Source organism: Charadrius vociferus, unplaced genomic scaffold, assembly GCF_000708025.1.
Source record: "Charadrius vociferus isolate BGI_N301 unplaced genomic scaffold, ASM70802v2 scaffold377, whole genome shotgun sequence".
Lineage (NCBI taxonomy): Eukaryota > Metazoa > Chordata > Aves > Charadriiformes > Charadriidae > Charadrius > Charadrius vociferus.
In genome coordinates, this window is record NW_009649456.1 from 795,965 (window position 1) to 868,053 (window position 72,089).

Genomic DNA, 72,089 nt, shown 5'->3' on the forward strand with positions numbered 1-72,089 from the left:
AATTCCTGTGATGACATAAGTTGCCTAGTTTCCTACACCCAAAGTCAGAACAGATTGTAACTTCCAGCTCTTAGAACCTCAAGATATGCTCTCTGTGACACTGATTACTAATTTTTCTTTCAACCAAAGATCGACAACATCAGACAGATACCAACACTTCCAGCTTTCAGCTTAAATGCTAAAGTCTGACTCTGTCGACTTTAGCATAAAATATTTTTGCCAATCTGAAGCCTGGTTTTCCATGTACAAGTGAAATTTAAATTGTCAAGCTCCTTTAAGTTCATCACTTGATGCACTAATGTTGCACCCCACTGAGATATCTTTTATCATTTCCCTTAACTAATACTTTCCATCCTAACTGGTGTTATGATATTAGGTGGGAACTCATTTTCTTCATGTAATTGTATCCAAATAAAGGCTAAAATTAATTTGACTTATCTGCCTTTTCATTTAAAACAAGCATTTTTTTTTTCAGTTTATGTGTAAATAGTTTCCTTCCCATTGTTACATTATGTGCAGAAAAAATCCAAATCACTTGATAATTGTTACTATAAGAAATGTATTCCTGTGGAAATGTAAAAGTTGTAATGAGTGTAGAATACATTAGAAGGCAATTGAGTTTAAATGCATCCCTGGGACTACTTTGCTGTGCCTGCAGCTGCTTTTTGCATGGAAAAAGCACAAGTCTATGAGATATTCTTTAACAGTTACTGGAATCATACAGGGATTCTCACACCAGTTTTCAACACCTAGTCTAGAAAATGTGATGCTCTGTAATACCAAGCCAAGATTTCACACTGAAATATCAATGCTAAGTTTAATTAGTTTTCTCTTTTTTAGCTTCCCCCAGGGAATATATATTACTGCATAATAATGTGGGAGCTATGGAACCCACTCAATCAGGTCTTTACAAAAAAAAAAATAGGGAAATGTAAAGGTATCAGAATTCTATTACAATAACATCTGCAAATATATAACAGAAAACTCTCGGTCACAAACAAGGCTTTGAAAGGAATTATAGGAGTTACAAACCAGCAAGTTTGCCTTCCATCCATGGTCAGATGGGTGAATCTACAATAAACAGTAAGTTGACTGAACATACAGAAGAACTTGGAAAAAAGCCGGTGTGGTTTCTGTAACAGGAAATCCTGCCTCACAACAGTTTGGTAACAGGGTCAGCAACAATGTGGACAAAAGCAGCCCAGTGAACACATTAATACACTATGATTTTCAAAAAGGTTCCACACTAAAAGTCACTAAAGAAACTACATTGATAGAAGTTTAGAGGAAATGTCATTTAATGAACTGAAAGCTCATCAAAGATAAGCAAGCAAAAAACAGAGCCTGATAGTCCAGATAAATGGATAAGCATTAAGACTAGTTTTATTCAATGTCTTTAACCACCTAGAGAAGAAAGTGAACATTGAAATTTGCAAGTTTGCAGACGAAGCTTTCTGCGATAGTTGATGCTACCTAAAAACTCCAGAGATTTTGTGAGGGATCTCTCAGTGACAAAACTGAGGGAGGGGTCAATGAGCTACAGAACTGGCAATTCATTTTGGGAAAAATAATCTAAATCTAACCCATGCTTACAGGATGTTGAATTTGCAACTGACAGTCACATCCCAGGAAAGGTTTTCAAATCATAACTGATGGTTTACTGAAATCATAAACTTGACATGCAAGGCACCCAAAAAAACCAATATAATTTTGGGTATCATCAAGAAATATGATTAAGAAGTAAGATGGAAGGTATAATTTTGCTGCAATATAAAACCTACAACACTGTTTGTATTTACAGTGTAAGAGAAACCATCATTTCATTGTCAGCACTAGGTGGATCAACACTTCTTTAGTGTTATCACAATCAAATAAATCTTAGATTCCTTATGATTTTGATGCCCCAAAAATAATATTCAGCTATTCCCTGACACTTGCTGATGACTAATAGGCTGTCATGAACCCCTGTTATTTTATCAGTTTTTTCATACAAACAAAAAAGGAAAAGGAGAATAAAAATCTGAGATTAGATTAGGGAAACATAACCACAAAGCCACAACAATGTTAATACTCTAGGTGGAGTAACTGTAAAGCTACTCATGACATGATAAAAATTGCAGCAGTGAACATGGAAACAACAGTCTCCCTCCTTCTTCTTGTGGGCGGTGAGAATAATCACTAATGTTTTGACTATGTTTACATCTAACAAATTTGGTGGCCTTCTACAAAGGGGTTACAGTGACAGTGGACAAGGGAAGAGCAACCGATGTCATCTACCTGGACTTTTGCAAAGCATTTGGCACCGTCCTACATGATATCCTGGTCTCTAAATTGGAGAGATATGGATTCAACAAACGGACAACTGCGTGGATAAAGAACTGGCTGAATGATTGCACTCAAAGAGTTGTGGTCAATGGCTCGATGTCCAAGTGGAGACCAGTGATGAATGGCATTTCCCAGGGGTTGGTATTGGGACCTGTACTGTTCAACATCTTTGTCAGCAACATGGGCAGTGGAGTTGAGTGCACCCTCAGCAAGTTTGCCAATGATACCAAGCTGTTTGGCAAGGTAGACATGCTGGAGGGGAGGGATGCCATCCAGAGGGACCTGGACTGGCTTGAGAGGTGGGCCCTCGCAAACCTCATGAAATTCAACAAGCCCAAGTGCAAGGGCCTGCGTCTGGGTCAGGGCAATCCCGAGCACAAATACAGGCTGGGTGGGGAATGGCTGGAGGGCAGCCCTGAGGAGAAGGACCTGGGTGTGCTGATTGATGAGAAGCTCAACATGAGCCAGCAATGTGCAATTGCAGCACAGAAGGTCAACCGTATCCTGGGCTGCATCAAAGAAGTGTGGCCAGTAGGTCAAGGCAAGTGATTCTGTCCCTCTACTCCACTCTCGTGAGACGCCACCTGGAGTACTGCATCCAGCTCTGGAGTCCCAAACATAAGAAAGACATGGACCTGATGGAATGCATCCAGAGGAGGGCCACGAGGATGATCCAAGGGCTGGGACATCTCTCCTATGAGGAGAGGCTGAAAGAGTTGGTGCTGTTCAGCCTGGAGAAGAGAAGGCTTGGAGGGACATCTTATTGCAGCCTTTCAGTACCTAAAGGGGGCCTACAGGAGAGCTGGGGAAGGACTTTTTACTAGGGCATGTAGTGACAGGACGAGGGGGAATGGCTATAAATTTGAAGAGGGCAGGTTTAGATTAAACATTAGGAAGAAGTTTTTCACTTTGAGGGGTGTAAGGCACTGGAACAGGTTGCCCAGGGAAGTTGTTGAGGCCCCATCCCTGGAGGTGTTCAAGGCCAGGCTGGATGTGGCCTTGGGCAACCTGGTCTAGTGGGAGATGTCCCTGCCCGTGTCAGGGGGGTTGGAACTCAATGATCTTCAAGGTCCCTTCCAACCTAAACCATTCTATCACTCTATGATTCTATGACTATTACAGTTAGTTTAGAGAATAGTTATTCAGCTAACATAACATTCGCATTTTCTTTGCTCCCAGCACATTCATTGTTTAAGCAGGTCAGCAAGACTGCAAACTTAACATTGTAACAGAAATGGATTAAGTCTGTGCACATGCTGTAAATTCCAAATTCTGGAAAGATCTACAGCACCACAACTTTCAATGAAATTTTACTATCACTTCATTTTTCTTCATGAAGTAAAATAAAGCTGTCACAAAATATAGTGTTAAGCACTCTTTTAGTTTTAGTTATTACTGGCTGTTTATTACATGTCATTATCATACAATTTCCTTTCCTCATTACCCTTTTTTGGTCATGAATTCAGTTTAACTGGAGACAGTCAGATGTGCACTAATTACTCTCATCCCCAAGAATCAGTCAACAGTTCATCTTCCTCTTGAGGAGGAGCTTAGTCCTGCCACTGTGGGAATAAAGGGGATGTACAAAACAGGAGAGCCAGTTCCTGTTTGGACTTCAGGTTGCAGTTTGTTGCACAACTAGGAGAAACACTTGTAGACTTTTGCAGCTAGATCCAATCAAATACTTAAGGAATGTTAAGTTCAGTACTATTTTTGAGATACCTAACCTCCAGAGAGCATGAACTATGAGGAGAGTTAAATAACTCTAGTTGCAGCCACCCCATAGCCGTTGGGATGGACACTGCAGGTATGCATATGTAAGGGTGCTACAGGACGTAAAGTGTTAATGTGGAGCGTAGAAGGGACTAGGGCAGTCTGTTTGTCTTCCTCAGTCGATTTGGTTTAAAGTCTCAAGAGAATGAGCTTAAGGTTTGTGCACACCTTACACAGAAGCTGCCTAATGATACAAATTGGGAAACAGTTTGGACAAAGGGAAAAACTCCCATGCCAAATGAGGAGCTTGGGCAAAGATCTGGGAATGCAGTCCCCTTGAATCCGTTCTGTGGATCCAGCATCTAGAGACCACTTTGAGGGTAACCACCGTCTACTTTCATTGCAAGGAACTGAACAGAAAGAATGCTTTCCCTTTAAAGTGGTGAGATGCATACATCTTCCATGTAATACAGAGGCAGGATCTCAACTATGAATCTTTTATCAGGGCAATCTATTAAGCTGACTGAGGCTGTGGTTCCAACCCTCATGACCTTTTCATGTTTTCTGAAATTATCCAGGAGAAACAGATTTAATTCCTCTACCTTACTTCAGATGCATGCTTTTATTACTAGTTTCCAAGTCAGACTCCAGGTTTGCCTCCTTTCCGGCACTGTGACTAGTACAGCTTTTACAAGCAAAAAGCAGCAGAGATTCAGTGAGGTGGATAGAAAGTATCTCTTACATCTCTACACTAGCATAGAGGTTGGTGGCTTCTCCAGGAAAGTGGAAAGCATGGGGTTGAGTCTCTTCCTAATACAGCATATAATTTAAAAAGCTCTTTCGCATGACAGTTCACCTTTAAGCTGTGTTAGAAAGGTGGCCGGCACCACCTTTCTCTGAAAAGAACATCTTTGAGAGTATTTTGCAAAGGGTCTCTTTTCACAGTGTGAATGAGGTATGCTGTCAGCATACCCACCAAATCAGCTACCTCAAAGATCATTGACTTCTACAAGAGTCAAAATGGCACTGTCCAAACAGTAAGAAGAAATCATTCCATAATGAGCTTCGGGGCACAGTAGTGATAGTGGGAACTTTATGTTATGGTACTTAAATATGAGCTCTGGTAGGAGTTCAGCCTTTCAGAACACAGCCATAATCATGCCAACATACTTGTTACTCTTTTTCTCATACTTGAGAAGCGAGGGTACAGCTAGAAATACAGAGCACCTACAGTCAGGTCTGTAAATGTAGAGTCACAGTACAACAGTGACTGTGCAGGAGCACCTCATTTCAGTGTGGCACTCTAAATGACAACAAAAAAGCATGCAGAGTGTATTTTTAAAGCTACATAATCAAATGCTGATTTATTTAACGACTCTGCAAAGTCATTGAAATACATTTTATTAAATGGTTTTTCATCTATCCTGCATTTGAAGCTGTAATTCTAAATATATGTCATTTTGTAGGATCAAGTATAACCTGTATCAAAAGTCCCTATGCAAGGAAGGGAAATATATTGCTTTCTTCTTATACATCAAAAATTAAAAAACTACAGCCTTTATTCTTATGGTGATTAATATGGATACTTGTGACTTCTTCAAAATACTTCTGTGTTATTCACTATAGAGTAAGAAAAAAATGCACTCTAAGACAAGCCTTCCATCAAGCCTCCTCTGCCATTTGTGTCATCTGATTCTGTACCATGGAAAGTTAGCGTAGAGAGTCAAAATGCAATTTGCTAAGAGCTGAATAAAGAATTCTGAAGCATAACTGTTTTTCCTATAAAAAATAGAAGTGTTAAATATACAGCTATACCTTGTTATTCAGATTTTACTCTGCATTATTCTGAAGGGAAAAAAGACAACAAACTCCTTCAATGCCTTATAGCAATGTCTTGGTGCCTCCATACAAAAGTTAATTATTGAAACATACATTAAAAAAAGATGAGCTTTGATGCTAACATATATATATATATATATATATTCTTCAGTTGCAAATGACTTGCAGTATCTTAACATAATGCTTGATTCTGTTATGTCAAAGAACTATCTGCACCAAAGGTATAGTAGTCGAGTGAATGCTGTATCTTGAACTAGCATTTGTCTAGCGCAAATATTAATGAGAAGGAGAGTATTCTGACTGCAATCTTGTTTTGTAGTATTTTTGAAAGGACAATGGAAGTTAATGTAGTGTAATGTAATTGCAATGTAACACAGAATCATACGATAATTTGGGTTGCAAGGGGCATCTGACCTCTCACAGCAGGCCAGATTCAAAGTTAGGAACTGATATGAGGCTTGATCAAGTCACTCATGACCTTTTTCAGTTGAGTTCTGAATACTTTCCTCCATCCACTACCTGCTCTAATTCTAAATAAAGCCTTACAAGAAACATCAGGGATTATAACTATGATGGGCCTTCACTATAACAACAAATAAGGTTACAATTTCAGGGGAAACAACTTGTCTCCCCTTGATAGTCAGATTACCAGAACATTCCTTTGCTTTTAAAAGGTTTATTGTCCTAACACATAACAGTTTCATTTGTCAATTTTTCTTCTTTCTGCTATGATAGGCACATTCCATAAGTAAGTCTGCAGGCAGCTAAAAGGAGATAAAAAAAGCTTAATAGATATCATGTGCCAAGCAACTAGTACCCTCTTCTACTACAATTCTAATTTCCAGTAAAACAGTACTTCTGTGATTTGGCTGGGTTAGAAGTAGATGTTATAAGACAATGGTTGCACAAATTAAGCCTCCTTTCAGCCCAGCATAATAATTTGCTTAGATACCCTGGTTCTATATCTCAAAATCTGATTTTAATCAGGATTTTATCAGCAGCCAACAGAGTAGTGACCTTCCTGATAGGTCACAGAAATGGAACCAAACCAATTTGTTGTCTCTTTTTCAAATGCAATCAAAAGTACTTGCTGCAGCATTGACAATGCTTTCCTTGAGACGAGTATTTCACTATATGTTACTTCAATGATTCAAACCATTTGTTGCAGGAGATGAGAGACAAATATTATTTTTATCCATTCAGATATTAGTGAATTTATCCACTATTTACTATCACATATACCAACAGAAATATATGCATTTTTTGATGTATTTTTTGTAAAACTGCACATTTTAACATCACAAGTACAATTCACCTTTATGCACACACCTATGTCATGGTGAGATATATACATATGTATAGATATGCACCCATATGCAAATAAACACTTAATGAAAAGAAAAAACAATATTACTTTTTATAGAAAATTTATTCAAATCAATCCATGCTTATCAAAATCTTCACTGAATAATTCCTGGTAGGAATGATCAGTGTAGTCCTGTTCTAGCCACATCTGAGGAATCTCCAATAGCAACAATGAAAAATATTCATACGTAGCTGTAAAAAGGAGAATAACTAGCAATATTGAGGTTTGGTTTAAACAGAAAACAGTTTTTAAACAGATGTGTCGTTTAGAAGGGTTGTCAAGGAATGTGGCTTCAATATTTAAGCAACATACTATTTTCAAATATTTATATAGATCTTACATACTGATTCCTCAGATTTTAGTTTTAGTTTACTAAAAGCTCAAAATCTAACATGGATTTCTCGAGAAAATTTGCAGTGTTAAAATATAACTGTAGGTAGTGAAGATGCTGAACAACTCTGGATGTTACCATCCATTATAATGTAGATTTCACATTGTGTAGGTATTTTTCTGGGACCACATTTTGCCTGGGCTGCTGTTGAATGTTCAGTGAAATAAATGGTTTCTTGTTTCATTTTCAGCAAAGAAAAATCTTAAATCTAAAGTATGTTTTGTCAAGATCCGCATTAAGTAAATACCAATAATTTCAGGTACCAGACCCCTTTTTAACCAGAGATGGCTATAAATTCTTAAATTAAGCATATCTGTAAATCTGAACATCCTGAAATATCATAATCAAGCCTGTGTTCACCCTAAAGGAAATTTGGGATTACAAAGCAGAAGTCTTTAGCTGATAGAAGTTTTTTGAAAGGCTATACCATGTGTCTCAAGAGACTACATTACGTTCCAGGTATGACCACATGTCCAGTTCACACCTCAGTCCACGTTAGAGCAAGACCCCAATAAATACAATATTTTCCCTTGCTCTTCCTCCTCCTCCTTCTCTGCCTTGTTTTTATCAGTAATGAAGCTTAAATATGGGGGAGAAGGAAGACAGGTAACAGTTCACTGGGTCCCTACTCTGGACAACCCTGAGAATCACAACCCTCTGTCTCACACCAACAGAACCTAACCATACAAATTATGGTGCAGTAAATATTTCTCATGCTTTTTCATTTTCCAGAGATTTCTTAATTGAATTCCTCATGAAAAACACAAGCTATTGTCAAAGTGGTTTTGTAAGATCAAGTATGTGATGGTTACCAACCCTATATTCCTACCTGTATAAATCTGGATTACAAAACAGAAAGCTTGCATCTACTCTATTAAAGAAATAATTTCCATATCACTTTCCCCCACTTATGTCAGAACATCTCAGTTGCTTACAACTGCCAAAAATTCGAATTAAAAGACCACAGAATAATGCATAATTATAGCCCTTTTTATAATTTCTTACTCGTACAAATATTTAAAACTCAATCAATACTAAAATGCAATAATTGTGTTTTTTTCTATCTACCAAATTATGTAACCTATCCATGGCATGTAATTTACTTCACACACTACATGCATTAAAATAATTAAGATCAGTTCTGTTGTCTTTTCTCATATTTTTTTATTGTTGTTTCAATCTAATCACAGCATAATTTCCTCAGAAAAAGAGCTATCCTGTGAAAAAATGAACTGTTTTCTTGGAATTAAGGAAAAATTATAGATGACTTCGAGTTAGGTTTTTTAACAAGGTTTTAGGATGCATCAATAAAAAATCAATGTGTAAACTCTATCTAATAATTATATGTACAAATGTTTGTTGCTTATGTGCTTCCCTCTGTTTTTATTTTACCCAGAGCAAAGCAGCCTTAGGGGGATAGTTACCATCCTCAGGAAGAATTCTTATGAGGATTTTTTTTTGACGGTCCTGTTACACAGAAATTGTTCTGCATAATGTGGCAAGTCAGCAGCAAGAATCCAGGAGCTCTTATCTGCTGTAGTTCTTACTATGTGTGGCAGTCAGTTCTGCAGTGACTTTTTCCAAGTTAACACAGACAACGTATGTATGTAAGTGGAGAACAGAAGGAAAAGAACCTGATACAGAAGTTATTATCACTGCTATTCTGTGTCTAAAGACAGCCAGGTCCCACCTGATCTTATTTCCTATCATACTTGTGGAAAACTCCCCTTACTAGGGCAAACCAATTTTCTTGACTGGGGTGACAACTAAGAGCTTGTGACCTGAACGTGTTATTTATTGGGTAGCTTTTTAAAGCCAAAACCACTTTTCTGCTTTGCTGCATTAAGATGCATTGCACTACAAGCATGTTCAACCAATGGCAGTACAAGGGATCATCGTATATATTCCTGCTTGACAAGATCCTACAAGCAAGACTAGCATTTTTGAGCCAGTCCTTTCCTGTCATAAAGGCAATGTCTTGGGAGCTACAGGAACTTCATTATTGCTGTAATACTTGTGGCACAGCTCCACAGTCAATCCATGACATATTGAAAGAGAGAGCATGCCTCTTTATGCTTGTCCATCTGATTACTTAAGCTAGAAAATAAAATGGCAACATTACTTAATTGAAAATCAGAAAGGAACAGAAAAATAGCAGCTGATTTAGTTCTTTTAATCAAAAATTTCTTTGCAAAGTAAAAGAATAGTTTTAAGCACAGTGTAAGGACAGTATTCTGAGTGAAACTGTCCATGGAAATCAGAATTTCAATTGAGTTCACACAGCTTAACAACAAAAGATATGACAAGGGAAAGAAAATTTGGCCTCTTTAGAGCACTGAAATTATTATTGCCTCTTCCTTTATCTTGCAGAGAATTTGCTGCTGGACATAAAATAATACATCAGTTCATTCTTTTGATTTTGTGTAATAAAATGTAATTTGTTGATAAGGTACTTCACAAAACTGGAATAACAGTAGAAACAATCAAGTTAATTCAGCCACAATGAATACGTAATTTGGTCAGATTTGTTATAGCTACTGACATTTTCCTAAAGTTTCATTACTTTTCAGCCAAAGTTAATAATTTCATATTATTTTGAAAAATACATGGAAAATACTGCAATAATTGGAAAAAAGGAACTGCCAAGGTTTTTACTGAATAAAGATTGTTAGGGAAAAAAAACAAAACAAAACCAACCAAAACATATCGCTCATCACGGGCACTCAACACACTATCTGTTGGAGGATAGGTCATTAAATTATCATTTATTTTTTTCAGCATCATCTCTGCTTCCTAGTGGCAGAAAAGGGTTTGATCTGTTTGTGCCTGCATCAGATTGCTGAGTCGTCATGGCTACTCATAAAAAACCTGAGATTCTTTCTCAAAGGTGAGGTTTTTTTCACTCACCTAATTGGAGATTAACCATAATGTCTAAGAGTTGAAAACAGCAAGTTTCTTGGACTTGTTTAAATTTTAGGTTATTTGTATTGACAATTTCTGATACTGAAAGTGCATCTAGGGCTGGAATAGTAGGTCATGAAAGATTATAAAGTTTTGTTTTCTTGTGAAATGTCATCCTTGCAAACAGCAATGACACCTAAAAGAATCATTCAAATGGGAAATCCATTCGCTGCAAAACAATGTTCAATATATGCCCTTACCCATGCAGAAATAAACTGCCAGTAAACAATTCCTAAGAATAAATAGCATATTTTTAGAGTTTTTTGAGAACAAATTTATCTTAGGTTTGTTTTACGCCACAAGCTGTTTTCCTTATGCAACACACAATTCCAGATCTTTGCAATGGCTACATTTCCAAATCTAGACTGAACACCAACTCTATTCATCATTAAGCCTTCCTTCAAGTTCCACTATCTATTTTTGATTGCAGAGGAGTTGGCATAAATTTTTAGTTCAAAATGCGTCTTTCGGTGGTCAAATATTAGTCAAAACAGAAAAGCACAAAAGTATGTTTTTCCAAGTTGTTTTTTTTTAATGGAAGTGAAACAAAACAAATGAAAATGAAAGTGTTTGAATGGTTAGAAGATGGTACAGCAAACATAAGCTTTGCTCCAACTAGGAGGTGTTATATCCTTTGGGTTTCTAAAGTTCTAATTTAAGACAAATCACCTTTCCTGAAGAATTAAATCACTGGTAAAAAAACAGCATTTGCTCACTGGCTTATCCAACAAGATCACTTGTGGCAATGTTGTCTGGTAGGATACAGTAGCTCAGATAGGTACTTGGCACTATGGGTAGTTGACAAAGGCCATCTGAAACTTAGCATGTCAAAACATGGTCTGCCTAGGACTCATTCTCACTTACCTTGCCATAACCAGGTTATTTCTACATGAAATCTGTATGGCCCAGGAGGGCAGGCTGAGATATAAACAAATGAAGGTATCTAACAGGATTACTATTCACTGGATTCAGATTCTCATGGACTGTTTGTTTCTTTTATCATATAGATCTCCTGCTGCAGAGTTGACTTCAGAAAATAGATTTGGGCTACCTGCAATGTTTCAGAGGACAAGTCAGGTTGCGTGCTGTGAGAAGCACTAGACAAGAAATAAACAGAACCCCAACCCGAGGCAAGTGGACATGGTAACCAATGTACATTTTCAATGGACACTGTTCTCAATATACACAAAAAATATTTATTTTGATTCCCACAAAGTAATACAACGAAAGAGATATCTCTGTAAAAGGTGGAACTATTTCTGACTAAGCAAGAATGGAAAAGTACCTGGGTTTACTGGTCTGGCTACATAAACTTTATATCCATACACAGTCTTTCTCAAGATTTTTAAACTCCTGTCACCAAGTGCTTTCTTAGGAAAGAAACAACAGAACACTCTGTGTACCCATTATTATTCAGTGAAAGTCAGTAGGCAGTTACAGAGTCAGCTCAAAAGAGTAAATGGCATTTAGAACACAGTTTTGCATTCTTACTATTCAGCATTTGTGTTCCATATAAATTTAAATCCTGGTTGGCTACAGTGTACAGTCACACGCTGGGTGATCCACCATGATCTGAAGGGTTTGTTACTCAAGTAGATAAGACAGACAAAGGACGAATGCAAAAACAAAGCAGAAAGAAATGAAGTGAATTAAGTCAATCTAGAGAGTCACATCTGGAACGACAGTGCAAGTCTCTTGATGCAGTACTGGGCTCTGTAGCTAGTAGGCTAAATTGAGTAAAATCTCTAATTTGCCCAATTGAGAAACGTAGTATCTTGAAAGGAATTAGAATTAAGCTAAACAGAACCTGAACAACACCAAGAGTTTGGGGGTTCTTTGTTTGTTTGTTTCCCTCATTATTTCCCTTTCATATCTTTAAACAGAAAAGACTTACTGGTCTTTGTGATAGATTACAGGATACTATTGATGTAAGCAACATTTACACATATTTCAGCCCAAAGGCAGATAAACGGTACAAGAATATGTAGACAAAAAGTTATTCTGATATAAACATACAAAAATCATTGAAAATGTGAATGTAATGCATTCTGATGTAATTTTTCCAACTGAATTTTATTTTGCCAGATAGCTATTACAAAATGTTATGTTCCAGTATCTGAAGGGCGCCTACAAGAAGGCTGGAGAGGCACTTTTTACAAGGGCATGTAGTGATAGGACAAGGAGTAATGGCTTCAAATTAGAACAGTGTAGATTTATAATAGATACTAGGAAAAAAAGATTCACAATGAGGGTGGTGAGGGACTGCAACAAATTGACCAAGGAAGTTGTGGAGGCCCCATACCTGAAAATGTTCAAGGCCAGGTTGGATGGAGCTTTGAGCAACCTGGTCAGTGGGAGGTGTCCCTGCCCATGACAGGGGGGTTGGAACTCGATGATCTTTAAGGTCCCTTCCAACCTAAACCATTCTATGATTCTATGATTAGAGTTGGAGCTGTGAATATAGATATTAATTTTCTCAAAATGCCTCAACCAGATAGGTTAATGTGTCAAATTATTATTTTTACATACTAGATAAATTTATTTTGCCAAACATTCAGCATATTTATTTCCATAGTTACATTGTTATTAAAAGTTAATATTGCATTAGTTTGAACAGCAAACACCCCATAAGAAAAGCATGTTACAGTACCTCAGGTCTCTGAGTGAAATCCTTTCTTCAATGAAGACAACGGCAGCTTGTTACAGACTTCACCGATGTTGAATTTGCTCTGCTTAAATTAGTGGCCATGGTTCAATTGTTCATAACTACTCCAGATCTAAATATTAAGTGTGTTATAATTTTTGTAACATAATTGTATTAGAGATGCTGAACAGTTAATGAATGTTTATTTGCATTCTTACTATTCAGCATGTGTGTTCCATATATACCTGTACTATTCAACATTTTTGTCGCAGACAAGGACAGCGGGGTCGAGTGCACCCTCAGCAAGTTTGCCAATGATACCAAGCTGTTTGGTGAGGTAGACACGCTGGAGGGGAGGGATTCCAATCCAGAGGGAACTGGACAGGCTGGAGAGGTGGGCCTGTGCAAACCTCATGAAATTCAACAAGCTCAAGTGCAAGGTCCTGCATCTGGGTCAGGGCAATCCTGAGCACAAATACAGGCTGGGTGGGGAATGGCTGGAGGGCAGCCCTGAGGAGAAGTACCTGGGCGTGCTGATTGATGAGAAGTTCAACATGAGCGGGCAATGTGCAATTGCAGCCCAGAAGGCCAACCGTATCCTGGGCTGCATCAAAAGAAGTGTGGCCAGCAGGTCAAGGGGGGTGATTCTGCCCCTCTTCTCCATCTCCTGAGACGCCACCTGGAGTACTGCGTCCAGCTCTGGAGTCCTCAGCATAAGAAAGACACGGACCTGTTGGAATGCATCCAGAGGAGAGCCACGAGGATGATCCAAGGGCTGGAACACCTCTCCTATGAGGAGAGGCTGAGAGAGTTGGTGCTGTTCAGCCTGGAGAAGAGAAGGCTCCGGGGGACATCTTATTGCAGCCTTTCAGTACCTAAAGGGGGCCTACAGGAGAGCTGGGGAAGGACTTTTTACTAGGGCATGTAGTGACAGGACGAGGGGGAATGGCTTTAAAGTGGAAGAGGGCAGGTTTAGATTAAACATTAGGAAGAAATTTTTCCCTTTGAGGGTGGTGAGGAACAGGTTGCCCAGAGAGGTTGTTGAGGCCCCATCCCTGGAGGTGTTCAAGGCCAGGCTGGATGTGGCCTTGGGCAGCCTAGTGGGAGGTGTCCCTGCCCATGGCAGGGGGTTTGGAACTCACTGATCTTTAAGGTCCTTTCCAACCTAAACCATTCTATGTTTCTATGATTTGTTTGGTGATTTCACGACCCAAAGAACAATGCAATAAAAACCATATTGGTCAATGCAATTCAACTATTTTATTACAGACGCACTAGTGCTTTCTCCTGAACTTTTTTCAAAAGCACAATGGTGTCTCTAAATAAATACTTATTAACATAAAGAAACAAACAGTGGAACAGATGGATACCATCACTGACTTGCACTTGCCTGTCAAAGGTGCGTAATAAACAGATAAACAGTGATTGCATAGTCAAAATACAAGAACTATAGGTATTATTTCCAGTGTTCTTTATTCTTTGTAGAACACTTTAAATTCACAGCCTCTGTAACTATAGAAATAAATTTTGTTGGGTTTTAAATCCAGGGCCTGTGAATATGTGAAGTTCTTACTATACTTGGAACAATGTCTACAATTTCATTTGTTGCTAGGTAGTTAGGTCTGTGTGGAACAGAGAATGTTGAGATCATTACAGAGAAGAGGAATAGGACTTATCACTGCTTAGTGAAGTTATTTAGAGTGACTGAGACAATAATATTGATAAGAAGAACAGGAGGCAAACCAGTCATATATATGAAAAGGCAGCCAGACGAATGATCTACCTAGCCCTGTATTCTCTCTCTAATACTGCCTGGGATGGCATCCCTTGGATGGAACAGAGTGAGCATACAGTAATATTTCAGTAAAGTTTCCCAATTTCCATCAGTCTGCAATTTAGGGGTTTCATGAGCCAGAAGAGAATGTCTTGGTATGGGATAGCATTTAGTGACTTTTTTTCTGTTGGTCAAGAGTTTCTGAACTTATATAACACTAAACAGTACAACTTATATAAAAAAAAAAAAACTCAACGAAACCCCACATTGTGTGAGGAACTGTTTCTGTCTCTTTGTTCCAATCTGCCACCTGCTAATAACGTCTCTACTTCTCATTTTATAAGAGGAATTGAACAATACTTTTCCAATTTACCTTCTCTATTCCACTCAGGATTTCATTGAGTCCTATATGTATTATGGTTCCCATTGCAAAAAGGAGTAAGAAGCAAGGTCAATTATTACTCTTTGCAGGAATAAACACCATTCCTCATTGATCTCAGATTCACACAAAATCAATGTGGCAAGCTACCTGTACTTGAAACTTTCTGCGTCCCTGTTCAGTAACTTGCAGATCCAAACAAGGGGGGGTTGTTGCATTTTCTATAACCTGCAGTCACTCTCTTTCACTCCTCACAGATTAAAGACAATCAACTTCCTAGTTTTGCCAATTTGATTATTTATGTGACTGTGTTCTAAATTGTGTCTGTTAAATACTCAGGTGTTTTAAAGCCTCCAAAACCAGGTTTCATTTTCTGTTGTTTATTCTTTTTAAATATGGATGCTTAGAAAACCAAAATTGCACTAGGTGTGAGGAGGAAAATCAGATGTGAAGAGAAGAGGAAAGAACAGAGATGAAAATCAGAAAAGGTAGAATCTTTAAGCTGGATCCTCAATAAGAACAGTACTAAGAATGTTAATAATATTGTGGAATTCAGTGTTGTCATACTGATGGCATGAAAAATACTGTCTATAATCACAAATAAGTATGTTTATGCAGTATTAGGAATATACATACAATTAGAAGATAATTTTGCTAATGAGCTCATCAGGAATTGGCATATCAAGGAATGGGTACATCCACAAAAGCTGAGCTGAGTGTAGAACACTGAAGAAATTGACTTTTTTTTTTCAAAGAAGTTGCTGCAGTGGAATAGCTGCTTTCATAATTTAGAAACAAAAACATTCCGTGCTTTTCTCAGCAGTGTGATTGCACTGGTTTAAGCCACTAAATTCAAACCGACTGAAGAAAATAAAAGAAACCATACAATGAAATGTCTATTCATTATTTACACCTCAATTTATAAAAATACAGTTATCAAACTTTCTAGGCATATATATAAATTTTGAAGCCATACAAGCTAAAGGACAGCTAAATTGACTTTTAAAAGATGAGTGAAAGTTAAAGGATATTCTTGAGTCATGGATGAAACTCTTATCTGACGGTACCTACTAGGAAAAACTTGGCCACACAAGTGTTTGTCTTGACGCAACAAAGTACTTCACCAGAGTTAACCATGTGGTGAAGTCTATTACTGTTCAACAAAGTATTCAGTGGATTTTCTCAGAAAAATACAAAAGCACATTTTTAAATACAGTCTTTTGAATTGTTTTGGAAATATTTCTTTGGACTTCTTCATTCCAATCATTAGATCATATCAAGTGGTAAAAAGTCTGTGTTAGCTTTAACAATGAGACTGTTTTTGAAAGTAATATGACTGGCTAAACCCATAGTTTATGTCTAAATTACAGTGTCTAAAATCATTAATGCTAGCTAATGTAACTAACTATTAAAAATATGGAGCAGCAATCAGTGTTCACTTAGCTGCTATAGTTCCTTTTTTCATCTGTATGGTCTATATCGGATAATCTCTACCCCATTAAAAGTAGTATCCTTAAAAATAAGTCTATACTTTCACTAGGTATATACAAAAACTGATGCAGGAGAACAACCAGGAGAAAGGGAGCCAGGTCTAGGAGACCAAGGATAGAAAAGTTATTGAAAGACAGTATGGTAAACTTGCATTATCTCAGTGTAATATAACACATAAGTACAGTATTCTAAGTATAGCCCTCACTCCTGCTCAATTGCAGGTTAAAATTTGTTGAAAAGCAAGTTGTAACAAGCCCCATCCAGGCACTTTTCTGCAAAACTTTCAGTAGAGACTGTTTTTTGGGGGTGCCATTTTGCAATCAGATTTGATATCATGTGATAAAAGTCTTTTATTATTTGTTTGTTTGTTTGTTTTTTAACAATTGAACTTAATGTTCAAAGGAATATGATGTCCAGAACTCGTTTCTTAATCTGTATTTAGATCTCCCTAACACATGGCATTAGAGGAATCCTTGTTCAGAATGTTTCCTGCCATACTAATCCTGCACAGCTGCTGTTGCTCAATTTAAAATGAAAGAGAGTACATTTTTTGCCACTTTTGTTAGAGTAAATCAAACCATAGCAGAACTAAATGGAACACTTTTATTTCTCATATTCTGATTGCACCAAGAGAATGACAATGATCTGGTATATTGATATACTCAGCAGTAAAGAGAAATTGAAGGATTCTTCAAAGTCACAGGCAGACATAGCTGAAGACAGCTGTGGTCTGAAAATTTTGTTCTGAATTTCAGATTTCTTACAATTAGGGTAAGGTGTTTCATTAGTGAGAGGAGATTTATATTTCAGTAAAACAGCAGTAGATTTAATAGAATCTGGGATGGGAAATGTAGGTGACTTGTGCTCTGATGTACTCTGGAGTAGGGTTGTCCTCACCGAATTATTGTATAGGAGCACTGTAATTGCTTACATTTCTTAGAGCCTGAGTTCCACTTTTAAGTGAGTGCAAACTATTTGATCAGCTCATAAGCAAGTGTCGTGGTTTAACCATGGTGGGCAGATATGCACCACACACACTCCCTGCCCCCTGGTCTGATGGGAAAGTACTTAACAAGTAACAGTTACAGAAGGCCAATGCCGCTATTCTGAATGTTTCCCCCTTCCTCCTTCTTCCCCCAGCTTTTATTACTAATCATGGTGTTGCATGGTCTGGGATATCCCTTTGGTCAGTTGGGGTCAGCTGTCCCATCTGTGTGTCCTCCCAACTTCTTGTGCACCCCTCAGATTGCTCATTGGTGGAGAAGCATGAGAAGCAGAAAAGGCCCCATTGCTGTGCAAGCATGGCTCAGCAATAACTCAGCAATAACATCCTGGTGTTATCAACACTGTTTTCGTCAAGTCCAAATCATAGCAGCATAAGTTACTATGAAGAAATACAACTCTATCCTGGCTAAAACCAGCACAGCAAGGAACCCTGCCTTTCAGTCCTGGCAGACATTTAACAGTGATAAAGGAGTGACTTCTGGACCTGATCTTTCATGAGCAGTGAAAAGATGAATAATTAAACTGTGCATTTAATTTGCACTAGAAATTACTGTTATTGTACTCTTTAAAAAGGGTAAATTTACACACAAAGATGACCTGCTGAATATGTAATTTTCTCTGTTCATCTGCATATAGCTATTCTTTACAGCACTGTAATAACCAGCTGCATGCAATGATGAATGCAATAGTAAGAACATATTTAAATATGATATAAAATCCTTATTTCAAGTAATCTCTGTTACAAAATGCTTTTTGACCATGCTATCCACTATGTTCATTTTGCAGTTAATACCAAATAACACTAAAATATTCAGGCAATATCTGGTTTATTGAGAAAATAAATATCCATTTCAGTTAGCTTATGAGGAGTTCAATTGCACTGGGAGCTTCCTTGACACACTATTTAATTGTCGTAACATGTGGAAAGAAGGCTCTTTATCATCTTATATACTGTATTATATTCACCTGACACAGAATACATTCATGCCTCACAAGTCACAGATGATAAACTGAGCATTTCACAGTATGTATATTAGTCTGCAGCTGCCTCTGATCATGGATAGGAAGAATTCAGAATGCATTAAAATTATATATAGCACTATGCTGTATTTTTTTATTAATAGAAATATAATTAAAAATCCGCTTTCTGTAAAGTTTCATCTCCTGAAACTCAGCTGATGATAAAGTGAACCAACCTTATATGAAATTGATGAATAAGGGCACAGTTCAAATTGTGAACATCAAATGTCGGATATTTGCAGAGGAGTATTGGTGGCAAACAATTTGTGAGCAATTATTAGAATTCATTCAATAAAATATTTTCCAAATTTTCATGAACCTGTTTGTTGCCCAGTCTAACCTCATTACATGTAGGTAGGAGATTAAACATTTAAATATTTTGTATTTGGAGTGTAAATAATCCTGACACCAAATAAACTCTGAAGAGTTGAAAAAATAAATACATTGGTAGGAGTAATATTAGTCTATCACCTGATGAGAAAGATATAGAATAGCAGACAGCTGCAGAACAGACATATTTTCCCTTTCACATTTTTGATACTGTCACTTTCTTTTAGTTCAGCAGATGCTGCATACTGAAAGATACATTTTTTTATCTCTAAAATTTTTGAAAACAGGCTTTTTAAGGGAAAAGGATTGATGGGTAAGTTGTTTTTTTTTTTTTAATTTCTAGTCTTTCCTTTGTTGATTAGATGATCAGTAGAGGATATAGCTGGATCAGTGTTGGATGGATATATGGTTGCCTAGAGTGGAAGCTATTGGTATATAGGGTATTTGTTGCATGACATTAATTCACTTTTCATCACAAATTCAAATCTTTGCCACAAAAATAATATATTTATAAAGTTCTATCATCTAAAATAAACATATTCTCTGTGCATATGAAGTATGATTTTATAGGTGAACTGATGTCTGTATGATATTCAGAATCCCTATAATGACATAATCTGATCGTGAAAACAGAATAGAAATAACTTTCAATGTTTATCTTTGTTTTATACATGCAATATGTATCTTTTATATATGCAAACTACTTTTTTATGATTTAGTATAAAGGTGACAAGTTCTTTATCATAATAATAAACTTGAACAAGTAAATAGTAGCAAAACTTTTTTTAGCTCTAGAGAGCCATTTTGACCTGTTGCCAAATTCTAGTCAGATTTAAAACAGGCCAGATAACTTCTTTAGAAATTATTTTGTGTGCCATATGATTTAATGCTTCTGCTGTAACTTGTAACTTAAAAGTAGATAATTTCAAACTTTAAAAGAATAAAAGGAGTGTCATCATATCTAGTAGTCATCTGTTCTCCATTTTACAGACGTAATTTTGTAAAGCCATGGAGTCATTTTATTTCTAACTAATAATTGCATATTTTCAGACAGAAAATATCATCATGTGCTCCAGGGTATGAATTACGACTAATGAAATACTTGTCATTTGAACCTCAATCTTTGCAGGTATATAGGAATCTTGTTCTGACAAATCTGTATATCACAGCCAAAATATGTTAATAAGTCTGTTTTTTTTTCTTATTTATTCTTCTGTTTTGCTGGGTTTCTATAGCATACACAGGCTCTGTATGAAATATTCATCATCATTACTCCTGTCAAAGAAAATAGATCACTGAGTTCCAGTTGATGTTTTTAAGGGAATTTCCTATAATTTAAATAACAAAAATAATGAAACAATAATTTGAAGTACTAGCAGTATCTAATTCATATAACCTGGTGAAAACCACAGGCTTGACAGATTACTCCCTTTCACAACACCCTTCGTATCTCTCCAAGCTTATAATTACACAGAATTTTTTCACCCAATACCTTAAAGTTTTACTGCAATGTAAAGAGCAGACTTTTCCCCTCAGTTACATGCAGCTATTTCATTTATATATTTGCCAAATCCTGCATTATGAATTGGATAAAAATAATTTCCCAGTCCTGTGTGAACTTTCCTGAATTCCAAAATTAATTCCAATTAGTACATTCAGTCAGGATTAAGGGGAAATGAGAAACTGGTATTCACAATCTCCTGCACTGAATTAAGACCAGGAATTAATCTTAGATCTCATCTCATGAACTGCAGCCTTATAAAACAGTTATTCTGCCTCTGTCGATCCTGAAATATCTAATATTCTACAGAGCTGAGCAGTATCAGTAGGAACCTATAAAATTAAAAAAAAAAAAACAGATTTCTTGTTTGGTTAGGACATTCATACTCATGCCTGTGCTCCGAATCACATAGTTAGGGATCAGAACTTTTGTTCCCTGTTACTTCTATTTTTGAATGTACAGCTATATTGCTGGAAGGTAGCAGTCTATTTATGATAGGTTTTGATTGGAAAGCAAACCATGTCACTGAGATTAATCAAAATGTATTCCTTTGAAGAAAATCTTTTGAGAAGATAAACTGCCATTTTTTAATAGTTAAATTTAAATAAAATATTCTAATTTCTAGATTTGTTATTTGTCCTGTGTTATGCATTCATAACTAAGGGATGAAATCTCAAGAAAAAGAAATCTGAATCACAAATGGTTTCAGAAAATCTTCATTCCTCCCTCACTTCAGTTCAAACCCTGTAATCCACACATCTGCTCCTCTGCACAGTTTGTTACTTTATATAAATCCTTCTTCCACGTTACTTGGCATAAGTGTTTTCTTCTAAGCTGTCCTGTATTCTTGGGAGGATTCTTCCTAACTATAGGCAAGGTCAACTCAGCCAGCGTGCTGAGGCTGCTCTTATAGAATCATGGAATGATTTAGGTTGCAAAAGACCTTAAAGATCACTGAGTCCAGCCACCAACCTAACACTGCCAAGTCTACCACTAAACCATGTCCCTAAGCACCACGTCTACCCGGCTTTTAAATACCTCCAGGGGCGGTGACTCAACCACTTCCCTGGGCAGCCTGGTCCAATGCTTGACACCACTTTTAGTGAAGAAATATTTCCTCAAATCCAGTCTAAACCTCTCCTGGCGAAAACTGAAGCCATTCCTTCTTGTCCTGTTACTTGTTACTTGGGGAAAAGAAACCAACCCCCACCTTGCTACAACCTCCTTTCAGGTAGTTGTAGAGAGCGATGAGGTCTCCCCTCAGCCTCCTTTTCTCCAGGCTAAACAACTCCAGTTCCCTCAGCTTCTCCTCATAAGACTTGTGCTCCAGACCCCTCACCAGCTTCCCTGCTCTTCTTTGGACGTGCTTCAGCACCTCAACCTCCCTGTTGTGTTTGAGGTGCAGCCTCACCAGTGCTGAGTCCAGGGGGACAAGCACTTCCCGAGACCTGCTGGCCACGCTACTTCTGATACAAATCAGGGTGCTGTTTGCCTTCTTGGCCACCTAGGCACACTGCTGCCTCTTATTCAGCCAACTGTCGACCAGCACCCTCAATTCTTTTCCACTGGGCAGATTTCCAGCCACTCCTCCCCAGGCCTGTAGCGCCACATGGGGTTGTTGTGACCCAAGTGTAGGACCTGGCACTTGGCTGTGTTAATCTCATGCCACTGGCCTCGGCCCATTGATCCAGCCTGTCCAGATTAAAGAGAACTGGCCTATTATAACAGATCATATTCTACTGTATTCTTCATATCTTTTTGACTCCTTAATACTTATATCCTTATTTTTATTGAGTAAACTTCAAGTGAACAACTGTACCACAGCACCTAGGACTCCTGTTCATGAGGTCGCTTATGGAGATACCCAACAGTCATTGCATGGAGTTTTGTAACAGCAGTTGTAATGCTAGTAGTAAGATAATTGCAACACTACCACAGACACCAATAAGCATTCCCCAGGGAAGTATCTAGACTTTCAATTAAAGTCACAGCATTGTTTCCATTAATGTTAATTTAAAGAAAACACAGCTGGGGACCTCAATTGAATATCATAAAGCTGAGTATGGAACAATTTGTGAAATTCAAAGAGTAAGACATAAAAATAATTGTTGCATGATATTTATAATTTATTTACAAGCTTGTATGTATTAGTTCCAAAGAGGTGTAACTGTAACTTGAACCTCCATCCAAAAAAAGTACAACAGAAGAAACAGACTTAATAATTTGGTCCCATTGCTTTCTACACAGATGCTAACGCACAGTTCTAGTGCAGGTATGCACTTAACTATAAAGGTTATTTAAAACATGTGACTTCAGTGAGACAAATATAGGCACGATATTAAGACATTTATCAAGCTTCATTATGGGTTTAACTTCAGATAAATGTTAAGACCCACTAAAGCTTCCTCCTTAGGCAGATATTTACCTGGTTTTTGCCATGTGAGGATGATAACATTGGTAGCACTGATTCTTTAAAAGCACAGCAGGTCTATCTGTTTCTTTTTAGCTATTGTTTAATTTCCTCAATTAAGGGGATAATTTAACGCAGCACTTTATGTAGGCTCGTATTTTTTTTTAATAACAGCACTGCAAGTTGATTGGTACTGATGTAGTACTTTTTGCTTTATTATTAGGGCAAATGTTTCAGTCAGCTCTGATTTAATTTTATTTGGTCTGCTTATTTACTAATGTAGCAAACTTCATGCACCCTGTGTCTTCTTGACAGTAATCTGATTGGCTTGTTGTGATAAGCAATAGTCAGCTTTTTGCTTTGCAGTTTTTCATTCATGAATGGGGTAACTGAGAGGGAAAGCAGAAGTGATAACGCTATTCCTCCTGTTTCTGAAATACTTTTATGGAGTGCGGAGAGGAAAACATATACACCAGTGAAGGCTGGGGGCCCACCAGCTGGAAAGCGGCTTTGGAGAGAAGGCTCTGAGGGTCCTGGTGGACAAGGCGAACACAAGCCAGAAATGTGCACTTCCAAGAAAGAATGCCAATGTTATCCTAGGCTGCACGAGGACCAGCATTACCAGAAGGTCATGGCAGATGATCCTTCACCTCTGCTTATCGCTGCTGACACCCACCTTGAGTGCTGCCTCCAGTACAGGAGAGAAGTGGACATACTAGAGCTAAGTCCAGAAAACGGCCACAAAAAATTATGAAGGGACTGGAGCAACTGTCATACAAGGAGACCTGAGAGACCTGAGACTTCTCAGCCTGGAGAAGACAAGCTTGGGGGTGACCTTATCAATGTTTATAAATATCTGAAAGGAGGGTGTAAAGACAACAGAGTCAGACTCTTCTCAGTGGTGACCAGTGCCAGGACAAGAGGCAATGAGCAGAAATTGCAATACAGGAAATGCAATCTGAATAGTACTTTTTATTACTGTGAAAGTGGTTCAATACTGGAACGGATTGCACAGAGATATTGTGGAGTTTCCGTAGCTGGATATATGCAAAACATGACTGGACAAGGTCTGGGACAACCTGCTCTAGCTGACACTACCTGAGCAAGGGGTTTGGACTAGATGATCTCCAGAGGTCCCTGCCAGCCTCAACTACTCTGTGATTCTGTGAAATACAAGGAATTGCAGGCATTCGAAAAGCTTATGTAAACAGAAATAAGTTGATCTTAGATCATTTTTGTGTTCATCAACTTTAATATTCTACTAAAAATATGACTCAGTTCCTTCGGAAAGTCATCAATGTTCTTTGTGCTAGCATGTTCTTCTTGTCAGGTAAGAGTCTTACTAAACTACTGTAACGGTTCATTGCAGTCCTCCTGCAGAGCATCTATTTAGGTAATCAGTTAATTCAATTTAGTTATGCAACAACAATGATTGCATGATCCCAGAGAGTCTTGGAAATAGAGAAACATAATCGAGTGTTTATATCATTTTTTCTGTCCTAAAACATAACTTAATATATGATCTAAAAGTCAAACAAAGTTTGAATATTCAAAATAAAATAACGTAAGAAAATGCATATTGTTGCATGTCTTCCATCAGCTTCTCCAGGAAGCAAACCTTCAGATTCCATTTTCCAAATAGTAATATTTCAAAATAAATAAATAATTGAACCAGTTATGCTGAGAACAATCACATGACTTGATATTTTCCTGAATATTTAGCAGGAATAAAACAATACTCCAGATTCTGGGTTGTGTTTTAGACTGCATCGTGAGGTGAAATTAACACTTGCAAATTTTAATTTTTAGTTTTATCTTTAGTCTGTTAATGTTACATTAGAAGAGGTATGGGATTAAATTCAAACCAGCACTTTATCTCAACGCATGAACTTTTTCCATCTTATTTTCTCCCCCTGTCCTGTTGAGGAGGAGGAGTGAGATAGCAAAGGGGGGGGGGGAGGTGCAGGTCTGGCAGCCAGCCAAGGTAAATCGACCATGGGGAGGGGGTGTGTGTGTGTGCGCACGTGTGTGCAAGTGTGTGTGCACGTGCCTACTGGGAACACATGTTCAGCCTCACTTCCACTTGGACGTGGGGGTATGGAACTGCAGCAGCTTTGTCTGCACCTGACTGCCAGGTTGTCCCTTCCCTAACATAAATACAGTAGTGGAACAATTAAGGCACATCTGTACTGGGATTATCACTAATAGGAAGTAATGAAACAGGAATGGGATTGTATTTTTAAAGTTAATGCAGCCAGCTGCAGTCATTACCTTTGTTGCAATTGAAGAACTAGAGTTCTTTCCATCATAGCTTTTTTCTTGGAGGTCCTATTTTGCAAATTTACCTGTTTATGTATTTGAATCCTTATTCCTTAAAGTTATCCTTGAAATTGCATTCTTGAGTGTGTTCCAAGTGCCATTTATTGTGCCTTTCTTGTAAATGCGGGCAATCAATTCCTAAACTGAAAATCTTTTTGTTTACCAAGGGAAGACTGCCAGTCTGATTTTGGCTACAAATTACAGGTGAAGTTTGATTCCCAGCCCAATTATAATGCATAGCAATCTTTGCAACACTATTTCAACTTGACAAAAGAACAGTCTTGCTACATCTTGACATTCAAATCAAATAATTTATGATTAATGGAATGAATCAACAGGAGAATTGAACTGCAAAGAATGCGCTGTCTGCCAATTCTATAACAAATGTGTTTGTGAGTAATGTTTTATAACACTGCTAGTGGGGACTGCTAGTCTGTATCACTGCAATAAATTAACTGGAGAGCTTTGGCTAAAAGAGTGAGGAATGATATAAAGTGCCATAGTCTAACACAACAATGCAGTATTCAATTTGCTTAGAGTTTGGCAGGGTTTCCATGTGAGTTGGGGTTAACCGATTTCTCCACGTATAGCCATTTTGCCCACTCAACTAAGGGAAATCAAAGCAAATCCTAAAAATCAGAAAAGCTCTGATAAATGTGTTTGTTAAAAATTAGATCATTTAGGTACTTTCAAATTTATATGTACATTCTCCTGAGTATTGCTAGCATTTTCTGTATCCAGACAAACAAGAATTTTTAGCATATTATTAATTTGGCATAAATGTAACGTTCTGTATGCACTTCTTACATATGATAAATGTATCTCTTTTTTTTTAGGAAAAATTATCTAGAAAGAAAGAATGTCGTTTGGTTTTATTTCCATACATCCACAAATAAATACGTATTAAAAGTCTCCCTACTCGCATCTTCCAAAAATGTATTGTTTTTCTTAATAGACCGAAAGTCTCCTTGATCCTGGCAGTGAGAAAATGTATTGTCTTCACTTCCTTAGTACAACCTTCCATAAAATGTTGAATCATTTATTATTTAACAAGGGAATTTCAAGTCCCAAGAGACTCATTAAAGGTCAGGAAAAAGTAATACCTTTTTTAGGTTGTTTCAATCTAAATAGACATCGACTTCAGCAACTGTGACAGTTCGCATTAAAGAGAAAGAATAAAGAAAGCCTTATCGGGTAAATTCTCTGATTCAGAATTTAACTGTTGGCATCTTCACCTGAAATGACACACACAATGCGAGATTAAAGCAAATCCAGCTGCAGATATTAGCAGCCATCCCTTTTATTAAACAATAACCAGGGAGATGTATACGTATCTCTAATGATACACTATTAAATAATCAGAGACCAGTCTCCTGATTATTCTTTTTTTTTTTAACGTGATATATTTACTTGACAACACATGCCAGATACTCAAGAGATTTGGAAAAGGTCAATAGAAAAGGTTGTTATAAATTCTTTGAAAATTTTTGGCAAGCTATGTATCAGATTAAAATGCTATGTACTAGAACAGGCCAATGGATATAGCTTCCTCTCATGAGAGAAAGTCTGGAATAAATGTCAGAAGAGAAGTAAGGAAGGAAAGCTCACTGTACTTTCATACCAATGTGCTTTTCTGCCCTTCATAAAATTTGCTCTGTCTCCAGCTGTTGGTAATCTTTTGCACTGTTCGCATTTGAATATCCATAATTTTCCATTTCAGTACACTAAAGTGATAACAATCAGTTGATAACCAAATGGCAAACAACCTACTGTTCAAAACATTCAGACAGGAATTGTTGACTCTTGGTGTGACTGTCATCTCAGCTATTTGTTGGTTTCAGAACAAGCATTTTTTTCTCTGATCAAAGTTTAATATTCTCTGGCCAGCATCAAATTTTTTGGTATAGGAAATACATTCATGGGTATGAAGAAAAATAAGACAGGTAACTACCATTACTCTGTTTAGTGTGTAGCACAGTGAAGATTTCCTTTCTAACAGTAGTTTCAAGGTGTTTACTTTTTTTAACTTTCTTTCATATCCATACTCATCTAGTAATTTGAAATAGTTCACTGTTGTTCTTCTTTACAGATTTGAAAAATACAGCAGTGGTCTGCATTCTCTTTGATTTGAAAAAACATATCCAGTAAACAAACAATTGAAAATTTTTCAAAGACCTTATGATCTCTGCCAGGAGACCTCCTCACCCATGCAGATATAAAGGTGGTGTTTATTGTGGTTTGCATTCTCAATCACAGAATGAGGATATGTGGTATGTTGGTACCTGTTCCAAAGGTAGGGTGCCTGCAAGGAGAATTTTCCTTCAAACTGGACCTTTCTTCTAGAAAATGACTAATACAACTGCCTCAAATCTGTAATTTAACTGACAAATTCTAGAAATATCACACTCTGCCCTTCACAAATATTGTCATTTCTGTGTAACACTAGTGAATGTGATTCATGATCAAGGTATAGAGGTATAAAAGGACATTCATACTGGATTTTGTATTGCATAGACATACGGAGCTGAGAGGAAGAAAAAGGGTTTGATAGGTAAGGGGAACCTGCTTGGTGACAATTATGAAACAATACAATTAGAAGAGTGAATTAAGAAGTGAAGATGATGAAAAAAAGACAGTTTACTAAAAATGAGATCAGAAAATGAGAGAAAAAAAGTTATGATTTAGGAATGGTATTTTGAAAGCTATTAAGATAATAATGATAAAAGATCAAAAGTAATCAATGAAAAGAATATTCTTAGTAAAGTGATTAAATTAAGTTAAAAAATGGTTGTACATATGGTTTAATTCCAATATACCGGTTGTGAAACTGTTATTGAGATACAGTCCAGATTTTGCACTGATCTGCCAATATACATCAGATGAGAGTACACATCAATAATCCTGTAATTGCTATTGCATCTGATAACCTAGCTGTGTTTTAAAATAGAGGTAAAATAGTACTGTGCAATGTACAAACAAGTAGTACTTCTATCTATATCAGTATTTACATGGCAATGTAAAAATATCTGGTAAACAATAGGAGCTATTTTGATCTGGCCATTCTCATTCCTAACCTTCTGGTTCATAGTATAACACAGACTGGTGTGTAACTATTAATCACTTAATATTTTGTATAAACCAGCATGCGTGGTGAATAGCTCACCAATATTTGGCCTTTAGGAATCTTCTGAGTAGCTTAATGCTAGAGGAAATAAAGAAAGCTTTTTATTTAACTGTTTTTAAGACTTTCTAATAGAAAAACCTGGACTTTGTGAGAAAATGTTTACAGAAATCATGTTTTTTTCACCTAAAACACTGACTTTTTGTTCAAAAAGAATATAAAAGGAAATAAAATCAAAATGCAGAAACAAAAAAAAAACCTGAAAACCTTTGCTTTAAATTAAACTTTCTGAAAATTGAAAGTAGTAACTTAGTTGGACTTTTGTAAATTGTATTCAGTTTGACCTCAGTTTGGTTCGTCAAACAAACCTTGTTATCCATGATAGAGTTCCGCTGAAAGACACCAGTCATGCCCTGCAGAAACAACATGAAAAGCCATTTTGTGGTAAGTCACAGATATACATAATATGTGCAGGCAACTCATCCTGATAAACAGAAATTAAGGAACTGAAATGAAAGTGAAGGAGTTGCTGAAATAAAAAAGAAATCTTAGAAGATATATTTCTAGATTTCACCCTGCCTTTTCACCAAAAATAAAATTGAAAGTGGTATGCCCATCACTCAGTTCTTCTCCGCTTGGGAAAACTGTTGAAAGTATATTTGTATTTACCCTCTATCTCTGTTCAGGCACATCTTCTCAGTGAAGAAAGATCTGAGCACACAAAGGAGAAGTCACCCTTGATGAACCTGATACCCTTCTGAGATTAAATGGTTGGTTTTGTAGACAGGGGGAGGTGAGTGGGTATTGTCTATGTTTCCTTTAGTAAGGCTTTTAACACTGTGTTCCGTAAGATCCTGACAGAGAAGCAGACAGTGAGGTGGACTGAACACTGTCTGAACAGCCAGAGTGTACACTTAGCAAGTTTGTTGATGACACAAAACTGGGAGGAGTGGCTGATACATGATGATATATCAGGTACATGCATCAGGCTCATACGTGGTCATGTTGCAATCCAGAGGGACCTTGACATGCTGAAGAAATAAATGCCTTAACAATAACATCATACTGTTCAACAAAGGAAAGTGCAAAGTCCTGCATGCAGGAAGGAAAAACCCCAGGCACCAGTATATCCTGAGGCTGGCCAACTGGAAAGCATCTTGGCAGAAAAGGACCTGGGGATTCTTGAGGATATTAAGTTGTACACAAACCAGCAATGTGTCCTTGTAACAAAAAAACAGCTAATGGTATCCTGGGCTGCATTAGAAGGACTGTTGACAACAGGTGAAGGGAAACGATCCTCTGCTCAGCACTGGTGAGGCCACACCTGGAGTACTGTCCTGTTCTGGGCTCCCCAGTACAATACAGACACAGAGTTAGAAGAGGTAATGTCACAAAGTGCCACTAAGATGAATAAGGGATTGGAGCGTCTCTCATAAGAGGAAAAGCTGGGAGATATGAACTGTGTAGCATAGGCAAAAGGTTTGGGGAGGCTGGGAACTCATCAATGTGTCCAATACCTGATGGGAAGGTGTAAAGAAGAGGCAGCCAGGCTCTTTTCAGTGATACCTAGTGGTGGGACAAAAGGCAACTGGCACAAACTGAAACAAAGGAGATTCCAGCTGAACATCCGGAAACACTTTTTTACTGTGAAGTTGACTGAGCACTGGCACAGATTGCCCAGAAATGTTGGGTAGTTTCTGTCCATGGAGATATTCAAAACCCATCTGGACATGGTCCTGGGCAAGTGGTTCTAGGTGACCCTGCTTGAGCAGCAGGTTTGGACCAGATGAAATCCACAGGTCTTACCTCAACCATTCTGTGAGTATGTGATAAAAGTCTCTATCTTGCATGGGCTGTATACTGAGAAAAAGGAGAGTTACATGGCTCTGGAGCAGACACAAGATGCAGAAGAACACGTTATTCCATACAGTGCAGAAGCACACAACAAGATGGGGAAAGGTAAAACCGCTTTAATCCACCTGACATATCTATGTTGAGTTATAGTATCTTCCCAATATGAACTTGTATTTGGTGTTACAGTCCAGTAACTAAACCTAAGATTCAGAGGAAGGTAACTGCAGTTACAGTTAGTCATTGAAAGTAAAAAGTTGACTGTCAGAGCCATGGTTATACAAGTGCATTTCGGTCGGTCTGACAGGTTTATGGTGAGATATCTGCAATTGTGTATCTTCAGATGATGACATGCAGTGTCTTACAGGACCGTCTTACCCAGTTTATTGTAAAAATTTCCAGGCACATGAAATGAAGTCCTATGCACCACAACACATACATGTTAGGATTAGGGCTGGTGTCTCATAGGCAGGTGTGACACATGCTTTTTACCAGCTCTTAGTATTTTTTTTGCTTGCTAATACCCAGCTGATCATTTGCATGATAGAAACGATTGATCAGTTAAGTTATTGAATGGTGAACAGCTCTATTTTTTCCCTGTGGTACTTTTTTTGCCCAGTGACTTCTGAACCTTCTGACTAAGCAAATGGTTGTTTTGACACTGCTTCACTTTTGAGCAAACAAGGAGTGATATTCACATTTCTTTACCTATACTACCTTTTGGCATCTGGTGTTAAGGATGATAAAAAAAGTTTCTACAAATACATTAGCAATAAAAGGAGTACTAAGGATAATCTCCATCCTTTAGTAGATGGGGACAAAAACACAGTGACAAGGGATGAGGAAAAGGCTGAGGTACTTATTGCCATCTTTGCCTCAGTATTTAGTAGTAAGAACAGGTGTCCTCTGAGTACCCAGGTGCCTGAGTGAGTAGACAGGGGTGAGGACCAGAACAAAGTCCCTGTAACCCAACGGGAAATGGTGAGGGACCTGCTACAGCACTTAGACATACACAAGTCTATGGGGAGGATGGGATCTACCCAAGGATACTGAGGGAGCTGGCAGACATGCTCACCAAGCCGCTTTCTATCATTTATCAGCAGTCCTGGCTAACCAGGGGGGTCCCAGCTGACTGGAGGTTAGCAAATGTGATGCCCATCTACAAGAAGGGCTGCAAGGAGGATCCACAGAACTACAGGCCTGCCAGTCTGACCTCAGTGCCTGGGAAGGTTATGGAACAGATAATCCTGAGTGCCATTACATGGCATGTGCAGGACAACCAGGTGATAAGGCCCAGTCAGCACAGGTTCACAGCAGGTAGTACTTAACAAACCTGAACTCCTTCGACAACACAGTGACCCGCTTAGTCAGCAAGTAAAAGGCTGTGAATATTATTTACCTAGACTTTAGTGAAGCCTTTGTCACCATTTCACACAACATTGTCCTGGAGAAACTGGCTGCTCATGCCTTGGATGGGCACATACTTCACTGGGTAAAAACCTGGCAGGATGGCCATGCCCGAAGAGCAGTGGTGGATGAAGCTAAATTCAGTTGGCGGTGCATCACAAGTGGTGTTCCCCAGGGCTTAGTACTGGGAAAAATTCTCTGTAATATCTTTATAAACGACCTGGAGGAGGGGATCAAGGGCACCCTCAGTAAGTTTGCAGACTACACTAAATTAGACGGGAGTGTTGATCTGCTTGAGGGTAGGATGGATCTGCAAAGGAATCTGGACAGGCTGGATCAATGGGCCGAGGCCAGTGGTAGGAGATTAACACAGCCAAGTTCCAGGTCCTACACTTGGGTCACAACAACCCCATGTGGCGCTACAGGCCTGGGGAGGAGTGGCTGGAAATCTGCCCGGTGGAAAAGGATTGAGGGTGTTGGTCGACAGTTGGCTGAATAAGAGGCAGCAGCGTGCCTAGGTGGCCAAGAAGGCAAACAGCATCCTGGTTTGTATCAGAAGTAGCGTGGCCAGCAGGTCTAGGGAAGTGATTGTCCCCCTGGACTCAGCACTGGTGAGGCTGCACCTCAAACACAACAGGGAGGTTGAGGTGCTGAAGCACGTCCAAAGAAGAGCAGGGAAGCTGGTGAGGGGTCTGGAGCACAAGTCTTATGAGGAGAAGCTGAGGGAACTGGAGTTGTTTAGCCTGGAGAAAAGGAGGCTGAGGGGAGACCTCATCGCTCTCTACAACTACCTGAAAGGAGGTTGTAGCAAGGTGGGGGTTGGTTTCTTTTCCCCAAGTAACAAGTGACAGGACAAGAAGGAATGGCTTCAGTTTTCGCCAGGAGAGGTTTAGACTGGATTTGAGGAAATATTTCTTCACTAAAAGTGGTGTCAAGCATTGGACCAGGCTGCCCAGGGAAGTGGTTGAATCACCGCCCCTGGAGGTATTTAAAAGCCGGGTAGACGTTGTGCTTAGGGACATGGTTTAGTGGTAGACTTGGCAGTGTTAGGTTGGTGGCTGGACTCAGTGATCTTTAAGGTCTTTTGCAACCTAAATCATTCCATGATTCTATAAGAGCAGCCTCAGCACTACTGCCTTGTAGTGTATATATGTATACATATTTCTTCTTACTAATAGTTTTTTTTTAGTAATTTGTAATAACAAAATTATCAGAAACCCCAACTTCTATGTCCTTGTGTATTACAGAATGCTGAGAACCCCACAGACACGATGATCTTTACACACTCGCAGGTCAGATAACCCTCATAGGTCATAACCATGATGGGTACAGATTTCCATACTGTGGAACTACAGGAGAGATTGTTGGGTTACAGTTTCGAAAGGAGCTTGGGGAGAAGGGAGAATAATATAACATGCTGGAGGCTCTACTTAAAAATGTGAATTTTCAGAAAATTACTCATTATTTCTTACACACCTTAACTGTACTTTATTTTCACCGTTATATTTGTTTTCAACAAATCTTACTTTTTATTGATCAGTAGAATAGATTAGATGGCTTTTTCTCTCTCATTTACTTATTCTATTGATTCTTTTGGATATATATTCTCTTTTATTTCTGCTTGAATTACCTGTAGCATCATGGAACTACTATTTGAAACCTCTATTGCTCTGAAAGCAATAATTAATAACATTGCTCTTATGGGTGCCCTGGCAGGGTTGAGTAAAGGTGGCAGTTTTTGTACTATCCAAGGTAGTTTTCTGTAGTTGTTAGCATCAGTGTTTACCCTTGTTCTCAAACATCCAGTAGCTGCAAATAAACTAAAGGCAACTTAACCAGCCAGTAGAACAAGAATTGCCATCCCCTCTGGGATTTCTGACAATGCTGCTCAGTGAATTACACAGCTGACTAGAGGCAAGGGTTACAAGAGCAAGTACTGCTTGAAGCCTGCCATAGAGAACAAGTTTTGACACAGTGCATGTAACAGAGGTTCTGATGCTGTCTTAATGCCAGAGATTCCTCCCAGCACACATTGGTCCCTAACCCAATAGGCCAGACACTTTACATGCTTTATTCTTTTTAAATATTTCAAATATTATAGGTACCTTCTCAAGAGAAAACAGCTACCTCTCTCCCTGGGCTGCTTCAGATCTCTTCTGAGTAAGGATCTATGCTTAACTGTGATTGATATGGTAATTTGAGATGGCATAAGCAAAGGGGGGAGTTGTTTTATGCTTGTTTTTTTCCCAGGACAAATAAAATAGTCAAGATTCTGCTAGCGTACACAGTATTTTTTTCCATTTTAAAGGAGGATTAGATCAATAATTTATGCCTGCAAGTCTTCAGTTCTCCTTGAGGAGGTTAAGAAAAATCAAAGTAGTTTTCCTTGATGAGGGTTTTAGGTCAATAAAGGTCAAAAAGTTTAACGGTGGGGCAGATGGGGTGAGTCTTTTCAGTATGGTGTTAATATTCCAGGATAGAGATGATGAAGATCTCCACTTCCTTATCCTGCTGGAAAGACTGTAATTTCCAAATGCCATCAATTTTTAGGGTTTTTTACCTTCTTACAACCCTGCCAAACTCCCACACGGTGGCTTCAAATCAGAGTACCATGATATTTTACTTGTTGATCCCTGTACAATTTCAGTTAACAATGCAGTTAATCTATACTGCAGCGTGCTTTTATTCCTGCTTGTTTACAGGCAAGTCAGAAATACAGGTTACTATGGGATGCTAAGAGAATTTCATAAGAAAAAACTCAGGAGAGGGATCCTGCCATTAGTTCCAAGGCATCTGTGCTTTATAACTGTATAAGGTGCCCAGATATTGGTGGCAGGGACTGCAGGGTGGCCTCTGTGAGGAGAGGCCAGGGCTGCCCCGTGACGGACACAGATGGTTCCAGCCAACTCCAACCCACCCACTGCAGGGCGTGGATGAGCCCCTCCGCCAAGGTGGTGGCAGTTCTGGGAAAGGATTTAAGAAAGGGGGAAAAGTGTTGGACAGGCAGAGGAGGAGGGAAAAAAAAAAGAAACAGCACTCTTCTAGCACACCAGGGTCAGATGAGGAGGTGCTCCATGGTGGAGCAGGTATCCACGCTGCAGACCGTGAAGGACCCTATGCCAGAGAAGAAGGATATTCCTGAAGGTCCTGCAGCCAGTGGAGAGGCAACACCAGAGCAGAGGAAAACTGTGAGACGGAAGGAGAAGCAGTGAGGAACCGCTGCTTAGTGACAACAACTCATACCCCCTACACCACTTGGGAACGCAGAAGAGCAAAGTTGAGCCTGGGAAAGGACAGGAAATTGTTTTAAAGTTTGTCTTTTTTTTTGTTTGCTTCTCACTACCTGAATCTATTTTAATTGGCAGCAAATTAAGTCAATTTCCCCAAGTCAAGTGTGTTTTGTGCATGATGCTAATTGGTAAACAAGCTCCCATAAGCTTTCTTTCTCCTGTTTTTATTATTTTCTTCCCCTGTTCCTCGGGGGGGAGTGAGCAGCAGGGTGAGAGTTCAGCTGCTTTCTAAGGCTAACCCACAGTGATAATGTAAGAAGGTGTCAGGAACGTTAGCTAGACATTTATATGTGCCTAGTGCAATTTCTGTACTTATGTTTGAGTCAAACCTTTCTCAAGTACCATTTTAGCTTCCTTGGCTAAAAGGAGACAAATTACACTGTTTCTTGTTCTTTAGATTTCACAGTGTCTGAAGTAACATGTGTTAAAAAGAAATCCAAATGATATAGAACCAAGAAGATTTTATACTTCTTGTTCTTGAGTTCATATTCTAACATTATTCTCTAAAAAGAAATTCAGACTACTTTTATCCCTCCGACATCATTCTGTGATCATTGCTCTCCGTAAGGTCTAGCAAAAGAAACCTAATAAGATTTCTCACTGTGACAGAGAATAGAGTTTACTGTACTAGTGAGGCCAATCAGTCAGGAAGGTTTCCTAGTAAGCTTTTGGTTTAAAGCAGGACTCTACTTTTGAAGGACTGATGCAGGTTGATAATTGTATAGGTTTATGTTCTCCAAGTAGTAAATAGTGAGCATAGGAAGGGGTGGGATAGCTAGCAATTATAGTCATTGTTTTTCTTAGATTATTCTGGTTGGAAGAGAAAAAATATGATACTGCTATAATAGCCTTTCTATCATTTTCCTATGGCTATGCAACACCAGCCATTCAACAAGCTAAGAGTCGTTGGAAGACCTGGACGAGAAAATAGACAGGGCTTGATCTAAACTGGGAGGAAAGTATATCGTGGTTAATGAAAATATTGCCAAGAACAGTAATTTTCTCTAAGATTAGATGTGGCCAGGCTATGAAAACAGGAAGCAGTTGTCTGGCCCCTTTATGTATTTACATTCTCCCTGAAAATTGTGAAAGGTTCATGTGTAGTTTTATTTGGGTTTTTTTCTACATTTTTGTATTAGGTGGTCTCTACATCACACTCTGGAAGTCTTTCTAATATACCCCACTACTGCAGGTTTATCCTTTTGGTGATGACTTTGTACGGTTGTCACAGGAGAAGAGTCAGATATCACTCAGACAGATCTGATCCAGTATTTAATTTATTGAATTCTAATCAGTAAATCTACATATGTAAAATATTTTATAAGTACAGATGGATTGGCAGTCAATACTCTTACTATTTATGACACTTAAAGTTGGTATGGGTTATGAAGTTTATCTCATAAGCTTATTATACATATCTTAAATGTTACATAAATGAAAAAAATGTGACTTGCCAACCCACCAGTGTCTGGTGTCAGGTAAGGGATCTCTCAGTCTTGAGGGGTAACCTTGAGATGCGTCACTACTCAAGGGGAGATCACTGCATCAAAGCCAGCTGCTATGGAGGGAGAACTCAACAGGCCCTGATGGCTGCAGGTATTTATAGTGTAAAGTGGTTGACTTGTCAAATTTCTGCTGTGTTCATGTAGTTTTGGCCACTTACCTGCCCAGTCTCCAGCCAAACCTTTTTTTTTTTTGTTTTGGTGTTGTGTTCCCACTGACAGCCTCACACAATAGGACTACTTCAGTTAGGCCTACTTGCTGAGCATCTGCCTGGACCAAAGCTCAGTCAGTTCAAACAGGAGGATTGCATTCCTCACAGGGTAAAAGGAGTGAACTTACTGGTAGGAAGTGGGGTTGTATAAAACTGACCATGAGCATCCTCGAGGCCCTTGATATATGACTGTAAAGGTGCAAAACATAGAAGCAGAAGGTGAAAGTAAGAAACCCACATGCCTACATCTTCATTTCTCCTGAAACTTTTCCTTCTCAAAAATTTCCTTTTCAAGATCCCTTATGATTTATTTTACACTTGTTTGTGCCTAGAAGAAAACCTTTTTGTTGCTACCTTCTCTACTCCTTTTCCCTGCCTTTGTTCAGACTACCCCAGCTTGCAATCTCTGGGCAATCTCTGACCTCTTTAAAGCTCTTCCTTGTCTCCTCCTGACCAGCCTGCAGCCTTGCTGTTCTCTAAGGCTTGAGAATCCCTGTGCCCTCTTTCTTCTCAGCGTAAACAATGGTATAGGAAGAACTAGCTCTGAAATGTTTCTTCTTTACAGTGTTTGTCTGTTCATGTGGCTGGGTTTTTTGTTTGTTTGCTTGTTTTTCTTCCTTTCCCATTGGCTTCCTCTTTAGCCACCTTTCATTGGCTCATTTTGTAACAAAAAGCCATCACAAACAGATGTATGAAGTCCATAATATACTCCCTAAAACAGCTGAACAGTTCAGCATGGCTCAGCATGAGTTTCAAGCATGGTCTTTGTAAATCAACCCACAGTCATTTTCTGGGGAAGAATCCATGATATTAAATTGCCCGAGTAACTGGATAAGGCCTGAAAACTCTGGATCTAAGTGCCCAATGTTTTGGAAAAGTCAGTATCTAACTAAACACTGTATCAGCTCCAATTCTGGTCCTTTGTATTTCCAATACGGGAGTAGAGGCAAAAGAGTTAACGGTTACAAAGCAAAATGTAATTTTGAAAATTTTTTGGTAATGAACATGGACTGTGTAATATGACTAAAACAATGTATTATACAAAGTACATTACAGGATTAGAGGATATTAATTTTAAATACTTTCTCAAGGAATAGTGTACTGAATTTCTTATGAATAAATTTGTAAGGCTAAATCTGTGCAGATACCTACAGATGTTTAGCTTTAATATGAACTGCTTTATTTCTTCCACATGCAAAGCTCCCTCTGAACAATATGTAAAGCAGAAGTAACTACGTACTTCTGAAGTAATAATAAAGCAGTAGCTGTTTTATTTTATATGCTTTTTAAGTGTAGGAAAATTAACCTTTTTACATCGTAATTACATCACTTTGTTTCAAGTTCTTTCTTACCCTCTGGCCACTGAATATATTTTTACAGGCTATTATGCTTTTAGATCTTTCAGATTGCAGTAAAATTGCCATAGCAAAAATGAACAACATAATCTAAAGAGTCTGACCAATGGCAAGCCTGCTTTAAATTGATTGTTTTGTAGCTCCTTTGGGCTTCCATGCTGTTATTCCCTTTCTTTTGTTTCTCACATCTCTATTTTTCAATAATTAAGCAACTCATGTCACCTGTTCAGCTATGTGCACAGCATTGACACCTTTAGAATTCAAAATGTGGAAATCCCACATCATTCAACAGCAGCCAAACAGAACTGACAAGGAAAATGGACTAATATGTCCATAAATGTAAGTGAAACAGCAGTTTTAAATATTTTAGAACTTCTTGCAGCATGCATGAGTGATAACAGTATTTCCCCCCTTCCTACAATAATTAAAATCCTTGATGGGTGTTTACTGTGTGGTGATATGGTTCAAATAGTAAATTGACAACAAATTTTGCTTACAGCACGGAGAGACTCCACAACACCTTATGTGAGGGACTTTCAATTACCCTTATGCATACTAGTTCTAAGTGTTTACATGGTTTCAGGAAATAATGATAGCACACAAAGTCTACTTTTGAATTACCGGCCTGAATCTAGCATGAATTGAGAGTGAATAAAGATCATCTGTCTGCTTTCTGACCTGTGAAGAATTCTGTTATTCTTTTAGTTCCTAGTGGGCATGTCTCCATAGCGCTAGAGCAAACAATAAAACTGACAATAACCAATAGTATTTAGAGGTGGTATCACTTCGAATTCTGGATCCATTTCTGAATTTTCCTAGAATTTTTATGAATCTGAATTAAGATTTTATTAGATTGATTGAAGTCACTTGTACATTAACCCTGGAGTTCATAAGGTAATAGGTACATAGGATATATCATCATGGACAGTAATAGTACAAAAGATTCTTTATAGACATTTATGCTTATGCCACTTTCCCTCTCATCTTTGGCACTTTTTAGGTAAGACTGTAAGCAGTTACCCTGCTACTGTATGGCATTTACATCCATTACAGATTCAAACCAGTTCAGCTGCAACTGCAAGTGGAATTGGACAGGATTTTTATTGCAATTCTTGCAGGAGAATGAATTTCCTCCTACATATAATCAGTAATATAGGGATTTATACTGCACAGTGAGTGTTGAATTGAAATTGTAGCTTTATCAAAATTAGTGGATGTCTGGATATCTAATATCAGTTGTTTGGTTTCAGCATAATACTCTTCATTTCTTATCATTTTGTGCTTAATGGAGGAGATAAAACTACAAAAAAAAACCCCAATTTTATTTATTAGAGTAAGAAAATATGTAGCAGATATTGATGTGAAGAGACATTATGAAACTAACCTTTTTGTCACTTTGGATTAACTATGTTCATCTCTTATTTAGTTAAGATTTCTATGAACACCATTGAAAAGATGATGGTATGAAGTAAGTTGCAGTGAACCTCAAAGACCAAGTCAAAAAGTTTTAAACTATGCATGCCGATCTCTGAGCGCTGGCTGGAGGTTTGCCTAACTAAACAAAACACAAGAAACTACTGTATGTGTTGGGAGATATTGTAGATTTAACGAATAACCCAAGTGTCAAACCAGCAAAAGTGCTGTGAGAAATTAGTGTTTTTCCCAGATGGTTATTGGGAGTTACATGAGAACTGTGCAAAATTCACAGATAATTGGGGGTGAGTATTGGGAGTCTCTTTGAGTATTGCAAGATAAACACTGCCTAGGTAACTGCATCAGTAATACAGGGAAGGCTGAAATTGCCTAGGTAACTGTGTCAGAAACACCAAATTTGAGTATGGGTGTAAGCAAGATTGGGACCAATGGGGAAAAGCAATGAGAGGTGGGTAGTTTTTTCGGTAGGAAACAAGGGAGAAAGAGGTGAATGGGGGAAAGAGCAATGGAGAGGAGGAGGATAAAAAGGCCCATTGTGTGTAAGCAGGCTGATGCTCAGTATACCTGTCTGCCTGGGCTTTATGCCTTTGTCTCCTTTTTTAATTTACGTATGTCAATGCTATCTCTAACCTCTGTGTGTGAGTGCATGACCATTTGAACTTTGAGCTGAACTGCTTGACAGCGGAAGGTCGCTGGCATTTGGAAATACCCCAGATCTGAGACGGTTATTATGTAGAAAGTCCATGTCAGTATTTGAGAAACCAATGGGAGTCACCGTGCCTGTGAAGTGAGAGAGGGAGGATGTGTGTATATAGTGAAGTCAGTCCTGATCAACCAGAGACAAGAAGTAGGTTCTGGCTGCCTACGTTGTTCATGTATGTTCAAGTATTGTCAGTGTTTATACAGATGCATATAATGGTGCTGCTTTCTGAGTTGATCTGTGTGTCCTGCCATGGGTATGACGCGTGTGTGTATTTGCACCTTTGGAATTTGCGATCAGCATCCTTACTGGTTGGATCTGTAATCAGGAACTGCAGGAATCTCCATCTAACAGGCCAGGAAGGAGAAATCTCTTGATTCACAAAGTGCATTGCATTCTAAACACAGTGAACTTAGTGTTTAGCTACAGTTGCCAGGAGTTGCTAATAGCTTGGGTTTCCTTCCTCTGCTTCCTTCCTCCTCCCCTATTTTCAAATAAAGGTACTTTTGAATATAATTTTGCACAGGCATTGGCTGAAATAACACAGATGTTAGTATTTTGTGTTGGAAACATCTTGCAATGTAAAAGCATTACAACATTTTTTTTGATGGCTAAGTAGTTAGCTTTTTAAGTTAGTCTATTCGATAGACAGTAAATCCTAAACTTCACCTCTCCTAAGGAGGATACAGAGAAGGCGGAGTTACTGCGTGCCTTCTTTGCTACGGTCTTTACTGCTAAGGCCAGCCCTCAGGAATCCAAGACACTGGAGGTAAGAGAGAGAGCCTGGAGAAAGGAAGACTCTCTCTTGATTGAGGATGATTGGGTTAGAGATCATTTAGGCAAACTTGACACCCACAAACCGATGAGCCCTGATGGGATGTGCCCATGAGTGCTAAGGGAGCTGGCAGATGTTATTGCTAAGCAGCTCTCCATCATCTTTGAAATGTCATGGAGAACAGAATAGGGGCCTGAGGACTAGAGGAAAGCTAATGTCACACCAGTCCTCAAACAAGGCAAGAAGGAGGACCCAGGAAACTACGGGCCAGTCAGCCTTGCCTCCATCACTGGAAAGGTGATGGAGCAGCTCATCTTGGATGTCATCTTTAAGCATGTAGAGGAAAAGAAAGTTATCAGGAGTGGTCAACATGGGAAATCAGGCTTGATGAACCTAATAGCCTTCTATGATGGCATGACTGGCTGGGTGGATAAGGTGAGAGCAGTGGACATTGTCTGCCTCGACTTCAGCAAGGCTTTTGACACTGTCTCCCATAACATTCTCATCGGTAAGCTTAGGAAGTGTGAATTAGATGAGTAGACAGTGAGGTGGATCAAGAACTGGCTGAATGGCAGAGCTTAGAGGATTGTGATCAGCAGTGCAGAGTCCAGTTGGAGATCTGTAACTACTGGTGTTCCCCAGGGGTCAGTACTGGATCCAGTCTTGTTCAACATATTCATCGGTGACCTGGATGAGGGGACAGAGTGTACCCTCTGCAAGTTTGCTGATGACTCAAAACTGGGAGGAGTGACTGGCACACCAGAAAGCTGTGCTTACATCCAGCGAGACCTGGACAAGCTAGAGAATCGGGCAGAGAGGAACCTAATGTAGTTCAACAAGGGCAAGTGTAGGGTCCTGCACCTAGGGAGGAATAATCCCACGCACCCTGCTGAAAGTATGGCTGAAAATAGTCTATAGGATTTCCTTTCATACCTTACCTGGAGGCAGAAATCACCTGTAAAGAAGTAGCTGTTTAGGAGATAATGACTGGAGGCTAAGCAGGCAGTGTATGACTACGCTTCTAAATAAAATAAGCTTGAGGCAAAGTTGGAACAGATTGTGTCCATGCTATGCATACCACTTATCTTGGTATTTTTCTGTCACCCATATAGTATTCCTATGGCCCTAAAACAATTTCTGGAGAGTATGTGCATGCTTTTTCATTATTATTATTATTATTTGTTTGCTTGCTTTTTCAATGCAAAGCATGTAAAATAATCTAAGAGTTGCTCTGTAGCACACACACCATGAAATAACTGATTCTGTTAAAAAATGTTGTTTGTCACACTGTGCTTGTGGTACTTCAATTGCTCTCTTAATGAACTGCTGACTGAGTTAGAAAAGAACTGGGTTTAGATCCAAAACCACAAGTGTGGCGGGGTTAAATGGTGATAATACAGAAAATCTTGAAAATATGTTATCACCAGAAGGAAAGAAAGGAACTCTGTGGACTGCATTGTCTGAGGAAAACCAGAGTTTCCAGACAGTTGAGGATCAGATGACCTTGTAGACTGGTGTTAGCCTTTCAGTCAAAGCCACCAGCTTTTCTTAGAAAATAGTTTTAGAGAGACTGAGGGTTTTTTTCAGGGGGTGGGGGGGGTTGGTGCTCCAATAGTCATCTGACAATGGGTGAAGAGAGACATGATGTCTGGAAAATATGGAAAAATCCCTGTTGTACAAAGAGAACTGAGTAGAGTAAGAGGAAAGGGATAAGAAAAGTGCATCTCATAAGACTCTAATTTTTAAAATTCTCATTGACCTGATTACACTGTTCACATGTCCTTTAGACATTGTTTCTTTTGGTTGTTTAAATTCAGTTTTCTGCCTCATATAGGTCAGACTTTCTGAAGTCAGTTTCCTTTAAGATATGCATTAACATTTTTAGACACTGCCTACCACAAATATCAATTTATAAGTTTCTAAGACTATCTAACTCTGGAAAAGATGTTAATAATAGTGTATTGGAAGGAGCACATCGTCCTAAATCTAATCCATCGTCTTCTGTTTACATTGTATAGATATTAGGTATCTGCATTTTTAATCTAGTAGTGGTCCATCACAGATTTTTGTTTGTGGTTTAACATTACCTAGATTGTCAGAATAAACTTCAGCATAACATATAGGAAACTGTTTGTATTCCTGTTATTTGAGGTGCTTGTCCAGCATGTGTCTTATCGTCCTTTTACATCTAACTTCTCTAATCATTTAAGTGTGGTCTATCTTTTAAATTACTACCTCTCTTTGTTACTATTACCATGTATTCCTCCACTAGTATCTCACAACATGGCCCAGAGTCTTTCTGGACAATCAGCAATCTTTAGGAAGTGTGCTTAAATCACTGAAGCTCCTAGTGTGAACACAACCTGTCCATTGTTTCCAGAACTGAGGCCAAGTCTCTTAGTTTCTGAAACAATTGCCTCATATACCCCAGACACCCTGCTGCTCTTAAGTACTCAGATGTCTACTTCCCTATAAATACTCCAACTCTTAACTTTACAGTGACTGAAAAGCAAAGCGTATTGTACTTAACAGTGGAATGTAGCAATGGTCACTTTTGTCAACAGACAAAAACTCCATCTCAGAATAAAATCAAGATTAACATTTTGTAAAATGAAAAAGAAAAATTCCTAAAATGTACCTGCCCTAATTCACTGTGGTACTTCGTGTTTGATACCTTGGCATCTTTTCTGTGCTTGGAAGATACTTTCTATGTCTTCCTGTATCCAATTCAGTCTTATTTGTTCCCAGTTTAATTCAGGCGTTCCCAATCTGTCCTAAAGTGTTCCTGTATAAAGTAAAATACACATGGAAAATACCTATGTCCTGGTTCCAGCAGGCATAGGGTTAATTTCCCCAAGGAGCCATCAGGGGACAGAGGTATTTCATGCCATGTGAGCCATGCCAGGGTTAAAGGGAGAGCTGGTCGGGGGAAGGGGCGGGAGGTGGCCGCTCTGAGCAGGCTGGGGCGGTCCGGGTCCAGTTGGTGAGCGATGGTACCGTAATTGTGTTTGTACATTCCTATGTTGGTGTTTTTGTTGTTGTTTTCCTCTTTCCTTTACTGTTCTGTTAAACTGCCTTTATCCCGACCCAGAAGTTTTACCTTTTTCTTCCGATTTTCCCCCACAGCTGTGGGGGTTGAGTGAGCAGCTGCGTGATTCTTTGTTGCCGGCTGAGGCCAAAACCATGACAACATATTTTAAAAATGTATACTTATGGAAAAGAGCTCAGAGAGTACTCTGGGAAAAGCCAAAGGAACACATTTGCCCTGAGCATCATGGGCTTCTCTTCAGAAAAGAATACAGCTTGCCAGTGGTGAAGAAATGTCTGTGATGTGCTCTTCAGTTGGTCTGACTGCAGGAGATGCCTCTGTGGGTCTGTGAGAAGCAGGCAAGGAACAAAGGGAGATTGCTTTGGCCTTAGGCTGACTACCTGACTAAAAAGTGTTTGAAGAAGAATGAATCTGTAGGTGGTGGACCCACCTCTCACTCCACCAGACAGTTTCAAGGCAACTCTGTGTACAGTCTTCTCCCTTGCCCTCATTGCAGAAGTACTTCCAGAAGGACTATGCTGACCTAATCAAACGCTCATATAATGCCTGGGATCTTAACTGCCTTTGAAGCTGATGTACACCTGTTCCACCATGGTCTTCTCCATGGGCTGCAGAGGAATCTCTGCTATGGCCTCTCGAACACCTCCTCCCCCTCCTCCTCCTCTCACCTTGGTGTCTGCAAGGTTCTTTCTCTCACATAATTATCACTCTTCCATCTCACACTGCTGCATTTCCTAAAGTTTTCACAGAGGCACCAGCAGCTTCACTGATGGTCTCAGCTGTGCCATGGCGGGTCTGTTGGACCCAGCTGGAACTGGCTATGTGCTGTACAGGGCAGATGCTGGCCTCTTCCACTCCTGCATCCCCCCACCCAGGGTCAAAACCTTGCCATGTAAACCCACTACAACCGCATATATACATACATTCACAGCCAGCCACACATGTTACGGACAGACTATGACGTGCCACTGTATTGAAACATTGAAGGTTCATTGGATTCTGGGTTAGTCAAGACAAGATTCACTGTACTGTTTAATATCTTTGTTGTGGACATGGACAGTGGGGTCGAGTGCACCCTCAGCAAGTTTGCCAATGATACCAAGCTGTTTGGTGAGGTAGACATGCTGGATGCCATCCAGAGGGACCTGGACAGGCTGGAGGGGTGGGCCCAAGCCAACCTCATGAAGCTCAACAAGCCCAAGTGCAAGGTCCTACATCTGGGTCAGGGTAATCCCAAGCACAAATACAGGCTTGGTGGGGTATGGCTGGAGAACAGCCCTGAGGAGAAGGACCTGGGCGTGCTGATTGATGAGAAGCTCAACATGAGCCAGCAATGAGCAATTGCAGCACAGAAGCCCAACCGCATCCTGGGCTGCATCAAAAGAAGTGTGGCCAGCAGGTCAAGGGAGGTAATTCTGCCCCTCTACTCCACTCTCATGAGACGCCACCTGGAGTCCTGCGTCCAGCTCTGGAGTCCCCAGCATACGAAAGACATACTGCAGCCTTTCAGTACCTAAAGGGGGTCTACAAGAGAGCTGGGGAAGGACTTTTTACTAGGGCATGTAGTGACAGGACGAGGGGGAATGGCTTTAAAGTGGAAGAGGGCAGGTTTAGATTAAATATGAGGAAGAAGTTTTTCACTTTGAGGGGTGTAAGGCACTGGAACAAGTTGTCCAGAGAAGTTGATGAGGCCCCATCCCTGGAGGTGTTCAAGGCCAGGCTGGATGTGGCCTTGGGCAGCCTAGTGGGAGGTGTCCCTGCCCATGGCAGGGAGGTTGGAACTCACTGATCTTTAAGGTCCTTTCCAACCTAAACCATTCTATGATTCTATGATTCTATAATATGTTTATTCAAGATAAACAGGTTAGTTAGAAAATTATGTCTCTCTCACACACATACAGCCTTGGTCCCAAATCAGAGGTTCAAAATGCTATGGACATTCCAGCTTCTATCTACAAGCCACCTCTCTGACTATTTCTCGAAAAAATTCTCACCACACTGCAGCTGCACCAAGATTACTTAGGTCTTTACAGTTGTCATCATGGGTGTCCCCACAGATAAGTGGGTTAGTGGTCTGCAGGGCAGCTGACAGTAGGTCTGAGTCCACAGAAAGAGGCCTTTCTGCTCTTCTTTTAATCAACCGGTAACAGCACTTCCTATGCCTGTGTGGCACGTGTGTTGTGCTCAAGAACAGTTTATATTCCAATTGTGAATTAATTTCTTAATTTTGCCTTTTACAGTTTATCTGTGCTTGACTATTGTTGTGTTGAACAAATTCCTGTTCTCATTATCTCATTTTATATGAAGCTACTTCCTTAGTTCTGCAAACTTAAGCTATTTTAATGATATGTGTTGACAGTGTCACCTACAGGTCAAGGTTTGCTGATGATAAATTTCCACAATTACAGTTGAGGTGACCATGGATCAATCGTTCTTCCACACCCTCAGTGCAGCTAAGTGTGCAGCTTTCTTCAGAGCTGAGCCATCCAAAACACCATCCTTGCCTGCCGCGCTTGTCACAGACACAAATAGCAACAACAGCCTCATCCCGTTTCCCTCCCTGGTTGACCAGGATGGAGTTCTGTTAAGTGAAAATTAATATGCATAAGTACAATGTGGATCGTTTAAGCAGCTGGTCTTAGACACTCAATCTGCCCAGTAGCTGGCCCATGGATCCCAGTGTCTCAAGCAGCTGGTACGTAGGAGGCCCCACTCAACAGCCCCACTGCAGTTGTTGATACAGACCATCTAACTTACACCCAGGTGCGCGCACACACACACACGCACACACACAGAGGTCTCCAGCAGCTGGCTGGGATGTGCCCGGTGTTCCCAGTAGCCAGCTCTTCCCACGGTCTCGCCCTTACAGACATGAACAAACATGTGGCTCCTGGGCTGCTCCACCTACTCACCAGCTAGTGCATCTTGATCTTTGCTACAGCTCACACACTCACTGCACACCCGCACTCCCTGCAGTTGCTGACATCACGGACACACTCCGACTCCCACCCCAGTGACCGGCACTTGGTTTCACTCACTCCAGTCTCCCCACTTGGTGGCACCCACACACGCAGGTCCTCTAGCCTGCCATCCCAGCCTGGTAGCTGGCACTTAGACTCTCACTTACTCTAGATGTTGGCATGTTGATGGTGCTTAAATTCACCCACAGGTCTCTCCAGTCGCTGGCCCCACAGAGAGATGAGCCACCTGGCCCATGGTCTGACTCCAGTTGCTGCACTCAGATCCCATACATACACCTGCAGACGGTAGTTAGAGATTAATGAGAAGATGGGTCAGGCACACAGCAAGGCCAGGCAAGCATACTAACCAGCCCACTGTTTACACACAAATAGCACTGTTTATCCCTGTTTTTTCCATTGTTGTTCCTCCCCAAGTCACCTAGATCCATTTCTTTCTCTGCCTTTGGTTCGTCCCCTAAATACCCCATAAGTCTTGTGCAGTCCCAGAATGCTCTTCCTGTGCATCCCATAATGTCTCCCATACTCCTAGGCAGTGATTCACCACCAGTCTGAAAGATGCTACAAAAAGCTTCTCCATTCATGATGTATTTCACGCCTGAATACCAGGGCTGATCCTCTCCTGAGAAGACCCCAGAATGGGCCTGGACAGGGTGTGTGTTCTCCTGAGTCCTAAATTTGTTTTCCCTCTGCCTGCTTTTGTGTCCCTGTGCTCCTCTGGGCTTGTGATACACCTGTGATTGATCTATGGCTCTGGTGATGGGCCTGGGACCATCTGGAACAGGGTATTATTTGGGCTTCTCTACCTACCATTGTCACTCTGTGCTCCTTTGTGGAGGTGCAGATGAGATTTTTAACAAACAATCTGACAGAATACATCCTTTACTAAAAACTTTACTTAATATCTGTATGAACTCGGCTGAAAATTTCCACCTACTTGGTGTTTCTTGCCTTTGACTGTTATGTTAAACAAACTCAGTAAATGTCTATTCCTCATATCATATTTAAGGATTTATGATTAAGCGTTCTTTATTCCTCTCTTCAGAGGAGTCTTTTAATGTGTTAACCTGACCAAGATCATTAAATCTCTAAGTCTTACATTTTACAGCCATTTAATCAGCCTTCTTATCCTTTTTTAATCCTGCTGTAATTTACCAGCTTCCTTCTTAAATTTAAATTACAATTCCATGTTAATTTTTTTAAACAACCACAATCCTGTTTTTATGTAAGCAGTGCTCACATTGGTCTTTGACCAATGTTACTCCAAGAGATTACATTTATCCAATTAACAATTTTGACCCCCAGTGATTTCTACAGTTATTGCTTCTCACTTTAGACTGTCCTCTTCCTTAAAAAGACTCCATAATTTATACTATAAAGCAATCTAGATTATTCTGCATCAGTAATTTGTGTTCTTTTTTACATTTTATCTACCTTTGAACCCACTGAAAATGTGAAAAATGTGATCAATTATATTGGCTCCAGCTCACTGATAGAAATGTTATGAAATTCAGGTTCAAGAAAAAGATCACATGGGATTCTACTGGAACCACTTGTTGATTCCTTCATTACAGTTACACTGCCAGTGTTAGCAGCCAATTCGACATCAATGTAGTGAGAGCCATGCTCAGTTGGCATTCTTTCCATTTCTGATGTGTTCCTTTCGGAAGGAAGTGTCAGTATGCCAAAGTGCTCTCACACTATTCATTCACCCAGCAAATTATTATATGCATATACATACAGTGTTAATACAAATAATCTGTTTTGCAAAGACATCAATCGAAAAATATCCTCGAGTTCATGATAATTAAAGTTTTGTTTTATCACATGGCCTTGCTTTTTAAAAATGAAAACTTGCAAAGCTGCTGTGATTACACTGTTAGGTGTCAGGCAGAAAAAACTCAATTACCTGTGCCATTCCATTTATCACTTTCAAATATTAGCACATTACTTTCCTTTCAGTCTTCTGGAATATCCAGTCTGATACAATATTTATCAAAAATAAATACTAATATCCCAGAGTGCCTCTCATCCAGGTCTTTTAATATTGTTGTGTGCATGTTATGTGGACTTGGTAGCACAAAAAAATCTAGTTCTGATAGATGCTGTTAAATATTCTCCAGAGTTGATACTGAATGAAAGTGTTTCATCACTATCCTGAGAAAGAACTATATTACTGGGCTTTCTAAACCCTCCAGGCTTATTACATATGCATTGCTGACAGAATGACATTTAGTATTTGTCTTTGAGATAGCATAAAAGGACTTATTTTATATTCGAGGAAAGATTCTCTTTTTCTCCAACTATATAAGCATTGCTCACTTAGGGTCTGACCCCATCACTCTTACTGATATTGAACCATTTGTTGAAATTGAATTCCACTCACAAAGTAATGACTAAAAGGAGTAAACTTGGCCTTGCCATACTTAAAGCTTTACCCTGTACACTGCCGCACAGTGATTTTTAAGGGATTTTTTTTTACAGTTGCTGTTGTTATTATTAAACAGTTCACAGAATATCACTAAAATCGCCATGTTCATTGCTTTCTGCTGCAGTGGCACCTTGGATATTTCCAAGATATTCCATTTCCATGGGTGTTCCATTTTTCACTAATAGTTGCTTCCGGACTATTATCTGTGAGTTTGACTATGGAGAGTGTTTTAAGTGTAACTATTATGGCAATCATTGTAAGTTTTTAGTGTCTGTCTTTTATATCTATGTTACAGTAGATATGGTAGCATTTTAAATATCATTTTTGGTGAAATAATTGAAAGCTATAACACTATCATTAAGTAGGGCATTCAGTGTAAAGTCTACTGAAAAATTTATAATAAAGACTTGAAATATTAGCTGGACCTTATGCTATAGCATTTCCATGTACTTCAAAGAAAAGTTATACTCGTTCATCCTGGTACTCTTTGAAAGAGAACAGATTCTAATAGATAAAAATACTTTTTCTTAAGCTACCAAAAAGTTTCTGAGGAAAACTTCCAACCACGTACCTCAAATGGATTTATATGCTTTTATTTTTAGCTTGAAGATTTTACTTAGCATCTTTCATTGACCCAACAATCCTTTACCCTGTCCAAAGATTGAAATCCAGATCTTTAATTAATTTCAAATTGTCACAAACAAATGTATTTTATTTAGTTCATTAGATAATTATTTAAAGAAGAGGCATTGCAGAGATGATATTTATTTAAGCTTCAGTAATGTATTTGGTATGACAATGCATAGGAAATTATAATTTAAATCAGAGAGAATGGACATTACTGAAATGTCTTGGAAAGTATATAGGAAAATGACTAATTGGGAGACATTTTGAATATGAGTTTTGACTGGTTACTAGTTAATAACCAACTACTAGTGGAGTTCCTCAGGAACTGTCCAGCCATATCAATAACAATGCTTATTAAATATGCTTATTAATCAACTCAAAAAGTTACAGTCAACGGCTCCATGTCCAAGTGGCAAGCAGTGACAAGCGGTGTTCCTCAGGGGTTGGGCAAATCGCGACGACGGGGTTACAGCATTGGTGGATGAGGGAAGGGCAACTGACGTCAACTACCTGGACTTGGACAAAGCATTTGACACTGTCCGGCACATCCTTCTCTTTAAATTGGAGGGACATGAATTTGACTGATGGACCACTCGGTGAGTAAGGAACTGGCTGGATGGTTGCACTTACAGAGTTGTGATCAATAGCTTGATGTCCAAGTGGTGAGCAGTGATGAGTGGCATCCCTCAGGGGCTGATACAAGGACCAGTGCTGTTAAACATCTTTGTTGGTGACATGGATGTCAGTGCACCCTCAGCAAGTATGTCAATGACACCAAGCTGTGTGGAGCAGTAAACATGCTGGTGGGAAGGAATGCCATCCAGAGGGACCTCGACAAGGCTTGAAAAGTGGGCCTGTGCAAAGGTCATGCAGTTCAACAAGCCCAAGTGCAAGGCCCTGCAGCTGGGTTGGGGCAACACCATGCACAAATACAGACTGGGCAGAGAATGGATTGAGAACACCCCTGAAGAGGATTTGGGGTGTTGGTTGACGAGAAGCTCAACATTAGCCGACAATATGAGCTCACAGCCCAGAAGGCCAACCATATCCTGGGCTGCATCAAAAGAAGCATGGCCAGCAGCTCAAGGGACTTTCTACCTCTCTACTATGCTCTTGTGAGACCACATCTGGAATATTGCATCTAGCTCTGGAGCCCTCAACATAAGAAGTACATGCACCTGTTGGAGCAGGTCCAGAGCCCAGCCACAAAGATGATCAGAAGGCTGGATCACCTGTCCTATGAAGAGACAGTTGGGGTTGTTCAGCCTGGACAAGAGAAGGCTCTGGGGGACATTATAGCAGCCTTCCAGTATCTGAAGGGGCCTTACAAGAAAGCTAGAGAGGGACTTTTTGCAAGGGCATGTAGTGATAGGACGAGCGGCAATGGCTTCAAATTGGAAGTGGGTAGATTTAGATTAGCTATTAGGAAGAAATTCTTTACTGTGAGGGTGGTGAGACATTGGAACAGGTTGTCCAGGGAAGCTGTGGATACCCCATCCCTGGAGGTGTCCAAAGCCATGTTGGCTGGGCCTTTGAGCAACCTGGTCTAGTGGGAGGTGTTCCTGCCTATGGCAGGGGGGGGGTGGAACTAGATAATCTTTAAGTTCCTTTCCAACCTAAACAATTCTATGATTCTATGAAAAAAAGGAGTATGCTAATATGAAAGATATGAGATATTTGAATGAACTTTAACAGATAATAGCATCAGCATCCTACTTTGGTGATTCTTTTCATACAATTAGCAGTCTACTCCCAAGGGCCAAGCATCACCCGAACAAGCCAAATAAAAGCTATTCTTGGCTTCCAGATTGCTATTGGCAAAAGGATTTACCTCTTTATAAAGAAAATTTGCTAGAAAAAGACAAGTGGTGGGGGGAAGCCCTATGAATCTGAAATGAAACAAAATTAATAATTCACTAATTGACCATGACAAAACACTTATTGATATTAAATAAATTTACTTTGCTTATACTCTAGCTGTTGTCCATAAAGCAGGTGGGATTAAAATTGCACAGAGTCAGGTCTTCTGGATTTATATCCTATTTTGGAGGACATCTCTTACATCTAATCAAAGGAATTTGATCCTATAGCTCATTGTCTCCTTAACCATAGCCAGTTATCAAGGATTACATTCTTTTTGCTATTTTCTGCTTTTATGCAAACAAGCACCTTCCTTCTTTCTCCAACACTACCTCCATCTTGAGAACAGGAGAAAGAAGTGCACAAAAATTTCAGTCCACCACTGTGTTTTATTTACAAATAGTTTGATAAGTAGGGTATTCATGTCATGACCAAACACTATTCTGTTGATCAAATTTGTCTCATGGTCTTCTTGAATTTCTCTTAGCTGTCTGTACAGCTTAAGCTCCCTTGCAGGTGAGAGGACATCTTATTATCCATGTTTCTGTACTTTACAGTGCAGTGAAGCCTTGGTTTTTTTAGTAGCAATATTGACATCCATAACAGTTATTTAACTTCAATAAATAGACAGTTTTAATACTAAGTAGTATATTTCACAAGAAATAACCACTGGGAATTTCACAGTTCCTATCAAAATTGTAGGCTATAACCTTCACAAAATCACAGAATGGCTAACCTGAGCCAACCTCAGAAGGGACCTCTGGAGGTCAGCTTGTCCAAACACCTTACTGAACCTTACAAAAGTCCAGGCAGGCAATATCCACTGCTCTCCCCTCATCTAGCATGCCGGTCTCTTCATCACAGAAGTTTATCAAGTTGGCCAAGCATGACTTCCCCTTGATGAAATCATGCTGACTGTTCCTGATAATTTTCTCAGCCTTAGTGTGCCTGGAAATTATTTCCAGGATTATCTGCTCCATCACTTTTCCAGGGATCGAGGTGAGGCTGACCAGCCTGTAGTTCCCTGGATCTCCCTTCTTGCCCTTCTTGAAGATGGGGGTGATATTTATTTTCCTCCAGCCTTCAAGCACTTCTCCCCAGTCACCACTATCAGTCAAATATTATCGAGAGGGGCCTCGCAATGACACCTGCTATTTCCCTCAGGACTCATGGGTGCATCCCATCAAAGCCCATGGACTTATGTATATGCAGTTTGCTTAAGTATTTGTCCTGGTTTGAGCAACACAGGACTAATTTATCTTTCAATGCATGGGAAAACTGCACTTTTAAAAGACTCCGGTGTTTGAATTTGTGAAAATATTTGCTTTATAGCCAGCTATGATGTGTGGATTTCAAGGTCTCAGTGTTTTTCAAGCTTGCCAGGTGCAGAGATGAGGAGACTTGACCACTTGACCCAAGCTGGCCAACAGGATTATTTCACACTATGAATGTCATGGTCAATATAAATTAGAAAATTTGCTGCCAAGTGCTCACTCTCCCGTGATGGCAGCGATCCAGAGAACTTCTTGTTCTGGTGCCGGAGCCCTGAGGCCTTCTGTTCCTCCCAAAACCATAGTGCTCGCAGTGTCCAACATTTGTTGTCTACTGCTGGGAGTGCACAGCTTACTACTCATACAATTGGCTGCGTATAATCCTTGTATATTTTATATTGGTATTGAGATCAATATTGGTTCTTCAGTGTTATTAATGTTAATTGTCTAGTATTATTCTATTCAATCTGTTTATATTTCAGCCCCCGGGTTTCCTTGGTTTTTTCCTGATTCCCCTTCCCGGGAGGGGAGGGGTCATTGTGTGACAGAATAATTGTCTAAACAACAATAAATTGTTGTTAACCAGCTTTCTTGGGCTCCTCTTCCCTCCAGGGCCTTATCCCATGGGTGTCTTCCAAGTAGATCTTTGAAGAGGCCGAAGTCTGCTCTCCTGAAGTTCAGGGTTGTGACTTGTTTTTACTTTCCTTCCTGCCTTCAGAATCCTGAATTCCACTATCTCATGGTCACTGCAGCCATGGATACTTTTTATCTTCACATCCCAAATGAACCCCTCCTTGTCGGTGGGTATGAGGACCTGCTGAGCAGCTCTCCTTGTTGGCTCTTGAATCACTTTGAGAAGGAAGTTATCATCAGTGCATTCCAGGAATCTCCCGGACTACTTATGTCCTGTTGTTTCTGCCTCCAACAGATACTGGGGTGGCTGAACTCCCGCATGAGCAGTGCCAGCAAATGTGAGGCTGTTCCTACCTGTAGAGGGCCTCATTGACTAGTTCTTCCTGGACAGGTGGCCTATAGCAGGTATCCATTATAATGTCACCTTTGCCTGTCCTCTCTTTAACACTAAACCACAAACTCTCTGTTGGGTCCCCATGCATTCGCAGGCAAAGCTCCATGGATTCCAGCAGCTCTCTCACATAAAGGACAAGTCCCCCTACTCGTCTTCCCTTCCTGGCCTCCATAAAGAGCCTATATGCCTCCATTGCAACACTCCAGTCATGGAAGCCATCCCACCAGGTGTCCATGATTCCAACAAGATCAACTACATGCAGATACGTAACTCATCATGTTTACTCCCCTTACTGTGTGCATTATTATACAGGCACTTCAGTGGCAGCCTGGGAAATCATAGAATCATGGAATGGTTTTAGGTTGGAAGGGAACTTAAAGATTCCCTAGTTCTCCCCCGCCTGCCATGGGCAGGGACACCTCCAACTAGACCAGGTTGCCCAAGGCCACGTCCAGCCCAAGGCCACGTCCTGGCCTTGAACACCTCCAGGGATGGGGCCTCATCAACTTCTCTGGACAACTTGTTCCAGTGCCTTACACCCCTCAAAGTGAAAAACTTCTTCCTCATATTTAATCTAAACCTGCCCTCTTCCACTTTAAAGCCATTCCCCCTCGTCCTGTCACTACATGCCCTAGTAAAAAGTCCTTCCCCAGCTCTCTTGTAGACCCCCTTTAGGTACTGAAAGGCTGCAGTAAGATCTCCCACGAGCCTTTTCTTCTCCAGGCTGAACAACCCCAACTCTCTCAGCCTTTCCTCATATGATAGGTGTTCCAGCCCTCCGATCATCCTCGTGCCTCTCCTCTGGACACGCTCCAGCAGGTCCATGTCTTTCTTATGCTGGGGACTCCAGAGCTGGACGCAGTACTCCAGGTGGCGTCTCATGAGAGTGGAGTAGAGGGGCAGAATTACCTCCCTTGACCTGCTGGCCACACTTCTTTTGATGCAGCCCAGGATGCGGTTGGGCTTCTGTGCTGCAATTGCTCATTGCTGGCTCATGTTGAGCTTCTCATCAATCAGCACGCCCAGGTCCTTCTCCTCAGGGCTGTTCTCCAGCCATACCCCACCAAGCCTGTATTTGTGCTTGGGATTACCCTGACCCAGATGTAGGACCTTGCACTTGGGCTTGTTGAGCTTCATGAGGTTGGCTTGGGCCCACCCCTCCAGCCTGTCCAGTTCCCTCTGGATGGCATCCCTCCCCTCCAGCATGTTTACCTTGCCAAACAGCTTGGTATCATTGGCAAACTTGCTGAGGGTGCACTCAACCCCACTGTCCATGTCACCAACAAAGATGTTGAACAGATGTTGAAATGGCCTCAAGTTACACCAGAGTAGGTTTAGATTGGATATTAGGAAAATGTTCTTCATAGAAAGTGTTGTTAAACATTGGAACTGGCTGTCCAGGGAAGTAGTGGAGTCTCCATCCCTGGAGGTATTTATAAGACGGGTAAACATGGTCCTTAAGGACATGGTTCAGGGCTTGGGTTGTGTTGGGTAGTGTTAGGTTGATGGTTGGACTTGATGATCTTAAAGGTCCCTTCCAACATAGACAATGCTATGATTCTATGATTCTGTGTTAAGTTCCTGGAAAGGGCTTGGGGGATTTGTTTACAATGGTCCCTTGTAGCACATCCTTGTTACATACAGGTGCTGGATGTGACCCCACCAAAGCCCCATTTCATTGACTTTGTGATCCCTTTTGATCCCTACGTCATGACCTTTGCTCAGCAATTCTGTCCATCAATCCCTCAAAGGACTGCTGGTCACCCTCTCCCTCCCCTGTAACTCCTAGTTTAAAGACCTTCTAACAAGTTCAGCCATGTTGTTGGTGCAAATAGCTTTTCCCTTCTTTGTAAAATGGTTCCCATCTCTCCCAAGCAGACACTGGTCTGCAAACAGGGTCCCATGGTCATAGAACCCAAAACTCAGCCACCAACGCCAGTTCCACAGCCAATTTTTAACTTGTTCTATTAGTGCCTTTCTTCTCACACCCTTTCCCCTCAGCAGCAGGATTGAGGAGAATACCATCTGGGCTTCCATTCACTTGTCTCTGGGTCTTAGCATTTTTTAGTCACTTTTTATACTGTTCAGGTTTCCCCTAGCAGCATCATCACGTGGTTTGGGGTTAGATGGACTTTGATTGTGGGCACTTCTGGCTCCTCTTCAACTTTGAGGATGGTGAACGTATTTTGCAATTATAAGCTCTTGGATGGGGCAGGAGCCTTCCTCTTGATGTCAGAAGTCACCAGCTTCCATCATTCCCCCTCTCCAGCAGTTTCACTCACCTTCATAGTCACCTTCAGCTGCTTCCGTTCCGCAAACTCAAAAAAGTTGTTGAGTGTCAGCGAAGGTCTGTTCCATCTCCTTTCACCCTCTCTGATGCAATATAGCCTACTCACTTCCACCCATAGCTCCTCCACTTGGCAGCACAGATTCTCCAAGACAGCACACCTGCTGCAGGACAGAGGTGCATCTCACCTGACCTCAGAGAGAAGTCCCAGGCAATCCCTGCAGCCTGGGACTTGTAAAGCTGCATCTGCCACCTAAGGCTTAGTCTATGTTGAAGACTCTATCCCTGCAGGGACGTGTGTTCCAAGACCTACTAAGGACACTGCCCCATGGCATGTTACCACCATGTCAGACTATTACAGTGGCACATTTTCAATTGAGGCCTCCTTTGGTCTCCTTTTCTCTGCACTCTTCTGTGCAAACTGCTGTGAAACTGCTGCGTCTGCGGGCTGCCTCTTTTAGCTTAGTAAACGTTTAGTAAGAACATTTTCGTGAATGGCATGTACTCTCCCTTCCTGGACACAGACCCACCATACATGAGCAAGATAAGCAAAATTTCTATCAAAGAACATTATACCCATTAGGAGCATAATGACATCAGCTTGCACTGAAAAATTAACAGGCAAGTGTAGAGAGCAACCCTGTGCTCTACAGTGGTAAACAGAGAAACTGAGATGCTGTACACTGAATCACTGAAATGGGAAGAAGTAAAGGGAGATATCTAACAAGTATTGCTCTGGAAGTGGATATTAAGGGACGCTGGTTTCCTACAGATTCCTTAGATACTCCAGTCCAGTAATTCCAACTCTCCACCTTCCTTTTACAGCAATATATGCAGTTTTTCCCTATGCCATCTATACCTCCTTCACCTCCAAATTCAAACCCACCTTCCCTGATCTCCCCTTCTGTGTTCCTGTGTATATCACACTGTGTTCTCTGCTCCCATGTGTGTTCCTTAAGCTTCTCAGCCTCAGAGACAGAAATATCTCAATCTCCTGGTGCAACTCTCTCTCTTGCCGAACAGTAATAATGCTTGCTTGTTCACAGCTGCACAGGTGCTTAATAACTAAACAATGCTATGGAATATAGGATGGGAAGGGAATGGTAGAGAGAGAGAAAGGCTATGAGATGGCGTGACTTGTTTCCTTAGGCAACTAAGCTAAAATAAACTTTTTCAAATGGACAAGTGTAAGAAGATATTTCTTTGAAACCATGGGAAGCTTATGCTAGCAGCAGCAGTTACTGTGTGCTGAGGACTGCAAGGCTTGTGAGGTACCCAAGGAATGTCTAAGTGTGCATCTGGACCCCCAACACACTTGGACTCTGTATGGAAAGGGACCAGGCAGCAGCAAGGACGACCAGCTACCGAAGGACACCAAGATGCTGTAGGACTGCAGCTTCACAGCCAGATTGTCCACACCCAGATTCCCACCAACACTCATAATCTCCCCACCAGAGGGCTCAAGCAGTGGTGACCACCCAACAGAAAGTTATGTCTTCTGTGTGCCCTGTGGTATTAGCATCCACTGGAACCAATGCAGCTATCCAGACAGAACTCCCAAAGGATTATCCAGCCTTCCAGGTCTCTGGCAGCACGGTGTGCCCAAGGTTTCCACTGGCGTCTGAGGGCAGTAGTAAGAATGCATGTGGAAGGTGCACCCAGGCAGAAGAACTGCTCAGCTTCAGGAGGAAGTGGACACGTTGAGAAGCATCCAGGAGTCCAAGGAGGTGATTGACTACTGGAACCATATTCTGCCCTTACTAAAACAGAAATGTCAACTAGACTTAACAAATGACAAGGGGGATCCTGCACCCTCTCTCTGCCAGGCAGAAGGCAGTGACTTGTGGGTTAGAGGTGAATGGAAACAAATCTGTGCTCAGGGCAGTGGAGAAGGTCCTTCTTGTCTACCTTTCCTTCCCAGGTGTCCTTATATTACAGATATGAGGTTCTGGAATTGGAAGGACACGGACATGATGAGGTCAATCACAATCCCTCTATGCTAGAGGAGTCACCAAGGTCAGGTCAGCCTTCCCTCTTCATGATGATCACCTCCATGAAGAAAAGATGGTGGATTATTTTCATAGGTGAGCACCTTCTAAGGGGAACAGACAGGACAGATCTGCTTTTTAGGGAAGTTTGCTGCCTCCCTCGGGCTAGGGTTAAAAACATTACCAGTCTACTATAGATCACCCAACTGGAATGGTGACATCGATATATTATTCTGTAAGGAATTTAAGGGAAATCTCTAGATCAGTTGTCCTTGTCCTTGCAGGTGACTTCAACTCCCCAGATGTCAACTGGGGCTATTATATAGGAGACACAAACAGGTCCAGGAAATTCCTGAAGCACGATGAATGTAACTTTTTGATACAGGTACTAAGGGACCTGACTAGGAAACTAGATCTGTTGTCTGTACATAGGGATGGTCTCATGGGTGATGTCGTGACTGGTCACAGTGATCATTAAAAGGTTAAGTTTAAAGGCTTTGGCAATATGAGAAAAACCGTCAGCAGAACTACTACCCTGGATTTTGGAAGAGCAGACTTTAGGCTGCTCAAGGAGTGTTAGTATGGTCCCCTGGGAATTTGTTTTGGATTCCATAAAAGCTGGTCACTTTTTAAGAGCCATCTTTTAAAAGCACACGAGCAGGGAATTCCAATGTGTCAGAGGTCAAGCGAGTGGGACAGAAGGCCAGCATGGCTGCACAGGGATCGCCTTCTGGAACTTAGGAGCAAAAAGAAAGCATATGGACTTTAGAAGCAAAGTCAGGCTACAGAGGAGGACTACAGAGATGCTGTTCACCACTGTAGGCACAAAATTCATACAGTCAAAGCTCAACTGGAGTTGAAATTGGCCCATACTGTGGCAGACAACAAAATAGACTTTTTCAAGGCTATTAACAGGAAAAAGAGGGCTAAAGAAAACATTGGTCTCTTACTACGTGAGGTTGGTCACAAAGAGGGATGAAGATAAAGCAGAAGTATTTAATGCCATCTTTCCCTCTGGCTTTAACCGCTATGATGGGCTCTGGGACCCTCAGAGCCCTGGGCTGGAGCACTGCAACTGGGGGAGTGATAAGCTCCCAGTTGACTTTGAACTTGTATGGGATTTGCTGCTACAACGGAATGCACGTATGTCTATGGAGAATCAAGGGGAGTCATCCCAGGGTCCTGAACGCATTGGCCAATGCTATTGTGAGACCTCTCTCAGTTATTTATCAAAGGTCCTGGGAATCTGGAGAGGTCCCAGTCAACTGGAAGTTAGCAAGTGATTTTCCAATTTTCATGAAGGGCAAGCAAGAAGACCCTGGTAATTATAGGCCTGTCAGTCTCACTTCACTGCCTGGTAAAATTATGGAGCAGATTATTCCAGGAGTTATTGAAAAGCACCTGAAAGACAATGCGGTCATCGGTCATAACCAGCATGGCTTCATGAAGGGAAAGTCATGCCTTGCAAACTTATTATCCTTCTTTGACAAGGTTAGTGGGCAAAGGGAAGACAGGACATGGGTTTTTTTTATTTTAGCAAAGTTTTTGGTACTGTCTCTTACAGTATCCTTCTGGACAAAATGTTCAGCATACAGACAGACATGTACACAATATCATGGGCGAACAACTGGCAGAAGAGTTGAGCTCAAAGAGTTGTGGTAAACGAGATTACATCTGGCTGGCTGCCAGCCACTAGTGGTGTTCTGCGGGGCTTAATTTTAGTGCCAGTTCTCTTCAGTGTTTTTATCAATGACCTGGACACAGGGGTTGAGTGCCAACAGTACTAAATTAGGAAGAGTCATTGATTCCCTTGAGGTTAGAGAGACCTTACAGAGAGATCTTGATAGATTAGAGCACTGGGCAACCACTAACCGTGTGAAATTTAAGGACAAATGCCAGATTCTACACCTGGGAGTTGTAATCCTGGATGTAACCACTGAGCCGGGAGTGCAGCCCTGCACAAAGGTATCTGGGGGTTTTTGATGATGGCAAACTCAATGTGAGTCAACAACATGCCCTGGAGCCCAAATGGGCCAAGCCTATGCTGGGGTGTAAGCATAGTATATTAAGGACCAATCAAAAGAAGTGACTGTTCCAATATATTCAGCATTGGTGGAGCCTCATCTTGATTTCTGTGTGCAGTTTTGGGCTCCACAATATAAGTAGGATATAAAAATATTAGAATGTGTCTAAAGGAGGTCAATAAAGATAGTGAAAGGACTATACGGTATGACTTATGAGGATCTGCTGAGGATACTAACTTTGTTTAGCTTAAAGACGAAGAGACTGAGGGGTCATGTCATTGCTGTCTACAATGTCCTCATGAGGGTGAGCAGAGAGGGGGGCACTTATCACGTCTCTCTGGTCTCCCATGACAGGACATGAGGGAATAGCTTAAAGTTGCTTCAGGGGAAATTCAGACTGGATATTAGGAAAAGCTTATTTACAGACAGGGTAGTCAAGCACTGGTACAAGCTCCCCAGGGAAGCGCTTACAGTCCCAAGCCTGTTGGTGTTCAACAAGTGTTTGGACAATGCTCTTAGATATATGGTTAAACTTTTAGGTTGCCTTTGGTGGAGTCAGGATTTGGACTTGACAATCCTTGTGTGTCCCTTCCAGCTGAGAATATTCTATCATTCTATGATTCCATAACTATTTTTTTTGCTGTTTTTCTTTCTAGAAAAAAAGGAATAGTAATGATAAATTGCTCTTTCAGAAGAAACTGGTAATGGTGTTTTGCATGTTAGGTCATATTAGCTGGAGTTAACTTAAGGAGGACCCTGGATACTTAAAATCAAAAGTAAACAGGACTTACAAGATTCAGGCTTCTGTTATTTCCATTTTTTTTTTCATGATAGCTTATTAAATGTGCATAATTCCTAGTATTTCTATGAAATGCTGCATTGTACATTGTCCTGGGTGGCCCATCTCCTGTTTCTTTCCTGAGAGGGCTCACATTTTCCCTAGCCTTCCTTTTGTCACTGACATACCTACAGAAGTCTTTTGTTGCCCTTGATGTCCCTGGCCAGATTTAACTCTGGGCTTTCCTAACCTGATCCCTGGCTGCTCAATTTCTCTGTATTCCTTCCAGGATATCTGTCCTTGCTTCCACCCTCTGTAGGCTTCCTTTTTCTGTTTGAGATTGTCCAGGAGCTCCTTGTTCATCCATACAGACCTCCTGGCATTTTTGCCTGACTTCCTCTTTGTTGGGATGCATTCATCCTGAGCTTGGTATGGGTGATCCTTGAATATTAACCAGCTTTCTTGGGCCCCTCTTCCTCCCAGGGCTTTATCCCATGGTATTACAGCTAGCAGATCCCTGAAGAGGCCAAAGTCTGCTCTCCTAAAGTCCAGGGTAGCGAGCTTGCTGTGCACCCTCCTTGCTGCCCTAAGGAGTCTGAACTCCACCATCTCACGGTCACTGCAGCCAAGACTGCCCTTGATCTTGACATTCCCCACCAGCCCCACCTTGTTGGTGAGAACAAGGTGCAGTATAGAACCTCTTCTTGTTGTCTCCTCTATCACTTGGAATTTATCATCAATGCATTCCAAGAACGTCCTGGATTGCTTGTGCTCTGCTGTGTTTTCCGTTTAACAGATATCGGGGTGCTGAAGTCCATGAGCACCAGGGCTTATGAATGTGAGACTGCTCCTATCTGTCAATAGAGGACCTTATCCACTTGGTCTTCCTGGTTGTGTGGCTGGTAGCAGACCCCCACTGTAATGTCACCTGCCCCTGTGTTCCCTTTAATCTTGACCCATGAGCCATGCACAGGAGGAGCTGCAGGCACTCCAGCTGGTACGGGCATAGAGGGCGACACCACCTCCTCATCTTCCCTGCCTGTCCTTCCTGAAGAGCCTGTATCCTTCCATTCCAACACTCCAGTCAGAGGAGCTATCCCACCATGTGTCCATGATGCCAATAAGATCATAGCTCTCAAGGTGTGTGCATGTCTCTAACTCCTCTTGTTTGTTCCCCAGGTTACATGCAATTGCATAGAGGCATTTAAATTGGACCCCTGATGAAGCTGGCTTACTGGCTGGAGTGACTAGTTTTCCTTTATGCTGCAGTCCAGGTGCTCTCTTGGTGACCTGCAACCCTTCACCAGGTTTTGGACATCTGTTACTGGTATTGGCATCATATGGGTTGGAGCAGGATGGATTGCAGTTCCCCTACCCCAGCAACTGGAGTTTAAAACACTTTTCACCAGCTTGGCAAGCCTTAGACCGAAGGTGCTCTTCCCGCTCTCTGACAGGTGTACCTCATTAGGCCCCAGTAGACCAGGTTTCTCAAAGCAAGTTCCATGGTCTAAGAAGCCAAACCCCTGGCTGTGACACCAGTCCTGTAGCAAGCTGCTGATTTGCCAGATTTGCCTGGCCCTATCAACCCCCTTCCCTTTGACTGGGAGGACTGATGAAAAAATTACCTGTTCCTCAGACTTCCTGACCTCTGCTCCCAGGGCTGTATAGTCTTCAGGCTGCTCCCAGCTGCATCATTGGTGCCCACATGAAACAGCAGCAGTGGATGATAGTCAGCGGACTGCACAAGGTTTGGTAGACTCTCGGTGACATCCCTGATATGAGCCCCCAGCAAGCAGCACACTTCCCTAAAGAGTGCATCAGGTCGGCAAATGGATGCCTCCATACCTCTCAGAAGAGAGGCACCTACCAATATCACCCATCACCTTTTCTTAGCTGCACTGTTTTTTAAATGGGGAGCAGACTGGGTAGCCTTACTCAGCTCCAGTGCCTCTCCTGATACAGTAAGTTTTGCCTCTTCGCTCTGCAGAGCAGTGAAGCAGATGCGAGAGCATCTCGGCTTTTACGGGCAGTTATCTTCCTCCTGTTGTCTTTGCAGTTACAAGCTTCCATTCTGTGTTACTGGCCCCCCTTCCTTCTGTGTGTGCCAGCATGGGGACTTTTGACTGTTTGTTCTGCTGTGGTCCCACTGCAGGCTATGCTTTACACCTGCTCCTCAGCCTCCCTGATGCTATGCAGCCTCCTCACTGCCTCCTGCAGCTCAGCCACCTGTCGCAGAAGGTCCTGGGCACACCTTTTGCAGGCAAGTCTGCCGCCTATCCCTGCCCCAACAGAAAGGTCAAGGCACCTCCTGCAGTCTGCACAGCAGCTTCTCTCTTCAGCAGCTCCATCTGGGTGGAGGCATCGGCTATCACTGGGTGGATGATGCAGAGCTCTGCGCCTGAGCTGCAGTATACATGTAAATTATACATAATTTGTATGTATATATAAAGAGCTACAACATCAATTATTGTTGAGTTCTGGGTGGGAGATTGTCACAAAATGATCAGGATGATCATCAAGATAATCGGGAACCCAAATTCCTAGAAGAGATGGTAAATACAATATGAGAAACCATTTTCTGTGAAGATCTACCAATTTCCCTAGTGACCAGACCATATAGCATATAGTTAAGGATTCAGGTTCGCAGAAAGAAAAGCGTATTGTTGCATTCTTTGTGGGTTTTTTAGAACCTAGTTAATAATTACAACTCCAAAGTTCTATCTAGTAAATTGCCAATACAAGTATCAGTCATGCATTTGCCTGAAGACAGGGAAACAGTGCAAGATTCTTCCTTTGTTGATTCGTCCATCTTTTTCCCTTACTTACAGTGTGGAAATTACATGAAAGAGACTCCAGACATATATTCTATTTACTAAAGAAAATAGAAAGAAGAATAAAAATGACTGGGGAGGGAAATGGCAATATATTCTTGTTTTTCCCCTAGATATTAATCCATTTTGGTGAAAATTTTATTCTAAACCTTTCTTGGTTTTAGAGAACTATAAAAAGCTAGAACTGGAAGAAAAGTAGGATGCAAAATTTAACTGCTAGCTGTTGGTCTGGGGTTCTGAGTTTTTTCCTGTTTTCTTGGTGAAGCAGTAGCTTGCATTTTTGTCTGGAAATTTGAATTAGAGAAAGAAACAGAAAAAAAACCAAAACAGTTTCCCTTATTCAAGAGAAGTAGAACAAGCAAAAAATAAAATACAGAAGCTAAAGAGGAATTGGTTTTCAGTGTTTTGGAACAGTCCTCCCCATTTCTTTATTCTGATGCCAGAGAACTACCACATCTTAGAGTATTATGGTTCTGCATGGAAGAGGCAACAGCCATGGATATCTCAAACTGAAAAACTCTATATATTCTACATATTGCAGAAATCTGGCCTGGATTTTCTTAACCCATCAGTATACAAGTGAATAATATCAGTATGATTTGAAGGCAAAGATCTAATCTCTCTGATTCTACAAAGTGCTCGACTGAGCCACCAGCCAAGAAAACAGAAAAGCTTCATATTTTGTTGTAATTCAGAATACCTCTAAAATGATACATGTGCATACAGAGAACAATCTAGTTCTGAATTATGGAAAACCATCCCACCACTCCCATATACATCGTCTCTCTTTTACTTAACCTGGTTGACCAGGATTTAATGGCATAAACTGAGAAACTAGAGGGAAACTCAAGTGCTTTCCCCCTGTTGTTATACAGTAATGACTACTTCTGGGACAATAAAAGATCGGTATTAACTTGCTTTGCTTAGTAATTAATCCTGCGCGTGGCAAGTACTGCAGAACTGTTGCACAAAGGAAGAAATAATGAGCCAAAGAAGTACATTATACTTTTCTAGGGTGTTTCTTACAGGCTCGATATGTGCAATCTAATGCCAAAAAACATACTGAACCTTAAAATTTGACCACACATCATTTTATCATGCTTATACTACGTTCCAACTGAAAGGAAAACGCAAGAATCAAAAATTTTACTGTTCTGCCTTGGTGAATAGGGCAGCCAAGGACTTGCACAGCTTAGGTCTCTCCAAAATTAAGATCAGTGTAAAAGTACCATTAACTACAACTGGAGCAATGTGAGATATGGTTTTTCACAAGCTAGAAGTAATCCAGGTCCTCTTCCTCTTCCTTTTCCCTTTCCCTTTGATAAAAGCAGTTTGAACATAACTGTATTTTTTTTTCCTCAACCACGTGAATTTTCCTGTCTATGTTTTTGTGTGTTGTGGTCTGAGCATAGATTTCTAGTGTTATTTCACAAGGTGAAATTCAGTTTAAAAATCAGACACCTTAGTAGATGGTTGATCTTAACCTACTAGCTTTACGGTCTGAGTAATTCAGGTGCATAACTGATTGACATGGAAGTGCATATGCATGCCAAAACACGGGTCACTGTCTGCTGTGCCAGCTGCTGCGTATATAGGAAAGCACTACTGTAGAATTTGAAAGTAAGAATTACATATGCATGTTTCATTTCACGCATTAAGACTCAAAAAGTTGTAGGGACTTCATAGACTGCTAGTCAGCCATGCTGACGCCAGTACACTCTCTAGTATTTTAAGTGAGAGGAACGCTGCAACCAATCTAGTATTTTAGGGTTGAGCAAACTGCAAGGAAAAGGGATGAAAGGTAAGAGGAATGTATTTGCAATACAATTTGCTTAATTAAGCAGTGAAACATACACTCCAATATAGAAATCTTGCAGAGCATGTTATTAAACAGGTCAACACTTCCACTCGAACCAGAACAAGAAAATGCAAATCTGGAGGTAGCATGGACAACTGTCTTCCTTTCTAAAGCCAGATTTTTAACTTGGAGATGTAATTTTTCCCGAATGTGTTCTTAGTTTGTGAAACTCCAGAGAAACCATTCAGAAATTCCACTAATCTGTGAAAAGAGGTTTTTCAAAAGGGACATCTGGACTGCAGTTCTAGCCTGGCATATAAGCAGTAACTGTTCTCCATTACCTTGATTTTGTGCTAATATACTATGCTTCCTTCCTGCTCACATCCAGGGTTTCTGTTCCTTAGGTTTCACAACATTTAAAAGTCAGAGGAGCGGAAGAAAATAACACATACACAGATTATTTTCTGGCAAAGGCTCAGGGTATGTCCAGAATGCACATCTGAGCCAGAACTTGGGAAATACTCGCTAGTCCCACACTGTAAACACTGACTGATTGACATCACTGAACTTTGGTGCCAATATGGCAATATGTTTGGTAAGATTTAATGTAAGTAAGGCAGGACTTGACCTGATAATAGCCACTATTTAATGTCTTATATATGCCTCTGTCCTTACCCTGAAGAGTAACACTCATCCTTAGATCTTTTCTAATTTTCCCATCCTATATACACCATTGTATAATTACTCATAACTACCAAATAAATTTGCCTTAATATATTTACTCAAAAATTTATTATATTTCATGAATAATATCTAATATATTTCACAAATAATGAAAATATCTATTTTCACTAACAGGAAAACAAAGTTATTTCAAAATTGCACATCCAGACTCCTTAGTAATAACAGAACCTTTTCCATTTCCTGCTGTATGAGATAAATTGAGAATATTCATCCAGTACAGGGCTGACAAGAGTAATGCTCATGTAATTTTATTCACAAAATCTCCCTTTATTTTTCACATTCATGGGAAAAGGTCTTAAAAATCAAAACTCTCTGGGTGAACTATCAGAATTACTAACATCAGAATTAATCCAAGGCATTTGTGAGCTAAATATCTGCAGAGTAAGAAAACTGGGAATTTTTTCATTGACTGTACCTGCAACTACTGCTGAAGTGGTACATAGACAGGTTAGTGAAAGATTAGTGAAATACAGGTTAGCATTGGTACCATGCTAAAGTTACTTCATATTGTAGCAGCACAATACAACAGAAATCTCCTTTGAGAACTATCTTGAAAACAGTGTAGGCTAAGTAATTTCTGAAGATTTTACTGTTGCTTCGCACACTAATCCTTTTTGGTTGTTTCTCAACAACTTTGACTCGATGCTTCTGAAAGATATGTGTGCAGCAGGAACTATTTCATATTCAGAGTTGTGACAGCCTTTAAAGAATTTCATGTATTCCCTTATGGCTGTTTTTCATCCTCAATCCAGGGAACCTAAAGTTTCTGGCAGGCATTTACTTTTATTCTCTTGGTCTCCTGTGGACTCATGTAATTACCACCATAGTACTGGGCACGAGGAATGAGCACCCTTTACCTTTTTATGTATTTACCTCCCTCCTTTTCAACATCCAAACCATCTGACCCTTTTTTCATAAGCTGACACTTCCAATTACACAAAGGCAAAGCAAAAATAAACCCCTTCACAATTTTCTTCTTACAGGCACTAGACAGACAGCTTTTGTACATTGATCAACAGCAATAAAAAAAAACTGTTCTTGCTAAGAAAACAAAAGACAAGACCACTGTGGAAATCAGAATGAGTAAGTAGTCTATTTTTGCCAAGTAAAGGAGCAACAAGGGACCTGCAGTATAAAGAAGTATCACTATTACCTTAATTAGAAGGAAAACTAAATTGAATGCCTTCATTTGTTAAGTTTTCTTTGACAGCATGGGTAGAACAGTGCTTGTCAAGTTAAATCACTCTGATCAGTCACAGTGGAAAAGATGCTCTTTGATTGTGGAGCTGTTTGTTTTTCCCCTCTTTAGTGATTTCAACAGATTGTGAGGTGATGGTGTGTTTGGAATGCAGATCTTGAGAGATTAAATAGCTATGGTTTCTTGTGAATTAAAACCATTTGGGTTTTGGAGATAAAAGGACAAGGACGCTGCTAAAAAAAAAAAAACAAAAAAAACAAACAAAAAAAAAAAACGAAAAACAGAAGAGAATGTGGGGGGAAAACAACGTCCAGAATAATTTCTCAGATCCTGAAAATTAACCTTTCTTGGTTGATAACGAAGGAGGTCTTCAGGGTGGAAATAAATATGAGTCCATGTTCATTAACATCCCTACAGCATTTAGACCACAAATCAGCAAAGGTACATGAGTACATGCCTTTACTTGAGGCAGGTGATGGGTACTGCTGTTTTGCTAGTAATAAACAATTTGCCTAAAATTAAGCATGGTAAAAGGTCTTGCCAAATCAGAATGAAATATCGTAGCTAAGAAACCAGTCTATATTTGAGTCTATGGCAATTACCTTGATTCATGCTGTTTCCTACTATCGTCACAGATCCATTTGATTTCTCAAAAAATTGAAGTGTGTTTGGAATGCAGGCTTCAGAATATTATTTAGATAGCCAAGAAGGAAGGCAAGAATACATGAGAAGGCATTATAAAAGACATTAAAGTCATAAAGACACCTCATATTATTTTTTGCCTAAATAAAAGTCTCGTGAATTCAGAGCAATAACAGGATACTAAATTATTACCAAATTAAAACTTCAAATCTGGCCATCCTGTGTTTTGGCTTTGCCAGTCACATATTTGATTAGCTAGCTATTTTTTCCTTCTCTTTTCTTCTTTCTCTTCCCCCTTGCCTTAGTTGGACTCACTCCTTTTATTAAGACACATGCACACACAAAAAGAGACACAGAAAAACAATACTTCATATTCTTCTTTCTGTCTTTCAATTTCTTCACTGTTCTGAATTAATCTTTGGTCACACACAGTTGTCCAGGCTCCTTCTCATGTCTGTTCTGTGTGTTCCTCTTCATGTGTGTTTCATAGTGGGTTCAGCTTTCTTCTCTCAGTTTACTCACTTAGGGTGTTGGTCCTACAATACGACTCCTTTTGCTCCTCTGACAACTCATGTTGCTGGTGCAGGTGTCCCATATGGGTCAGTAATATAAACCCATATCCTCTTATTCTGCCACCTGCAGACCATTTTCCTGGGAAATTCCATTCTTTAAACCCTATACTTGCATGCAGGTAGGAGCAATAGCTTCTTTAGGCTCACACTGAACTTCTTAGCATATCAGCTCTTTTGTCAAAGTGCAGCTGTTACACTAAAGTCAATCTGCTGGTTCATCCTATAGTGTTTGTTAATGGAAGGGGACAATTAAAGGCACTTCATGATTTAAATACTTTCAACACAAACCCTTGCACGGTCATCCACAATTCTGAGCGCACACAAATATCCCATCAGGTATCACAAAGTAGTTTATTTGGCTATACTTCTTATACAGATATCTTTAACATAACATTAAATTTCAATTGTAAACAGAATTCATGTTTATTTTACAAAAAATATTTTCTCTATCATCTTAATTTACTTATTTCATTGATTTGTGTTTTGGATTTTCATACTTTCTTATAATTCAGTATTTTAAAAGCCCATGAATCTTTTTTTTTTAAGTTTCAAAGGGTTCACTTTTCCTGTTTATATATTTTTACACTAAGAAAGCTATAAAGAACTTATACTGTTGGATATATTGAATTTTTCTTCAGGTCTTCCAATTCAGTAAAACTCAGAAGACGGGAAATATGCCAGTGAAACAGATGTTACAGAAACACCCACAAGTATTCCCTATAAGAACAACAAAAAAAGTAATATATTTTTTAACAGAGTGTTTTGTTGGTATATGAATAGCAGAGGTATCAAATAAACAAATGAAGTCTTCTTGTGTCCTACTGGTAACAACAAAGATCCATTGTTCTTAATTTATTTGTTCTATCTAGAACTAGCCTGACTGATAGAAAATTCACCACAAACTGGTATTTTGTCTTCAGACCTTTGACACTAAAAGGTCAATGATAGGACAAATGACCACATTGTTCTTCTGTCTCCTAGATTCAAAGTCATGCTCAGAAATACAAATTTTGAAGTTTTGAGATCCTTTATGCATGGCTTAAGGATTCTGCCTGTCTTACCTCTCTGCTCCTGTACCATTGCACCATGCCAATAATCATGTGCACTGTTTGTTGCGAAGCTGGAAACCCACCTCCTCTCTACGTCTTTTTTGGGGGGAAATGGTGTAGAGAAAAAGTGCTGCCTCTGACTTGCTGAGTTTCTCAGTAAGAAGAATGTGATGCTTATAACCAGAAGGAAGCTACTAAAGTGTTGGATTCAGGCTGCTTCAGTAGCTGGCTTATACATTGTTTAAATGGACTATTTTAAGCCCTCACATGATCAGAGGCATGGTACTTGACCATTAAGAAGCTAAGAAAGCAGACAAGCACTTTTCTGAATTTATAACCTAGTCAATCACCAAGGATCATAAGCAACTAAGAAATTTTAAAGATTTTGTTTGCTTTGGGTTGTTTCTTGTTTTCATCCACACTCTTAATTACTTACATAATCCTGTCTTGTTCCCATAAACCATATAAAAAAATAAAGCCTCCACAGTGTATTTTCCATACAGCAAGTTTCTCATAAACACTTGTCGCACACAGTAGAAGATTTAGGCCTTTTCTGCTCTTTCTTACTATTTTACTGTTCTATCCAATTTTCACCTTTCCAGCCACACTGATAATCCCTGAGGTCAAAATTCTATTCCAGTCCTGCATGTGGTTATTTGCTACTGGACCCTAATCTCAAATGGTACAAGCCTGTCCCCGCAGGCCAGCATCTAATGTCAGATATTGGACTGTTAGATACATGTGGCCCACAAAGCAACTGTAAAAATAATATAACAAACTAAAGTAAATATAACAAAATAAAGTAACAAAGCATTGGTTGTGGTAGTGTTGTGGTTTAACCTTGGTGGGCAGATAAGCACCACAACGCTGCTCGCTCACTCCCCCTTGGTGGGATGGGGGAGGGGGTCAGAAGGGTAAAAGAGAGAAAACGCGTGAGGCTGAGATAAAGACAGTTTAACTGAGAAGGCAAAAGCTGTACACACATAAGCAAAGCAAAACAAGGAATTCATTCTCTACTTCCCACCAGCAGGCAGGTGTTCAGCCATCTCCAGGAAACTGGGGTTTCATCAGATGTAATGGCTATTTGGGAAGACAAACGCCATTACTCTGAATGTCCCCCCTTCCTTCTTCTTCCTTCACCTTTTATTGCTGAGCATGACGTCATATGGCATGGGATACCCCTTTGGTCAGCTGGAGTCAGCTGTCTCAGCTGTGTCCCCTCCCAACTTCTTGTGCACCCTTCAGCTTGCTCACTGGTGGGGCAATTTGAGAAGCAGAAAAAGCCGTGGTTCTGTAATCACTGCTTAGCAAGACCTAGAATATCCCTGTGTTATCAACACTGTTTTAATCACAAATTCAAAACATAGCACCAGACAAGCTACTATGAAGAAATTTAACTCTCTTCCAGCCAAAACCAATACAGGTGGACAGATAAGGAGTTGATCTTTACTGCAGCCTTATGCTGTTAATATATATATATGATGTAATTTTGTTGGTAGTGTATCCCTGTGGTTAGAGAATGGGCACAACTATCACGTTAAGTCTAAGTAAGTATCAAGAGGAATGTGAGAAAACTAATTGCATTTAGAAACAGTCAACATCAATGAAAGAGACAGCACAACACATTAAAAAAAATTATGTAATTATTTAACTTTTGTCTGTTTATTTTTTTGATAAACTTTAACATCATAAGTGTGAATCCCACTGTGTTTCTGCCATTTTGCAGACCCAGGTCTTAGCTACTTCCGTCCACTCCTTTTCCAGGGTAGATAGTAATGTATAATGAACACCAGACTGCCACTCATCTGTATTGCAGTGGG